The sequence below is a fragment of the Neolamprologus brichardi genome, chromosome 7 (genome assembly GCF_056152115.1).
Source record: "Neolamprologus brichardi isolate AB-2024 chromosome 7, ASM5615211v1, whole genome shotgun sequence".
Lineage (NCBI taxonomy): Eukaryota > Metazoa > Chordata > Actinopteri > Cichliformes > Cichlidae > Neolamprologus > Neolamprologus brichardi.
Genome location: NC_142110.1, coordinates 191,705 through 263,793, shown reverse-complemented (window position 1 = coordinate 263,793; position 72,089 = coordinate 191,705). Strand labels below are relative to the sequence as shown.

Below are 72,089 nucleotides of genomic sequence, written 5' to 3'. Positions count from 1 at the left end.
ATGCAGGAACACTTTACTTTGAATCTTTAACATCACACAATCACATTGATAAATGTATATTAATACACATTAGAGGTGGGAATCACCATACATCCCACGATACGATATTATCACAATACTTAACGCACGATACGATATTATTGCAATTTTTAAAAATATTTTGCGATATTCAGATTCTGTACATAAAGGTAAACTTTATCAATATTCATTTTCTCTAATATCAAAGTCTCACACTCAGTCTTTCTCTCATTTCAGTTTTATTGTTGACAAACTGAACGGTTTGTATTACAGTCTAGTCCAACTTAACTGAATCAACCATCTGGTACAATTATAGCTATTCTGAACTATGCAGTTTATGAAAACTATGCAGCCCCTTCAGCAACTGAAGAATTTGAAAGTAAATTAAAACAAAATATAATTTTATATTAAATAAAAAAGTTTTAAACTTAATTAAAATAAAACATGTCTTAAATTAAAATAAGTAAACTGTCATGTTTATTAAACACATTTGGACAGTGAAGGAATGTCAGGATTCTTGCTCAGAAAAAGGATCAACATGCTCTGAAGTCAGAGCACAAAAACCTTTTTGTAACAAAATATCGACACATTAATGTCAACTCCATCCATTTTCTAGCACTCGGGGGAAGAGCAGTCTACAAAGAAATAGCCTGGCATCCTCCCACGAGCCACCTCCTCTAGCTGTTCTGGGGGATACCAAGGATTTCCTTAGCTAGCCAATAGTAATAATGTCTTTATTGAGCATGCCTCCTAGGTGAAACACCTCACCTAAGAGGCAACCAGGAGGAATCCTAGTCAAATGCCTGTATAGGAGCATCTGCTCTACTCTGATCTCCTCTTGAATGACGGAGCTCCTCTCCCTGTCTCTGATGCCTAATGCCTTGATTATATTCTGATGGACACAAACAGCTGGAGACTCTCTGAAGCCCACTGCCAGAGGCCATTCGGTATAGTCGGTACACTGTTTCTCCGAAGTCTGCGAGGTTCCAAGAAAACAGGCAGGCACACTGACCTTCCCCGTCTGATGACATAATTGATGTCACTCAAAAAACAGACCCTAGTGGACTCACAAAACATATAATTGAGACTTAATTAGGAAGCTGATTTTCCATTTGCAGTTTTATTCACAATCTGAGAATGAGGGCGAGAATGTTGATGAAGCAGTAAATTCAGCAGCTTTGACACTCACCTTTTTCTCACCACAACAGACGGTGGAGGCCATGCCAACCCATCTGTCAGCTTCTCCTTCCAATATCAACCCCACTAGTGAATGAGAGCCCAAGATACTTGAAAAACTGAAGTATTTTCATTTTCCACTTTTTTCTGAAAACCATGTCCATGTCCTCGTGGTTCTCCTGCCACTACACATTTAGCTGCAGACTGCCCCAGATCATCGTTCATTGAAGCTCAGGTTGTAGCTTCAAATCAGCCAGAAAAATCAGAGACTTGATGTTAGGAGCACAATCTGGCTCTTGGCTGTGCCTAGAAATTCTTGTTTGTGATGAAGGGCAACCTATATCTCGATATCCCATACTCCCCAAGCACCTCCAACAGCCCAAAATACAGTTGAATGACTTCTTCAAGTCCAAAAACACACAAAGAATGGTTTTCGTCCCATGAACCCTCCTGTATCCTCCAGAGGATAAAGATCAAGTGTTTTAGGACCAGGACGAAAACCATAATATTATTCCCGAATTTGAGGTTAGCCTAACAGGCAGACTGTAATCTTCAATATCCTGGCATAGACCTTCACGGTGGCTGAGGCGGGTGCTGTTATCGTGTTAGTCATGTATTATCTGTTGTATAAATACATTAGACCTACATTAGAATATCTGTGTGCTCTGATACCTTTATTGATAGCCATATTATGTAATGCTCACACATGTCTGAAACATCCTGATGTTGACAACATCTGGTGTTGAAACTCCTCCTGTAACAAGCATGCTCTTCAGTTAAAGGTCTGTTCCCGTAGCTCCCATGGTCCGTTAAAATTTAGCTGTGACAACCAAAACACACTGAACTCACTCAAAGATTCAAATATTCAATTTGATTCAATTCAAGTTATTTATATCGCGCTCTTCACAGGATAAAAACCACAAAGTGCTTCACAGCAATATAAAAAAAACAGCCCAATCAAGCATTCAGCACAAATCTAATTAAAAGCTAAATAAATGAGTCTTAAGCTGCTTTTTAAAAGAATAAATACAATCAAAGCAACATAATGATGGAGGGAGAGCACTCTACAACCTGCCACCGCTCTAAAAGATCTCCTCTGGTCTTAAAACGAGTTCGTGGGACTACCAACAGCCTTTGATTAGATGATCTCTGCTGCGAGAGGGAGCGTGGGGTTCTACAAGATCAGAAATGTAGGCAGGGGCATCACAAGTCAAAGCTGTAAAAGTCGGTACCAAGATTTTAAAATGAATTCTGAAACGTACTGGAAGCCAGTGTAATGAACGTAAAGCTGGTGTAATGTGTGTCTTAGTTAAAAGCCTTGCAGCAGCGTTCTGGACTGACTGGAGACGCTCAAGATTCCTCTTGCTCCACCAAAGATGACGACTGTTACAATAATCTAAGCGAGATGAAAGCATGAATAACCATTTCTAACTCTCATACTTTACTGTGTCGTTACTCATGAAGTGATGTAGCTTCATGTGCCTCTGTAAGCACTGTGTGTTTAACAGTCAACATTTATTCCCTGTCAGGTCTCACAAAGAGATAGTTGTTCATCTTTGTGGTGGTTTGTCATGTCATATATTGTATTTATTTATATAACATATTCTTATGAACTTTATTGTATCTCCTGTCTCCACCCTGAAAAGAATTTGAATGAATAATAAAGTGCTATTTACTGGTGTCCTCAGCAGAAACTGCAGCCATACTGCTGTCAGATGTTTCTGTTATATCGATGTTGTTTTGACGACTCGGTCTTAGAAAATATTGATTTGTGTGTACATGTTTTTTACGTCACTACAATAGAAAGAGTAATATTAGTCCTACAATGACATTTAAGACCTGGAGCTGGACTCAGCATCAGGGTGTGAAAGAAGTAATTTCTGTTTATACTCCCACTGATGTGTTTTTCCCCTTGAACAAGTAAACACATAAGGCAGTGTAATGTTGAATAGATTATATAAAAGAGGATACTATGATTCACAATAATTACACTGTTCAACACTATGAGTCATAATAATTACACCATTTAGCACATTTTGTAGATGAGCAGGCTTAGTAGTGGAAAAGAGTCAGGAACACAAAGACAAACCAGCAAGATGCACAGAATCATACACAACACAGCAGATGAAGTTAATACAGTTGTGAGTTTTCACTTGACATCTTGTATAAAAATAGCATGTAGATCCTCTTTTAGAAGCAATAACTTCTGTGAGATTTTTTATCAGTCTCTAATATCATTGTGGAAACATTATAGTCCACTCTTCTTTACAATATTGCTTTAAGATCCTGGAGGTTTGCGGACATTCGTTCATAAACAGCTCTCGTTTGGGCTCGTGGGTCTATTTCAGTCAGGTTGAAGTCTGGACTTTGACTCGGACATTGCAACACTTCGATTATTTTCTCTGTCAGTCAGTCTGTTATAGACTTGCTGGTGTGCTTGGGATCATTGTCACATTGTGTGCTCCAGTGTCATCCAAGCTTTAGCTGTTGGACAGATGACCTCAGATGAACTCTTCTAGTTTACAGAAGAGTTTAAGGTTGACTCAGTGACTGCGAGGTGCTCAGGTCCTGTGGCTGCAAGCCCAAATTATCACCCCTCCACCACCATGCTTAACAACTGGCATTCAGTGTTTATACTGATTGGCTGTTTGGTTTTCACCAAAGGCGGCTTTGCAAACCAAAGCTGTGCTGCCATGTTCTTTGTATAGAGAATGAGCTTTTGCCTGGAAATCCTTAAAAACAAGCCATACTTGTTCAATTTCTAGCTGAACTTTATCTCATTAGACATGCTTACTGAGGCGTGTGGCTCAGAGCACGGGGTGGGGCATTATAACACATTTGATAGACCCAGACCAGCAAACTGCCAGTTCTGCTTTTATAGAGGTGGTCACATGTTCAATGATCAATAAGTACATTTGCAAAACAGATGTTATTCGAGTCAAAGTCAAAAACCACATGTACAGATCATACACAGGAATTTGAAATTGCAATGCTACCACAGCCCTCGGTGTACCATGAACAACTAAAAGATAAACAGATCAAAAATAAAATTTAAAAAAGTGAAAATAAAAATAAAAAGTGTTATTCGTGGGTCTGCACAGAGTCATGTGAAAACGTTCTTTTTTGCATGACTGCAGCAGCATTCAGGCTTGACTATGCAAGCGATTCTGAATTCAACATTAAGTGTCTAATAATAAACATTAGATAAACAACTAGAGTTTACAATTTCTAATATAAACCTAATTAAATGTCATTCATGTTATCCAAGTGTTTACCCAAAGCTGTTCAAATGAGATTAGATGTATATGAATTCCTGGAACTCTTACAACAGAGTAAAAGTTATACTATCACTCCATTAAAGTAAAAGTTCTGCACTTAACAAAGTAAATAAGCTCTTTTTTTCTTCCACTTATAGTTAAAAATAGATTAATTTAATAAGTAAGTTTTAAAAAAAAACATTACTGTACTAAACAGTGTTTGGCTGTTTGTTAAGACTGCCAGTGTTGATGCATTAACATATCTGCAGAATTTGAATCTTGCTGTAAGTCAAATTAGGCCAGTTTTAATGTGTCTGAGCCATATTTAATATTTTTATCTTTAGTAATAGGTGCAACACAAAAAAGATAAAAATGCCTTAGCACACAACGTAAACACGCATTAAAGTGAATATTCATCATTCATTTTTATACATAGCCAGAACACAGTCTGCTTGGCTCAATGTGGCTAAAATAAATCTATATTTCTTTTTTCAGTCATTTTTCTTTAACCTATTAATAATGTGCTTGCATTATTACTTAATTTGACTGAGATATACATATTTATACAGCACTGTTTGTACTCTACCTGCCGAGTGCAGCATGAATACTCTAAATATTATTATTAGTATCAAAGCCAAGATTAAATATCATCATGAGCTGGCACAGAAAACAACAAGCTTATTGAATGAAACTAATGAAAAATAATAATAATAACTAGTCAAGTTTGAGCTCGTCTGAAGAAAAGGTAAATCTGGGCATTGAGCTTTTGTTCTTGATAAATGTCCTTTTAGATTTGTTGTGCACAGATGCATTTTTAAAGGTTTGATCCATTAGTTCTGGCACTCTGAATAATTTTGAAATTTTAAATAAGAGCTGGGCAAATAAGTAGATGATTAAATAAATTATTTCTCTACCTTTTTCTTATACATATAGCACTTACAGCACCACACTGGGAAAAAATCTACAAGAAATATAGAAGTAAATTTAACAGAATAACACAAAACAGTCATAAAAATAATAATAGATTTAAATATAACATGTTAATAGATAAAAGGTGTCTTACAGCTCTGTTTAGAGCTCCAACTATAATGTCTTGGACAGTTTGCTCAAGGGACTATTGGCTATGTCCCCCAACAAATAAATAAGTAAAGAGAAAATAAACTCTATGCTTCTTCCTGCCCGTCACCAAACACTGCACACTTTTAACAAAGCATTTAGTAGCTAATTAGCCAAAATAAGCCTCGTCCATGTCAGCTTATAGCTCCACCTGCTGTTTTTCCAGTAGCAGCAGACTTCTGCAGGTAAAGCTGTTTATAGATAAGCTCTTGTTTCAGTTAGTTTAAAAGCGGTGTGGTCTCCGTCTTTGTCTTGGTAGTGACATCAAATTCCACCAAATTGTTTACAGCTTCTTTAAACTGAAATAAAGTCAGTGAGTGCAGAACATTTCAGCTGGACTAATGGCTACAAAGTCCCAGTGTCAGTCGCTGGGTCTTCACAGCCCATCAGTGACTTTTACCCGGATTTACTTTTAATGTCAAAGGAAATGTCTCAGCCAGACATTTTTTAGATTTGAGATCAGTTCACGGGTCAGATTCCCTGGTTTACTCATTCACCGGTGTGTTTTGGTAAACCTCTCACCCTCTGTGGCACACAGATCAACAAGAGAAGCGTGTTATTTATGCCTTTTTGTGGTCTCCACCAACTATACTTCTTCTGACTCTTAAAAGAAAAATGTCCTCTTTTTCTTTCCTGTGTCTTCTTACAACCGAAGGAGCGTGAGCGTGTTTTTCCACATCTCCATATTCTCAGCGAGGATCTGTCGTGTTCTTCTTTAGCACGTGTGGGTGGGTGTCTCTGTCTGTGTGTGTTTGGGTGTGTGTCCAACGCCAGTCCCACATCCTGCATCATCATTCATCTCAATTTAACAGTGTTCAATGTGTGACTCCCTGCCTGTGTGTGTGTGTGTGGCCATCAGAGCCTGTAGATGTATAAATCATTGGTCGAGATTACGGCTGTTTTATTATTCATGATGCAGGCCTTTTATTGCCAGCGATATTTATCTCTCTGCTATCTCCCATGACCTGCAAGAGAAGGAGGGAGGAAAAGAGGAAGAGAAGGAAAGAGGGAGGGAAAAACTGTGTGTTTGGAGGGGGTGGGAGGCCTTAGCGAAGCTGTACATAAATACATTTGTTAGGTGGGCGGGTGTGGTTGAGTATTTGTGCGTGCATGTGTGTTTTGTGAGTGTTACCTTCGATTCTCCCACCATGAGGACCAGAAACCTCACACCACAGTCCTACATAGCACGTTTTCCTCTCCTTCCCTTTTCTCAGTCCTTGTTATCGCTCTTTTTATTATTGTAATAGTATGTTTTCTAAAGTCATGTTAATGAAGCAAAAGATCACCACTTTATGACTTTCTTATTTGCATAATGACACAACATCTATATTTTCAGTGACCGCATAGCCCGGGTCAGGAAAAACGTCTGTTTTAGTTTTTCATCTGATGTCAAAGTTTTATTGTTGACAGTTTGGGTGAAAAGTACTTATCGTAAATGTTCAGTATGATGTGTTGTCCTGAAGGGATATCGCACACCTTTTTTGTTCTAAGTTATGTATTTATGGTTGTATTTTCGTGCATTTCACATTATTACCGCAGCGTAGTGCAGGTAGATGTGTAATCTGTAATCACCAGGTGAGTCATTAAGAACAATTTACAATGATGGGTTGGCAAAAGGCAAAGCTCAGAACAAAATGAGAGAAGCTGGAATACCAAGTGAAATGCGGCAGGCCTCAGGAGAACGTCACAATGCACCCGTGGGTAAAACACCGCCATCTTCTGGTAAAAGTTTTAGTCTAATTCTGTAGATGGTAATTGCAAAAACTGCATTATAGAGTAGCTTGCATACATGCCCATCTCCCATCCTCATTCCACACACTGCCTCCCCCTAAATATAGGGAACAATATTGGTAAGGACAAGTTTCCAATATGGATTTCTGAGGATTCTCAGCCATATTCATCTTCTGGGGAAGCTACTCCACTGCCTTTCTGGCCAGTGTGCCAATGTCCAGTGAACGTGCGAGCCAAGTTTTTTCACTCATCTTTCCTCTGTTCTCCCATCTTTACTCACGATTTCTATTTCTGTCAGAGCAGCTTGCATCTCTGAAGCATGCATATCACTTGTGAATGTTTGCTAATGGCTGGAGTTCTTGCCAGTTTTTGTATAAACTCTTCCAGTCAGAGATGCTCAAATAACTAAGTCTTTGAGGAAGCTCTTAAAAAAACTGAGCACAGGGAAGGAGAACTAATCCTCCCACAAAGAGCAACCTAATACCTCATGAAAATCTCATTAACTTCTGACCTTGGTGCAATGATGAAAAATTGTATTCTGTGAATCCTCTGTCACCATAGGTGCAGTGGACCACACCCAGAAACGTTGAGACTTTCTGACTGCTGAAAAACTTTAGACAAACACAAAAAATCCTAAAGTTACATATGTTCAGGCTAAACAGTTCCTGAGTAACCAATGAGTAACTGCTCCCGCAAGACCTGCATATGTTCTTTCTCTGTTTGCATTTCCAATTCAGTTCACCTCGGTTTTATTTGTATAGTGCCAAATCACAACAACAGTTGCCTCCAGGCACGTGACAGCGTACTGTAAAGTTACAACCCTACAACAAAACACAGAAAACCACAACTGATGTATGAGCCAGCTAGTAGAAAGCACAGCCAAGCACAAGATGCATCTCACTTTCAAAAGAGGCTTCCTCCAGCTTGTTTTAGCTGATGATGTCCTGGTCTTAGGCCAAGTGTAGAGTAAACCATACCAATTCACATCTGCTTTACTTAACTGATAGATCTATTTCAGCTTCATCACTTTCTCTGTGTGCTGATTCACTGCATGCCTGAGGAAGAAGCTTGAGAAAAATGCTACAAAACACATTTACATTTTGAGATGCCAACGTTACGTCGTTCTGCGTTGGTCAGGTTTGTTTAATAAAGAATCTGTTTCTCGGTATTTTTATCAGTTTTATAGCCCTCTCGTCTCAGTTGTTTTTTGTCTGTTGACAGCGCTGCAACAATGCATGCTTAGATTTAGCTCAGTCATCGTGCACACACACCACTCTGCACAAAAAAGGTTTTTTCATAAATCGCCAGGACTATGAAAAAATGCCCCCAAACTTTCAGTTTGATGGGTACTGTTACTGTTTTTTTATAAAGCGATCAAATTTGCAAATCATGAACGGAAACATAAAAACTACCAAGTGCCCATTACTCTTCCTGACATAACGCTGTGCTTTATTTCCTGTTGGGCCCTTTTTTCACAAATGTCAGTGTGAAAGGGACATTTGCTAAAATTTCCCCCCAGCTGACATACCGTGCACACAATAAGGACAGGACAGCATGATGTATACTGTAATTAAAGTAAGTGCATCCAGAAGACCTTCATGACCACACTGATCATTAACCCTCTCGAGGCAGGCATTGCCGATTTGCAACAGTTAAAAACTAACAACCTGATTACCCCACATACATATTTTATGAGGGTTTTTTTACTCAGAAGTCCCACTGCAGGACTTGGTTGTGCATTAGCAACAAAAGGTTTAATTTGAGCCTGAGAGGGTTAATGAACTACAAATGCGTCTGCTCAGAAGACTGGAAAAGAGAGACACGATGGGGATGTTGAACTTGACCACTTCACAGCCACGCCTAGTGGACATGAGTGCTGAGCGTTTTTCTCATAACTAGATTCATACACAAGCCTCTGGGCACTCATTAATGCTCCTCTCTTGGGTTATTTCTTGCTTTTTGATTCATTTTCAAGTGCAACCAGAATCCAAGTAATTATTAATAAAGATCTGAGACCTAATTCTGCCTCATAGCCGTTTGCTTGCATCTTCCTTTGGATACTCAGAGCATCACTGCAAAATTCAGCTCGTATGGGTTCTGCTGGGTGTTACGCTGCACGTGGGGAGGCCATATTAAATAAAGGTTCCCCATAACGCTGTGGTCTGTCTCTGTTCCTCTCCATCTTTATCACACACACATAAAGTCAGGCAGAACTAAAGAGGAGCATGTGTTGCAGGTCAGACTCCCTTTCACCTCACAGGTGGCAGGCGCAGCTGTTCACACACACATTTACACACAAGTCTATAACTGGAGTGTGGAGCCCCCTGGTGAAGCACCGATGCGTGTCGCAAGGTTTCGATGGCAATACAATTTTTATATTGTGAGGTTTTATTATTTGCACTGTTTTTATCATTGAAATTTAATAGATTTTGAGGATGTGAACTTTTCTTTATGCCCATTTCCTGATGTATGATGAATCATTACATTTTTTGGGTCATTTTTTGTGTCTACATCTGCAAAGTGGCTGATTAGAGTGTAATGTACTGTGTAACAACCCTTTCACAGACTTCCCACAACACTGCCACTATTACTGGCACCTCGGTCTCATTCTCCACATCTCCCTACATAACACAACACAATGAACTTTAATAAAGACAATATTCTTTTGTTGTGTGCGTGTGGACCTCAAATAATGAAAAATATTGATTTGGAACATCCTTAAGTCGATATTATTCTCTGTCACCAGGGAGCACAGGCAGACGAAAGCTTAGAGCTGCCATTATGAAGCTTACATCGCCATCTAGTGGCTGTTAGTGAAGCGAGCTCTAAACAAGATGAGTTTGTGGAAAAATAACCCTCTTTTGCTTGTGTTCCTGACTTTGTAGAAATTCATTATTGATTATTCATAATTTAGATAAAGAGATGAAAGTGTCTCAAACCTTAATTCCCCATCAGGCAAAGATCCTTTAGGACTTAAGTGCCACATTAGGCCTTGCAGGGATTTTTAAGGAAGGGAACCCATCCAGTTCAGCTCTTTTAGCTTTGTAGGTTTATTAACTGGTCACAGTACAAAACCCCTAATTTTATTACTATACTTATCAACAATTATTTTTAAAATTACAGAAATACTGGCCACTCTATGTTGAACCTTCTTGTAAAACTCGAGGTTCGCAGTCCTTAAGCTGTCATCAGATCACAGGAAACACGAGCAACAATTAATAAAATTTAAAGTTAGAACTATTATTCACACATTAAGATAAGCAAATGTCCAAGGACTGTGGGAAAATTCTAGAGTGTCTTTATATTAGATTGTTTTACTGTTTTTCCTTTGGGCACACCCAGTAAATAATAAAATAAATCAATAATAAGATCGCAGTAAACAGTATAGTGGTATAAAAAATAATTTCACTATCAGAGGTAATCCATAAAAATAAAATGAATGAAAAACTCATTTTACAAAGGTTTCCATATATAAAGGAAGTTCATTTCCTTGAATGAACTACAATTTCTACCTAGAGATAGTGACCTGCTATTAACTAGTAAAAGATTTCTGACCCCAATCTATACCCCTTTAATTTGTGTTTAATCCTTTCACCTAAAAATCTTAGCACAAAGTAACAAGTACGTGTATGACACAACAGCATGTTTTTACTTGATGTTGATGGAAATTGTCATGAGAAAAAATGTGAGGGAGAATTCAAAAGGACCTATGAGAGAGAGAGAAGTGCAGTGTCAGAAAACCCCACTGCTCTTAAACTAGACACTGGATACTGTGGTGGCACGAATTGCTGAAATGGGTCCGCTTTGCTAATACTACAGAATCCTGGAAATGGACTACAACAGCTCAGCTGGTTAACAAAATTTGTTCTTACATGATAAACATGAAAAACCTACTTATAAACTACTACTACTATCATTTCATTACCAAAAGGACAGTCACACTTGGAAGTGAGGTGCAATGCTGGTCAAATTTAATGAAAATAATGCAAAAATAAGAAGACATTTTTAATATATTTGGGGGGGGGGGGGGGGGGGTGGTTGGTTTTACGAAAGTTAATTATTTATTCAGCCCACTAACGTGATGGTTTCACTCCCTCCGTCAAGTTGGTCTACAGCTAACAGATCATCTGCAGAGGAATGGTTTATTTGAAGAGTTTCAGTCAGGTTTCAGAGTTCATCACAGCACAGAAACAGCTTTAGTGAAGGTTACAAATGATCTTCTTATGGCCTCTGACAGTGGACTCATCTCTGTGCTTGTCCTGCTAGACCTCAGTGCAGCGTTCGATACTGTCAACCATAATATCCTATTAGAGCGATTAGAACATGCTGTAGGTATTACAGGTATTGCACTGCAGTGGTTTGTATCATATCTATCTAATAGACTCCAATTTGTGCATGTAAATGGAGAGTCCTCTTCACACACTGAGGTTAATTATGGAGTTCCACAGGGTTCAGTGCTAGGACCAATTCTGTTTACATTATACATGCTTCCCCTAGGCAGCATCATTAGAAGACATAGCATACATTTTCACTGCTATGCAGATGACACCCAGCTCTATCTGTCCATGAAGCCAGATAACACACACCAATGAGTTAAACTGCAGGAATGTCTTAAAGACATAAAGACCTGGATGGCCGCTAACTTTCTGCTTCTTAATTCAGATCAAACTGAGGTTATTGTACTCGGCCCTGAAAAGCTTAGAAATATGGTATCTAACCAGATTCTTCCTCTGGATGGCATTACCTTGGCCTCCAGTAACACTGTGAGGAACCTTGGAGTCATTTTTGACCAGGACATGTCCTTCAACGCACATATTAAACAAATATGTAAGACTGCGTTCTTCCATTGCGCAACATCTCTAAAGTTAGAAATATCCTGTCTCAGAGTGACGCTGAAAAACTAGTTCATGCATTTATTACTTCCAGGCTGGACGACTGTAATTCATTATTATCAGGATGTCCTAAAAACTCCCTGAAAAGCCTTCAGCTAATCCAAAATGCTGCAGCAAGAGTCCTGACAGGGACTAGAAAGAGAGAGCAGATTTCTCCTGTTTTGGCTTCCTGTTAAATCCAGAATTCAAAATCCTGCTCCTCACATACAAGGTCTTAAATAATCAGGCCCCATCTTATCTTAATGACCTTGTAGTACCATATCACCCTATTAGAGCACTTCGCTCTCGCTCTGCAGGCCTACTTGTTGTTCCTAGAGTATTTAAAAGTAGAATGGGAGGCAGAGCCTTCAGTTTTCAGGCCCCTCTTCTGTGGAACCAGCTTCCAGTTTGGATTCAGGAGACAGACACTATCTCTACTTTCAAGATTAGGCTTCAAACTTTCCTTTTTGCTAAAGCATATAGTTAGGGCTGGACCAGGTGACCCTGAATCCTCCCTTAGTTATGCTGCAATAGACGTAGGCTGCCGGGGATTCCCATGATGCATTGAGTTTTTCCTTTCCAGTCACCTTTCTCGCTCACTATGTGTTAACAGACCTCTCTGCATTGAATCATATCTGTTATTAACCTCTGTCTCTCTCCCACAGCATGTCTTTATCCTGTCTTCCTTCTCTCACCCCAACCAATCACAGCAGATGGCCGCCCCTCCCTGAGCCTGGTTCTGCTGGAGGTTTCTTCCTGTTAAAAGGGAGTTTTTCCTTCCCACTGTCACCAAAGTGCTTGCTCATAGGGGGTCATATGATTGTTGGGTTTTTCTCTGTATCTGTGAAGCGCCTTGAGGCGACTTTTGTTGTGATTTAGTGCTATATAAATAAAATTGAATTGAATTGAATTGAACTTAAATGAAGAAATTACACAAGATTCATTTTAGAAATGAGAAGTTATGAGAAAGAACACATACTTCCTCAATTCTGCACATTTAGTGGAAAAGATATATATTAGATCCCTATGATGTTTCACAATGTTAGGAAATGTTTGGTAAATACTCCTGTAACCGAAACTGTTGGTCTACTGAGTTTCGTGACCTCATTTTCTCTTTTACCGTCACAGTTCACCATTGACCAACTATAGGCACAGTAACTTCTCTTTAGTGAAGCTTGCATTAACCCTGCAGCACTAATGCAAGAAACTAAAATCACATTGTTTCTTTGTAGAAGATTTATCACGTTACATTTAATGCCGAAATAATGACTTTTTGTATTTTATATTTTAACACTGAAGGGTACTGATCAAAATTCATAAATAAGATAAATAAATATTGAAATATCTTTTGAATGAGTTAAATGTCAGAATAAAGAGAGAGAGAGAGACAGCTTCTATTTTTTATCACTTTCATCAAATGTAGGAGTACATATACACAAAGTTTATTGTTAATTAATAAGAAACTCCAGACGATTCCATTCTGAGCTGAAGAAGCTTCTGATTGGTTAGTAGAGTCCATGTGAGTAAATTGGTGGCACACCTGTGGATGCATATAAGGCAAAACACAGAGCCTGTTTCTTTGGCTGTATCCCAATTCAGGGTCTGCAGCCTTAAAGGCCGCATTTTAAGGCCGATTACGTCACCACGACGCAACGAAGGCTGTCCTAATTCAAAGGCTGCTCGAAATGCGGCCCTCAAATGCGTCCTTCATTTCCCTGAATTTTAAGGATGTGGCGGTGTAGACTTCGTGGCCCAACATATCCCAGAATGCATAGCGCGGCGGTGGGTGTGGATAATTTTGCCGAAAAAAACGGCAGATGAGGGGCGCCCGAAGAGTAAACTTTAAGTAAGTACTGAATATTATTGTCAAAGGAGCTTGGAAAGAAAAGCGTCTGGACTTCTTTAAGTTGCTTGAAGACGTTTCACCTTCATCCGAGAAGCTTCTTCAGTTCTAAGGTCAAATGGTGGAGAGTCCCAGATTTAAACCTAGTGTGAGTTTCCCCCCACAGAGGGACAAAAGGACCCCCTGATGATCCTCTAATCGCCTGAGCCAAGGTGTGGAACTGGGTGTGGGTCCCAATCAGCCAGAGTTTCAGGTGAGTTCATTGTGAAACCTGGCCCCACCTTATCATGTGATTTCCTGAGGTCAGATGGCCCAGGATGTGAGTGGGCGTTAAGGCGTCTGGGAAGGGATCTCAAAGATTGAATATTATGTCACTTATTTATATGCAAATGTTTAATAACGAAGAACATTAAAACATTACTGTTGGCCACATGTCGGCAAAGTCATGTGACATTAGTGACGTTTGTACTAACTTGGTTTTACAGCCTTTACTTTAAAATATACGCCGTTCAATAGCTGAGCTTAATCAGAGAATGATCAAAGCTCATGTAGAAACAAACAAACAAATGAACAAAAGATTTTCTTCTTCATTTCTGTCAAACAAAGCTGTACGAAACGTTTCCAGCTGTTAGTATCATGGTTGCTAGGCAACCTGGGCAGCGCAAAGGAGGCTAGACCTTGCCATTTCACAAGCCTCGCACTTCCGGCCTTAGCGGTCTTTGAGTACGCGGCCCTTGAGGATCGTTGAGGCTGCGTACTTTAAGGCTGCAGACCCTGAATTGGGAAACAGCCTTTGATACGGGAAAATCAAGAGATGTCAACCAAGACACCAGGAACAGAATTGTGGAGCTCCATAAGTGTGGCTCGGTTTGAATACAATTTGGTGCCATTTACAATTAAGAAATACAGACAGTTTCTCTCTTTACTCTTAAATTTAACAAATATGTTTTTTATATTTATCAATCTAAAAAACATAAACATTTAGTCTGATTTGATGTTTTACAATTAAAAAGTGTTTGTGTTTTTATCTGAAGAGTAAATATCTGGTTTCAACTGTATATTTGATGATGTTGGTGTTTGGCTTGATTGTCAGCACAAAGAGGGAGAGAGAGGAACAAGAGCCAGGTGAGACAGACGTGTTAGTCAAATAGTTGTTTGCCAAAACTCATTAATAACATGTATCTAGTACCTAGTGTATCTGTTTAGGTTTGCTATTTTTCAAATTCTATATTTATTAAGTTATGCAGGCTTGTTTGCACAACAAGGCTAAATAGTTATCTAAACTTTTCTGAATCTAAATAGTGGACTTTGGTAGAATTAAAAAATAAGTGTAGTGCAGGTCTGGTTCTGGTTCCGTCTTGGTTAAGTCCTAAAGTAGTCTTGATTTTGAACAGTTCTGTTTTAAATGGGTCTGGTTGAATCGGGGTTTAGTCCCCCGTGTCTTGATACAGCCCAGCTCAGAGTCTCCTTGTGTTCTTGTTTTCAGTGTATATTTCCCCTGTCAGTAATTTCCCTTGTGAGGAGCTTTTCTAATGCATGTTTTCCTTATCAGATTTATGTCTCCTTTTCACATTGTTTCTCTTCAAATTTGTATTTTGAATCTTTATTGTAATGCAAAAGTGGCACATTGTTGCACAATCTGAGGGTCACAGGAGAACTACAGTACCTGTAGTTTGTTAAGTTCCTCTTAACTGTGGTCAGATAAATAATGCTGGAAAAGCATGTCACTTATCTAGATGCACAAAAGGAAGGGAGGAGGAAGTGACCAGTAGGTGGAGGGTGATTTACGTGTAGATGCTAAAGAATGACAAAAGGAAAAACGTCAAGGGTGTGGTAGACAACACTGAGGTGACAAAAACAGGAAACTCTCCAGTTTATATCTGATTAACACGCTGACATGTAAACAGTTAGGTATTATGCTTAGATGTTGTTTCCTTGAGAGTGACGTATTAATTACTTACCACACAATGGGTTCAAAGAATAGCAAGTCTGTCTTGATCATCGTCATCAATACACATCACATGTCCAGACTAGTCCCCATCTGAGAATTAGCTATAAAGCTGTGTAATCACACCTCACACACCCAAAGTGTTTCAGTTTTTTCCACAGGGCCTTTTTTTTCGTATAACAGTTACAATACATAAAAAAAAACCATTTTAATGGCACATTTTTTGAAAAAATAATACCAAAGATATTCTTGAATCTGAAAGGTACTTTATTCTTTTTTAAATGTAAAATTTTTTCTAATATATTATTTTTAAAATTGTAATGACGCCGAACACGGGACAAAAAAATGTGTAATTTTTAACTATTTTAGATTTTAAACAAATTTTGCACAGTTTTGTAGATATTTGAAAGCACACTTTTATGTGTGTTCCTATTTTGAAACACAAAGGGCAGGGATAGCTCAGTAGGTAGAGTCGTTGCTCCAAGGTCGGGGGTTTGATTCCACTGAACGGCTGCCCCGAGGTATCCTTGAGCAAGGTACCGTCCCTACACATTGCTCCCTGGGTAACACATACACATTATTATTAATTGCATTAAGTAATTTCAAGCATGGAAAAACTTACACAAATTTGTATCGGATGGCATTTATTACTTACAGTTCTTTTTGTATGTATTTTCTATGCATAATTGAGAGTTCATTAGAAGGCTAACTCCATATGAGTTTGCATCACACTGAACAAAATCTTATATTAACACCTTATCTTATTCAAGTTTTATATCAAGAGAAATAAAGTGTAAGAGGATACTGAACAGAATAAACAAAATTACTGGTCAGCCTGTACCTATGTGGTAGCTTGCAGAAAGCTGACATTTGACTACAGGTTGCAAGGAACAAGCTGCAAACAAGAGAGTGTAGGCAAGGTGGAGGGAGTGGAGATGAGTGTCAGGGGGATTTGACGCAGGGAAAAGGAAGGGAAGGTCTAGAAAATGTAGTGGTTAGAAAATGTAGGGCGATCGTGGCTCAGGAGTTGGGAGTAGTTGGGAGTTCGCCTTGTAATCGGAAGGGTGCCGGTTTGAGCCCCGGCTTGGACAGTCACGGTTGTTGTGTCCTTGGGCAAGACACTTCACCCGTTGCCTACTGGTGGTGGTCAGAGGGCCCGGTGGCGCCAGTGTCCGGCAGCCTCGCCTCTGTCAGTGCGCCCCAGGGTGGCTGTGGCTACAATGTAGCTGCCATCACCAGTGTGTGAATGCGTGTGTGGATGACTGGATGTGTAAAGCGCTTTGGGGTCCTTAGGCTAGTAAAGCGCTATACAAATACAGACCATTTAAACCTGTTGTGATGTATGCTTTGGACATGGTGGCAAAGCTGGACGTGGCAGATTTGAAGATGTTAAGATTTTCATTGCAATGAAATGTACATGAAAGGAGAGCTTAGGTGGAGTTGTTTGGACTCAAAGGTAGAAGACAAGACAAAAAATAGTCTGAACATGTCCAGAGGTGCTATAGTGTATATATTAGGCAAAGGATGTTGAACATAAATCTGCCTGCAACAGGAAAAGAGGAAGACACCAGAGCTTCATAAATGTGGTCAAGGAAGACATGCAGAAGGTTGGTGTGACAGAGGACCCCAAAAGGTGGTAAGTAAAAAATGATTTATTATTTTTATTATTATTACATGGATTCATTATTTTATTTTATGTTTACATGGCCTCCCTACAAGCCGAGCAATTACGTCTCACGGCCACAAGAGGGCAACGTTGGACGTTTGTTCTGCTGTGGCGTTTTTGCTCGTTGGCCTGTGTAGACCCGCAGGTGTGCTGCAAATTACCCAACAAAGCAAAACTCAGGCGCTCACACACAAACGCCACCAAAGCACTGACGGGTGGTGACAGTCTCATCTCACAGGATCTCCATCTAGGGTGTGAAAGTCGTAAGGATGTAGGTCACTCTGCGTCTTGTTTTGATATCTCGTTTCAAGCGATAACCATCTTTGAGCTCACACAATCAAGCACACTTGACTGTCGTGTTTTGATGACGCCATCACTGGGACTTTCCGGATACGTCACTAGGGGCTTCCGAGTTATTTAGCTAGCTCTGCCGCTGTGTTCATGTCGTTTAGCCGTGTAAACGTCGCTGCGTCGGTCTGGAGTACACAGCAAGAAGAACATGAACACCCCGAAGGCTCCTAAGAGCCACAAAGAGTGTGACTGTTGAGACTTCGTCGCCAGGAACGACGGTGTGAGAGAGGCAGAATGTCAACAACGCGGCCCCTCCTCGGAATGAGACGAGTCACCGAGCTAACGTGCCCGGAGCAGCCAGGCAGCAGGCTGCCTGCGTCCGCCGGCAGGCAGCAGCAAGAGAGCCCGACAGTGGACGAGTTTACGGTGCTGGAGGATAAAGAAGATGAGCTTAAATGCGCCAAACCGAGAGTGGAGCAGGTTTTTAAAGTAGCGTTCACCATTATCGGCTTGCTGGACCACACAGGACAGTCGCACGGCAACAAAACATTACGGCAGATATGGCTGCAGCTCAGAGGCAACAGAGAAGACGTGTCGAAGGCAAAGGTAGGATCTTAAAAACGCTTTCGCTTGCATTTCTGTGGCGAAGCCAGCAGACCAGTCTGAGAACAAGGCTGTCATTATTTTAAGAGCCGTCAGCTGCTGTCATTATTATTTTTAAATCAAACACAGTGCTGACTGTGCCCCTCAGTGTTGGTGCAGCTCAGAAACACGTCTGATTTGTACAATCTTATATTTGGCAGATCACATATTAGGGTTTAAATATATTCGTCAGGTGTGCAGATGGATAGCTAGTTTAAAGTCGTAATAGTGAGCGATGTAAAAGACAACATTTATGGCATCTCATCCTTTCCATCACAGAAAATATGAATGATGAAATATGACCTATTCATTTTGCCCAGATAGCTAATGAAAGTAACACTACTCATAACGCTCATAAGATGATATCGCAATATTTACGCAGTGGTATCTTGTCAAATGTCATGACATTTGCTTTCATTAGTTTATTGTTGGACTGCGGAGTAGACAGCCACAAGCAGTTGGCCACACTGTCTGTCAGATATGTTAAACAGGCCATCTCGGTTTCACAATGATTTTTAGGTGGGGTTGGATACAATGTTTGTTAACTAGTTGCTATTTGTTTTAACCAAAACAAAGGCTGAAGACTCCCTTTCATGTGTCTGTACAGCCATGAGAAAAAAATACTGAGCTGTTATTAAGGGTGGAGTCTGAAGGTTATATAAAAATACAGTACAATCACAATAGAGTTACTGTACAGGCAAGTGTGTGGGCGTCTACCTTACTACACAACCTGAAGGACAACAGGCAAAATATGTTAGATATTAATGGGCTGCTGCTGAGAGCTCAAAGGTGTAAGAAGGTGTTTTATTTACAAGTCAAACATGAACAGCCACAACTGCAGCAGAATATCATTAGTTTAGCATTTAGTTGTTTAATGCCTGGAGCTGAGTAAACATACATAATAGTTTTTTTTCTCCATCACTATTATTATTATTATTTATTCCTGTAGTCGTATGTCTAGCTTCAGAACTTTAAATATTTATTTTCAAATTGTTGTTAGTTTGTTAGTTTTATTTATATATATATATATATATATATATATATATATATATTGTGATTGTGATTATTATTGTGATTCTCCTACTTCCAAATACTCCAGTTTTTGGCTAGGCATTGGCATGGCTGGGAATCTCCATAAAGGAAGTTATGTTATTACAGTTTTTTTTTTTTTTTTAAATTCAGCTCCCTAAACAGTTGGCAAAGTTTGAAATTAGCACCTAATAAACTAAGTGCCAGTATAGTCTTTTCCTTAACGAAAAGAGAGGAGACGCCTTTATTCTGCATTTGCAAGTATGTTATTTGTAGATATAATTTTAATGAGGCAGACGGCTAACTTAGCAAAACAAAACAAGAAATAACTTGCAAAAACTGGTTAAAGTCATGGATAATAAGAGAGTAAAATATCAGTTTTTAGGTTTCTAAACATTGTACATGTGAAGTTCTTGTGTGTTTGTGGGGCCATTGTTATTGTAAAATTGTAATACGTATGTAATGATCTGCTTTTTAAATAACCGTCTCATTAAGTGTCAGCTTTTTTTGGATAAAAATTTAGAGTTTGTTAAAAGTTATTATAAAAAATCAATAATAATAATAATAATACTTGAAAGAGCAGTGCTCTTTAGCACCACTGCTGGAGAGAGATTACTCATTGTGACTGATTTACCTCACCTGAAACCAAAGAGCTTGTTACACAGCCATCAATTTAAAAGTCATGTGATGTGTTTCTAGAGGTTTTACGGTATAATTAGTCATGCAAGGGATCTGTAAACATCTGAATCTTGATCTCAATCCGATCACTTTTGTGTGATTTCCCGGAGCATCGCTCACACTTCTGCATCTTGTGTCATGCATCTCTTTCTTTTTGGCACACTGTAACCAGCTGCTCCGAGCTCTGCCAGTCAACCGAGAAATGAATGTGGAAATGGTAATTTCACTGTGAGCCTGTTGAACTCATGATAAGAATGATGTGCAAGTCGTCAGTGGCGTCCCGCTTAACTATATTAGGTTGATGCTGGCATTTCCTCCAGTTTGGGAAATCACTACTGTTTTTCCCATGACTGCATTTCTTTTTTTCCCTTCGATAGTCCAAACATGTGATTCTGACCAGGCGTACTAGAGTCTTAGACGTCTTGTATGATTGACGTAATGTAACACACGATACTTTACCACTACTGAATGTAGAGAAAGTTAGGATCTTGGGCTTATGTTCTCTAGGAATCGACTAAGGAGCGACTGACACACAGCTAAAAGAACAGTAAACATTTATTCAAAAACAAAACCAAAAACAGTCATTCAACAGTTCACAACAGTTCCAATAGTCCATATTTGTCAGTCTGTGTATTCAGTGTTGTTGTTGTTCTGAGATCTCATAAGCTTATCTGTCAAGAAGTAACGCAGTTGTCACTTCTAAGTAGGCTGGAAACCTTTCCTGCATCGCAGCCGGGGATCTGGAATCCTGGTTCGCAACTTTAGACTCCAACAAAAAACACAACCTGCACAGGGCAGTGAACATATTTTACATGAATATAATATAACAACTTAATCAACACTAGTGACCAAATGCCCCTCACTCTTTGTATATAACGACTTAATGCAATCAATAATAAAATTAATCAAAGAACCTTAAAACAATTTCCACATCATACAAATTTGACTCAAATCTCATATTTTGTGAACAGCAGTCACATCAATCCAGTGAATTGAGAGAATGTACATTACTGATGCACGAGGAAAGTGCAAAACGTGGTCGCAGTACTATTTAGCCAAAGACTGCTCATATTTATCATCTCATTACAATAAATAAAACTTACCTACTAGCTTTAGCCTGGTTTAAAACATTCACAAGTGAAGAAATAAAAAGATAATACAGCACTTAAAGGGAACACATGAAATTTACATTATACTAAGCTAATGATTAGCTAACGATTAGCTTGCTATGCTAGCGCAGTTAGTCAGCTCACCGGAAATGAACAAAAACCACAAAAACAGGTACATCGGCATCAACAAAAAGTGTCCGCGTTTCCCAACAAGCTGAAGAGTAAGATTCAATTTGTGTCTTCACTCATAACCTTTTTCTTGAGCAAGGATTAAAGAAAAACTCGGTGAGTAGCTCCGACCAGCATATGTAGGCTTAGCGCTATTCTCCTTCTCTATATCGACTCAAGTTCACAAGCACTAAACAATCTCATAGTGCCACCTACTGACATTCTTTGGAAACAGCAGTTCATTTTCATGAGGCAAATTTTAGGTGGGTTACAGTAACATTTTTTTTTTGTACAGATGCCACATTTTCTCTTTATCTTTGCAATGAGCAGATGGGAATGTTTATTCCACTGTTTGTTTGGACTCTTTCGCTAGTAAAAAGTATCCTCCAGTACCACCAGGACTGTGGTAACTGGTAGGAAGAGATGGATTAGGCTTAGATTTACATTTGGTAAATATCCATTGGAGAGGCATTAGACTTTATGTTGTTATAAGTTTGTTTTTAGTTTTCAGTGGTACTCATTAATATGTATTGAGTGTGGAAACAGAGTCTTAGTGATAAGTTTTAACATCAGGAACTATAGCATATGCAATAATACTTCATATTTTAAAAGGTTTGTTTGGGTTGGTCACTCATGTTTAGATTCTGTGACTGGGTTACCAGTGGACAGCCTTACTTATTTTGCTTTGGCCAGTTTTGCTTATCTTGCTTTTTTTTTCTTCTTTTGCTTTGGCCCTACCTTCATGTGTTTTAACTACCAGCTGGTCAGGTCCTTCTTGTCCTTGACCCTTGTCCTGGATTGCTGTTGACTGATTTTGAGATTTACTCACAGTTGGAGTGCTACTCCAACCAGGACTTAGAGCAGATAGAAAAGTGCTAAAGCTCTCTGAGACTGCAGAACAAGGAGCTGCAGTCCAAGCTTCCTGGAGATGGGGCTTGTATTTCTTCATTATGTGTAAACAAAAATACATTAAATAAATAAATAATTAAAAAAATGCTCAAATCTTTGCAGAAACATTTATTTCTTCATTGGAGAAAACGCGCGCTTCCTTACGCAGCACAGGCAAACACTTGTACCCTGACAGTCTCCTTTATAAATACAATCATTATTTCTACTTGTTAAAAATCTAAAGTATAAGCAGCAGTGAACTCTCAGCCTGTATAGTTTGTACACAGGGCCAAAGGAAACTCATTTTATTGGTTATTTTATTTTAAGAAGCCACGCCCACATATTTATAGCCGTGCTCACTTTCAAATCTCACACCCTTTCTGTCTCTCCCACCGCATCACTGAGTCACCATACATTGCTCGTGCTGAGTCACTTCTTATCGGCAGAGAAACACTAAAAAAAATGCGAAACACTATCTGTACGAAAGTTACCGCACGCACCTGCGCTGATTCATCCAAACAGTTGCCACAGCCAGGAGATTCCCTAAAACAGTGAGTAGAGTTTGGTTTCATCACGTGTCACCTTAAATACCTTACAGGTGTGTGGGCACGTCAAGCACGAGACAACACTTACTGTGTGAAATATTTATATTCTTTTTTTAATTTTTGCTAAATATGTTAAATTAGGTCATTCTGATTGGTTCCTTTTTCTTTCTTTCCTAGATGGATGATAAGCAACACTGCAGTCATAATGCAGTACTCACAGCTTTGTGTTCTCCTTGTTGTGCAGGAATATGTTCGAGGACTGTGCGACCCAGAACTGCAGAAAGAAGAGCGGTACCCGGTGGATATGCACTGTATCTTTGCTGGCGCCAGGGGCCTTTTTTTGGACAGGCTCATACGGGACACGAGCGCTGAAGTTCTGGTGCAAGAGCCGGGCTGCCTGCGGCTGTTGGGTCGGGCCGAGCCCGTGGTGATGGCTCAAAGCCGAGTTCAGCAGTTTGTAGCACTGTTCCAAGTACGAGTCTTGTTATCAGACGTAGTTTCATTCTGTAGTAGTTACGTGACTCCAGGGGGGGTCATTTATATTGTGGAAAGCTGATGAATAGTTGTAAATTAAATGTGAAGATTTTCTGCAAATCCTTTTTGTTTTGAACTGTTGATGGGACGAAATGAAACGTACGAAGGAATGCCGTGGGCTTTCTAGAAAAAACGACTTAACAGTCATTTGAAATTATTTAAGGAGTAGTCTACAGCATGTCATACCACACACTCAAGTGTTTTTGTGTTTTGTCCAGGAGAAGCGAAGTCTACCATGTGACACAGAACCAACCGTAAAACGAGCATTCAAGTCCTTCGTGGAGGAAAGGGATGACAAGTACACTATGGAGCTCTTGCTGCTTCCCAGTGCGCTGAAGGAGGAGTTGCTGGGACTTGTTCACACCCCTATGAACACAAACACCTCTTCTCTGGTTAGTACGTAGAGCATGACCACTGTGACCAAAGAGTTTTTGATGACAACTGCAAATTTCAAAGAGAATAAGCTGGAACTGCTGTGGGTCATTGAGATTGCAGCCTTGTGCTATAAGATTTAATACTAAGATTTTAAAAAGTTTTTCTGATGCATGACTGGTATTATTTTGTGTTTAACCACACCTCGACCCACAAATATACCTCTGCATTCATTGATTTGGTGTAAGCAGCTTAAGTTTACAAACTGATCTGAAGGTATGGTCAATAAGAAGAAGGTTAACTTTAAGGTCATGTGTAATAAAAGGCGTTTTTATAGTGTTATTATATTTTATAAACTGTGTAGAATTAGCTGTTAATATCTGCTGACGTTCTTCTGTCCCGGCAACAAGATGCTTCCCAGCTTTACAAGTCAGTAAGAATTTCCCCCGTTTTTACTTAGAAAACTGGTAAGCTATAGGCATTGAGCTAAAATCAGTCTCACCCCCTCACTGCTCACTTCCATTGTGAGTGTGAAGGGGAGATTTACTAACACAGATGCTAAACATGCTGCCAGCCCTGGCTTTGGGTGGGTGGGTTATATTCAAAGTGTTTCTGAGGGATAGGAGTGCTGTAAATAAGGATCATTGTGAATCATGCATAGTAGTTCCCCATTAACCATCTCTTTGATATGCTTAGAGAGCATAACTGGTGCTCTTAAACTTTTGTGATGATGCTGCAGAAATACAAATTTGGATCTGTCACCAAAATGTTGAATTAGTTATTGTTTTATATGAAGCTTGTTTTAGTTTTAAAAAATATGAATTAAGTGTGAATTATTTATTTATCAACAAGTTAAGAGCTTCATTGTACTTTTAGGTATTTATAAATCATGTTTTACCAACGTATGAAGTCAGAGAGAAGTTGAAGAACAAGTTGAATGTTTTTGAAAGTCACACACTGAGTTCAATCGAAGACGTCATTTCTGGCATCGGGAAGAAGAACCACGTAGGGCACACTGGAAAGTACAACAGGAACGTTGGCTATGGCGAGCATTCCAGTTTGAGAGGAACTTTTACTGTAGTTTCCTAACTGAGGCAACAACCACTGTTTCTCCTTCCCCAGACTCAGCTCAACCAGATGCTCCATCCAAGCATGTCGGAGGTTGACCAGGACCGCTCACAGAGCAGCACCCCTGTGACGGAGCTCTCCAACCGCATCCTGGACACTAGTTTTGAGGAGCGAGGGACCACGCCATCATCTCTTGGCGGAGGCAGTAAACCAGGAGGTGGAATCGGTTTAGGTCCCGAGGCAGTCCTGCATAACAGCAATCGGCCCACGCACAAGCGGCGTTCATCGGGCAGCGAGACGCGGGATACAAAGAGACAGTACTCTCTGGAGCGGAGGGAAGAGTCGCCGGAGAGAGCAAGAGAAAGGGAGCGACAGAGGGACAGAGAGGGCCGGGGGGGCAGTAGCAGCTGTAGATCCAAAACCCCCTCTGCTTCGTCGTCCCTCTCCTCAGCGAAGGCAAATACCGTATCTGGGCCCAACATGCTGGACTCTGCTGAGGGGGTCTCGGATGAGGGAGAGGCGGTCAGTCCAGAAACCAACCTCCGCTGCTTGGTCAATTTTTTCAGGTAAAGTTCACACTAGTCAAAAGTTTCCAAATGAATTCCTCGGATTTATATTAGAACTGTTTGGAGTTATGGTGGTCGTCTTTGGGGTCTAAAGACGACCACCATAATTTGAAACGTGGTCAGTTTTTCTTTGTTTTACATTACAGTCGAATATTACCTGGATAGGATACTGTGATGGTTTTGTTTTATTGACTAAATTAACACTCATTGGAAGAACTATTGCTTATGAATATAATAATTAGTTGAAATCTTAACGAAGAATAGATTTTGTATTTGAACAGAGCTCACATTATGTACATATAAGAGACCTGCTGGCTGTTGTCCTGGTTGATGAAACATTAGGTCATGACCGTATGCATTAGAGGTGGGAATCACCATACATCCCACGATACGATATTATCACAATACTTAACGCACGATACGATATTATTGCAATTTTTTACAATATTTTGCAATATTCAGATTCTGTACATAAAGGTAAACTTTATCAATATTCATTTTCTCTAATATCAAAGTCTCACACTCAGTCTTTCTCTCATTTCAGTTTTATTGTTGACAAACTGAACGGTTTGTATTACAGTCTAGTCCAACTTAACTGAATCAACCATCTGGTACAATTATAGCTATTCTGAACTATGCAGTTTATGAAAACTATGCAGCCCCTTCAGCAACTGAAGAATTTGAAAGTCAATTAAAACAAAATATAATTTTACATTAAATAAAAAAGTTTTAAACTTCATTAAAATAAAACATGTCTTAAATTAAAATAAGTAAACTGTCATGTTTATTAAACACATTTGGACAGTGAAGGAATGTCAGGATTCTTGCTCAGAAAAAGGATCAACATGCTCTGAAGTCAGAGCACAAAAACCTTTTTGTAACAAAGTATCGATTTCTGCTGTCCCTGTATCCATACATTATTAGCAAACAAAATATCACCATGCTACACAGTATCCATTTTTCCCCACCCCTGGTATGCATACAGTACAAACATACATTTGGACGTTCAAATTAAAGTAATACAAAGGTTCAGTGATCCAGTTGAATCGAGTGGCTAACTGTTGAGTTTCACTGTGCAGTGTTCCTTAGTCATTTGTGGTGAGATCATAAGAGAACGAGTCAACCTCGCGTGCCCTTTTCATTGATCTCTTAATGATTCCTGTCTGAATGTGCAGTCCAGTCAGCTTTCCCTTAAAGCCGTGATGACTAGGTGGGACATCACATAACATTTATACGTTACCTTCAACTCATAATGTTTGAATGAAGAGAGGCAGACAGCATGTCTGGGACGAGGTCACTGAACCAATTTGGAAAGTTGATTCTGTTCACCTGGACGTTTTCAGTGGGAGAAACATTTTGTCATCATCAGGTGACGTCCTCAGTCTCAGCTGACTGCAGGTTTCAATCTTATAAACAGGACATTTGCACAATGGCTGAAACCAGCACCACTGAATGGACCAAGGGCTGGGAGGTCAGCTCCTTGATCATTAATGTGCAAATTCTCATAACCATTGATCAACAACCACTGATCAAAGCTCATCCTGGATGATTGAGCATGCATCAAGATGTGTTACATGGCACTGGATTAGATTCAGGTGGGTAAGCTCAGTAGACTCAGTAGAGCGTTCGCCCCGTGATCGGAGGGTCGGGGGTCCAAACACACCAAACAGCTACCCTGAGGTACCCCTGAGCAACGTACCATCCCTACACACTGTTCCCTCGGCGCTGGATTGGCTGCCCAGTGCTTCACTGAGTGAATGGGTTAAATACAGGGAGTAATTTCCGTACAGGAGATTAATAAAGTATACAAAACAAAAACTCTACTGCTGAGCGGTTCGTCAGTATGAGCTGTGACAAGAAAGGTGAGCCTGAACGACACAACGAACCCAGTAATGTTACTTGATTTGTTTGAGTTTCTCTTGACCTGAATTGAATGGCTCTCTTTACAGCCAATAAAGACAAGCGGATGCATTATAGCCACCAGTAATGTAACATGCATCATATTTTCCCCAGAACCATGGGTTACCAGCAGGAAGTGGTGGAACGTGTTGTCAAGGCAACGGGACAGACGGAAGATACCTTCCTCGTCCTTGAGAAGATCGTGGAGGAAACTAAGCGTTGTGAAGAGAGCTTGAAAGGAGGGGAAAAAGAAAGAAGACTAAACTCTGTGCGCACCTCAGACGCTCGCTCTTCATCGTCATCCGTCTCTGCAGCCTCCTGCTTCAGAGAGGAGCTCGAGCTGAGCAGGCTGTCGGCGGACCCGGGGAGATCTAAAGAGAACATCAAGCCCAACCAGTATGGAAGCAGCAGCAATGGGCTTGGGCACAGGAGGCAGTGCAGCGGCAGCGAAACGAGCACTCAGCAGGTACTTGACAATAACTCACTCCAGCTTTACTTCTTTGTCTCACAGAGACAGACGTAGAGCCAAAGGTCTAGCTGTAGCGATCCTGTCTTCACATGTACATCCTCTATATTATTCTCTCTGCTTCTTATTATCTTTCATCTTGTTCTCTGATACTTCACCTGAGATAACCTCTGAGATCTTAGCAGATGTGATGCCTTTTTTAACCCGTGGCGAGGCGTTGTACACGTGCTAAACTTTGATTCGAACCTCATTTCAGGCGATCACTATTAAGAGGAGCTCGAGCGCTCAAGGAGGAGCAGGAAACTATGAGGTCATTACCATTGATGACGATGACGACATCATCCCCACTGATACCAAAACGGCAGACAGAATGTCTCGGATGATCGCGGTGGCGCACCTCAACGCGCAGTCGGGTTCCAGGACCGACTATTTGGCACGAGGAGGCGGCGGCATCCCGCAGAGGGACTACTTGTCCCGAGGTGGGACTCAGACTTTGGGGGGATCGGTGAAGGTCGAGACTGTAACGGCGCTGCGCAGCACGCCTCAGTGGCTGACGGCCACCACTGCATCCCTGGCTTCAACCACCAGTGTAGGTATTGCCCCAGTGTTCAGTCAAGAATAGTGTGTTTAACAGGTGGCGCTTTGTGTCTGTTGTCTTTTCACACACACACGACAAAGCTGGGAATGAGCAGTTATTTTAAACGCAGCACGCGCCTGGACAGCTGCGTCTGGTGGATTTATACCATCGGTGACATCACGTCTCTTTGTCTCGTCAGTCAGCTCAGCCCATCGCCCGACCCTCAGCCTCTTCCTACCAGACAATCAGCCACACGGGGTTCCACGGGGCAGCAGCACGGACGCCGCCCACAAATGACCCACCGGCCCCACCGGTGACTGGCCTGGCTCGTTTCCATCAGTCGCTGAGGACTCCCTACAAGCTGAACCTGCCCAACGAGCCGGGACGCCCAGACCTCAGACACATCATCATAGACGGCAGCAACGTGGCTATGGCGTGAGTGTAAAAAGAAATTTATACTGAAAAGTCCTTTTCATGCCAAGTAAGATATTCACATTCAGTAAAAACTTTATTTAAGAAAACTACTGTTTGTTATAGTTTCAGATCCTCTCATCTGTCAGAGAATTATTATAAAAGGCACAAAGCTCTTCAGCTAACATCATTGTTTAAATATAGGTTGTATAAAATGTCTTTTTTTCCAAGGTTAGTTAACAAATTGGATGTTTTATGTGTTGATGCGGGTTAGGGTTAGGGTACACCTGAGCTCCAAGCGGGTTATTTAATAAACCCACCGTGTCCGTTTTTCACAGGACACCTCACCTCACAAACCTGATTATCAGCCCTCCACCGCTTCTCTTAGCTGTTGCTGTGAGGTGTTTGTGCCAATTTGCAGCTTTTGGTTTTCTCCAAACGTGGTGCTGTGCATCATCTCCACTTTAGTCTCATGTGTCCAGTAGAGGTGGGAATCACCATACATCCCACGATACGATATTATCACAATACTTAACGCACGATACGATATTATTGCAATTTTTAAAAATATTTTGCGATATTCAGATTCTGTACATAAAGGTAAAGTTTATCAATATTCATTTTCTCTAATATCAAAGTCTCACACTCAGTCTTTCTCTCATTTCAGTTTTATTGTTGACAAACTGAACGGTTTGTATTACAGTCTAGTCCAACTTAACTGAATCAACCATCTGGTACAATTATAGCTATTCTGAACTATGCAGTTTATGAAAACTATGCAGCCCCTTCAGCAACTGAAGAATTTGAAAGTCAATTAAAACAAAATATAATTTTACATTAAATAAAAAAGTTTTAAACTTAATTAAAATAAAACATGTCTTAAATTAAAATAAGTAAACTGTCATGTTTATTAAACACATTTGGACAGTGAAGGAATGTCAGGATTCTTGCTCAGAAAAAGGATCAACATGCTCTGAAGTCAGAGCACAAAAACCTTTTTGTAACAAAATATCGATTTCTGCTGTCCCTGTATCCATACATTATTAGCAAACAAAATATCACCATGCTACACAGTATCCATTTTTCCCCCACCCCTTGTGTCCAGTGGACTTTGTTCCTGACATCTTGGTAATCATGTTGGTTCAGCTTAGATGATGCAGAATATGAGCTTGAATATGAAAAAAGACAAATATACATATTTGCATATTTGTATGCCAGGATTATCCACAAGGTCCCATCAAGTACAAAGCTGTGCATGACTCGGGGAATCAGAAGATTCTCCAGATGCTTCTTGTTGTAGCTGCAGCATCTTCAGGGCCCATCTGCTCCTCTGACCATTGTAAATAAGAGATGAGAGCAGAGTGAGAGTCATTTCTTTCAGAGCGAGCATTTCTTAATCACGGCTGTAAGGACAGGATGTTGTAAGTCGCTTGATGACAAATATAATATGTGTTTTGATTGGTGTCACTTCCCGCGCCTGTTTTACTCGTACCACGTTTTTCCTTTTTACTAACGAAGCTGTCCACCTTCCCACCATCATCATCATCATCAGTTAAGGTCACACCATCTCTGTCACACAATACCATCTGTTGAAGCGCGTAGGTCGCAGCTACAACTGTTGTAGGTGCACCAAAACCTCGCCCACGCAGTCATGTACTGGTATTAGTCATCATATTTGTGAGTGATTTCACGTGTGTGTGTGTGTGTGTGTGTGTGTGTGTGTGTGTGTGTGTGTGTGACGGAGCGAAAGCACGTGTAACGGCACAATATTGATGTGTGGGGGTGAAACCGTGGGGGTGTTTTTGAGAAGAAAGGCCCTTTCTAGTAAGAAACCTGATTATTGGATCATTCTTTATGTGTGTAACACAAACTATTGTCGTTCCTCGGAGCTCTTCCACCCTGATGACCCTCTCCTGCCCTCTCATTTTTGCAGCTACTTCCTTTGATGTTCTTACTTCATCGTCCCTCCTTACCAGAAGTATGTCTAAAGGAAACACAAGTCTGTGACTCAGTTTTGATCATTATTGTTTTTAATAACGCAAAGTGAGCCAAAATCAATGCAGCGCTTTCCTGTACAGACACAGGAAGAGATGTTCTTGTATATTTATTGAAATAATAACACCTGCCTTAAACGACTGCAGGAATTTGAGTTTCGGGGATGAAGGCAGTGATCCTGAAGGAGGTTATTGGGTTATGTAAAGTTTTGAAATGTTCCCTTTTTTGCTCGGTGATTTTTAGATTGCATAAGCTCTTCCTGCTGTGTTCTCATCACTTTCTCTATCAGCGGCGAGTGGAACTCCCCCTGACTTTGCACTTTCGGCTCTGACCACAAGCTGAAGTTTATCTTGTTGTGCAGTGTCCGTGTGCGCTCTCTGCCTCGACGCTGTGCATCTGCAAGACGTCTGAGACGATGGACTTATCAGCTTTGAGCGTCCGCCCGAGGACGAAGAGCCATGTTGTGACATACGGGGCACTTTCTCACAGCGTTTTTGGCGTTATTACAAGAATGATATTACTGAGATATTAATAAGAATATTATGATGGCACCATTACATTAAGAATTCAGGTTTTTCATAGTGAAAAGTTTCCATTTCACAGTTCTCGTGTTTTCAGTAACTCGCTCTGTGAAGTCTCTACAATCAAAGATGAATTATCATGTCGATGTTAAAAACAGTTCTGCTGGTGTTTGGCAGAGTGTACAGACGGATGTCGTTGCCACTTTCTACCTTTAGCTTGTTGCATCATTATTTTATCTGTTTATTTATTTTCTCTGCTTTAACTGCAGCACATGTAAGACTAGATCTCCGTTACCATAGTAACTCCGTATACAGGGAAGTAGGAGGGCAGACAAAACCGGAATTCACATGATGGGAAAAAAAGAATGAACAGAAGCTTCATTTATAAAGCAGCATTTAATTATTTCCTCAAGAACATCAGCTTTCCAAAACAGGAATCTGCAGTTCCAGTCTAGTTTTCCCTGCTTCATAGTTTATTAGCTGCTGTTTTAGTCGTACGTTCAGTTCTTAGTGAAGAAAAGGGGAACTTGTGCCTGTTTTTTATATCAAACGGGGGTCACAGAAGCCTTATACACGACTACTGTAAGATTGTAACATTTCCTCTGAAAATAACCACGTGCACGAGATTTCCCCCAAACATAAAACTCCACTGAGGGGCTGTCAGCGCTGACGTGTGCGCCGTTTCTCCTGAGGTGGTGATTGTTGAGGTGTACGAGTGACGCAGGATTAGATTTCACTGAACAAAGGGCCACTAAGGCCAAATATTTAAAAATACCTCCGTGGCTGATAAGATTTCTGGGTCTGTGGATTTCAGCGAGAGAAGCCAACTTCCTGCTGCTGTCAGGGAGTTTCTCGTGTCTGCTGCCGTGTGCTGCTTTTGTTGTTCTGTGGTTTTCTGCGTCCTAGCGACCGATGTTGTATTACAGCTATCTGACGTGCGCATGTGGAGGTCGCGCACGTCATCGACAACAATCTGGGTCAGCTGACGTTGCGCCCTGTGTCATGTATTTGTTTGTTTATTAATGAATTCCCCGGTTTTGCCCACACATCACCTGAAATGTGTTTACATGTGTTCAGCGTTTGTGTTTCCTTTAGTTGACTCGGAGATCCTCGTCCTGTGGACATGTTCACGCTCTGATTTCTCTCTGTGCTTTCCATTTTTTGAACGCTCGTGGAGCATCTGTAGTTCAATATGTGGACACCCTTATCCCCGAGCCTCATTACTGTCCATTACTTCTGTTTTTAGCAGTTGTCTTCTCCAGTTAACTGTGTCCTCCTTCTCGTCCTCACTTCTGCAGTCATGGCCTTCATCGGTTCTTCTCCTGCCGTGGTATAGCACTAGCAGTGGAGACATTTTGGAAGAGAGGACACAGGGAAATCACAGTCTTTGTCCCCCAGTGGCGTCAAAAGAGGGATCGACTAACAACAGGTACGACAGGTCTACACAGGCCAGTCTCCACATGTGTATTAAAATATTTTAACAATCTGTCTTTCCTTTGGTCCTTTGTTGTCTTGGAGACACAGCCACAAAAAAGCATCAGCAGGCTTTTGATTGTTCCCGTGGGTATTCGATTTATTTACAGTTCATAGAAATATTCAAACGGGTTGTTTCGTATCAATCACCTCCGCCCTTTGCTCACTCATGCCACGGCCATTCTCGTCCATAATCTTATCTCTGAATTGATTACTGTAACTCACTATTATTTGGCCTCACACAAAAATCCATCAACAAGCTGCAACGTGTCCAGAATTCTGCTGCCGGTATTATTACTTCCTCTGCCCACCACATCTCCCCAATCCTGAAGCAGCTGCACTGGCTCCTTTATACATTTAAGGCTGTTCTCTCTCTCCACCAGACCTCTCTGATTTAGTACAGATGAACTCCCCATCCCGGTGCCTCAGATCTTCATCTTCTCTTTCTCTCTCTGTTCCTTCCTGCCTGATTACAAAGGGGGCGGGGCTTTTAGTTGCTCTGCCCCTCGACTTTGGAATTCCAACCCCCCATTACTCACCCCTGACCTCAGAAACGTTACTCACCCCCTGACCTCAGAGACATCACTCACCCCTGACCTCAGAGACATTAGTTCATTCCCTCTTTTTAAGTCCACACTCAAAACTCATCTGTTTAAAATTACTTATGTTTGAACTAGGGATGCACCGATACCGATACTGGTATCGGGGCCGATACTGTAAAATGTGTGTGTACTCATACTCGTAAAAGTTAACCGATACCATGAACCGATACCAACTTATTTCATTAATCAGAGGGTGGCTTGTCATTTCTGTTGTAGTTTTTTAGATTGGCCACTAGGGGGACATCCCGCGCTAAACAGGCACAGGGTTAGGCGAGTGAGACTGGCGGCTCCAGATAAAAAAGAGAAACTGGAGGCTGCTGTAGCTAGGCTAAACAAAATGTCAGCAGTGTGGAACAGCCAACTTTAACTCAGGTTTTGGAAAAGCGATGAAAAATGTCAAGAGAAAATCCACGGGCAGTTAAAATAACAGAGGCTCTGACTCATTTTATCGCTCTGGATGACCAGCCAATGCCGGCCGTGGAAAACATAGGATTGAACCGTCTTCTCAGCATACTCGAGCTGCGATATGAAATATAATAAATAAACAGAAGTGTTTATTTATTTATTAAGTCCAGACGCTTTTCTTTGCAAGCTCCTTTGACTATGATGACCTGGATGACTGAGAACCTTCACAGACATATTTATTTATTATTCTGAAAGCTCGAGACAGTGCCAATAGTTCAGTGATATTTTGTTAAATTACAATGTGGAGACTCTGCAATAATTTAACAGAAGTGCTTATTTTTCCCTTGAAATTTTTTTTGTGGTCATTTTTATTACGATTTTATTTTTTATCGGCAGAGAATAAAATAAAACCTGTCTTCCAATAATTGCATTTGTGTGTGGTAGAAGTATCGGTTTTTGTACTCAGTATCGGCAAGTACTCAGATCCAAGTATCGGTATCGTATCGGTTTGAAAACATTGGTATCGTTGCATCCCTAGTTTGAACCTCTGTAAGCTCCTAACTTTTATCTGTTACTCTTATTATTGTGTATATTTCCAGTTTTTGTGTTTTTATCTGTTGTACAGTGTCCTTGGGTGCTTTGAAAGGCGCTGTTTTTAAATAAAATGTATTATTATTATTAGTAGAAACACAAACATTTTTTTCTGCTGAAACTGTGCTTAACACAGCTGAAGGTCATATCAGCAGCAGTCCTTCTGGAGCAGCTGTTTGGGTTTTCGTCTTGCGGGTCGTTGTGTACGGGAACCAAACAAACCTGTTACACGTGTGTGTGTTCACTTTGTCGTCATTGTTTTTACTGACACAGCCGGCGGTGTTTTCTTACAGAGCAACATTTTCTAAACCAGCTAGAAGACCTGAGGCTGCTCTCGTTCACCCCCTCCAGGGAAGTCTGTGGCCAGAGGATATCCTCACACGATGACAGGTACACCCTGCAAACACTTCATATCTAAGGGCACAGATGGACAAAGACCGAATAACTGAATCGCTCGGTTGTTGAAAGTTCCCTTGTGTGTGTTCGCTCACCCTGCTGACCTCCATCTGTATCTTTCTAATAGACGACTAGAAGATACATGTGCAGATATATGATGATTCTATGATGATGTTTTGAAGCCCAGGTCATTCATCATAAAACTGACCAGCACCTTCTCCACATATAATATTTTTGAACACGAGGAAAAGTGTCCTTTTTTTCTCCCCGTCAGATTCATGCTCCACCTGGCAGAAAAAACAGACGGGATCATCGTAACCAATGACAACCTGAGGGATTTTGTCGACACCTCGGACACCTGGCGCAGGATCATTCAAGAGAGGTGATTGTTGTGTACACAGCTCAGTGAGTCATTCACTTACGTGTTGCCTAACATGGCACCGGAAAGTCCACACAGGAGCAATGTTAAGATTGAAGCTCTATTTAAAACCATTTTATTTACATTTACTATCAATCAGCGAGTCCTTTATAGGAACCTGAGAATTCATGTGTGTGCAGGAAACTAAACGGGTACAGGCACCAATCAAAAGATCCAGTTTTGGTGACTAATAGTGAATAATGCATTTTATTACTCCTTAATGAGAATTTCATATTGCTACATCAGTTAAAGCAACGTATTTAATTTGGCTAAGAGACGTCTTTAAATGATTGATCTTTGAACACCCACGTCGTGTCCTTCACATGTTTTTTGACACGCAGGAGAACCGTTGAAAAAGTATTGAGGAAAATAAATCCGTTGATATCAACCATTCACACTCTGCTGTATCTGCAGGGTGTTGTGAACCACTCAGACTTACTTATATGGTGATAAATACAGAAATCACTCTCAGCGCACCTAGTATTATTGTAGTAAGGCTGCAATACAATAAATGCAAACTGAATAAATATATTGAAACTTTATATACGTCAGTGATGACAAAGAGTGTTTGTATTGAAAGTAGCTATGTAACATTTTCCATGACTTCTATCATACTCCACCACAGCCCATATGAAGGGCTAAATGTATGAGACTGTGGGATTGTGTCGCCCCCTGTTGGTCAGTGTCTCGGATAAAGACCCCCTTTGCACAGGAAATCACTGTGCAGGTTGGTCTGACGCCATCCGGCGCTGCTGTCATGGGTTAATTCCTGGTTGTGACTGCTTCACACAGAGAGCGGCGTTCCCCCCGTCCACAAACTCTGTTTATTTAAGGCTGTTTTGTTCAGGCTGACGAGTTCAGCCTTCACCAGGGGTGAAATTAGCTTAGCTTATAATTCCATGACAACAATCTCACAAACTGTAAAGGTTTTATTTCAAACTGGTTTAATAAACATGGTACTGGAGGGGAGACTCATCACTGACTCTAACCAAATGTCTCATTTCCACATACCTGTAAACACGCTGTGACTCAGTCAATATTTCTTCATCAACAAATAACAAAGCTCTTAACATTTTTAACATTTTTTCACAGACTAATTCTTTTTAAAACTTTTTTTTGGGGAAAAACAGACATTTGTACCCAAATCAGTAGACTTTCATGGACAACGCTGTTAATCTGTCAGCAACAATATGAAGTCATTTCTAGGAAGGTATGAGCAAAGAACCGGAAAGTGTGTCTTCCTTTGTATTGTTCTGCATCGCCATCCTGGTGCATTGATGATCTTGTCTTAACTCCAGAGTACTTTCCAGCTTTTGTAGTGATGTTAAAATTTCAAGAATAAAATGTAGTTATTCGAAATCAGCAATTGAACATGTAGTTTGTCAACAGTAAGAATGTAAAAGCTGCAGAAAAAACAACAGTGTGGGTTCAGAAAGCGCCCACTAGAGTTTCAGAACAGTTACTTGGACGTTACAGTTTGTGAATTTGTCCACTTTGACTGCAGATTGCTTCAGTTTACTTTTGTGGAGGACCACTTCATGATCCCCGATGACCCTCTGGGAAAGGACGGCCCTCACCTTGACATCTTCCTCCGTAAAGACAGCTGGTGTGTGCTAAAATACTGAGGCCTTGTCGGGTCAGTGTTGGTTGCTGTGCGCTGCTCCTTCTTACACCCTCTTTCTCTTCCTGTCAGGAGAGCTCCGGGCACGCCTCCGCCTCTCAGACCCCCGGACCTCCGGCCTCCCTCACAGCAGCAGCCAGTTTACGTGCAAGCTGTTCACTCTGCCCCGCGGACCCCCACCTCCCTGACGGCCCACACCACTGCGCACTGGCCCCACTCCGGGCCCCCAGAATGGCACCCACCTCGCCGTTCTCCCTCACCCTCTCCCTCACCTCCGCCCCAGCGGTCGCCGGGGGAGACGTCAGAGCTGAAGAGAAAACTGTACGACATCTTCCCCGACCAGAAGCAGCGGATCGACCGCATCCTCAGCGACAACCCGTACATGAGAGACCTGAACGCCCTTTCTGGGTTGCTGCTCGGATAAAGAACTCTCAGTTAAAACGACCAGCAGATATACACGCAAGGATATATATAAAAATAATTTATTTTACCATCTCTTCCAGCTTGGAGGACTTTTTCTTTAATTATTTTTATTTTTCATCGAGACTGATCGTCAAACTAGCTGCTACTGTTGAAACCCATCGTTTGGGACGATCTACTTTTTCTCTCCTTCACTTTCAGGTCGATTAAGGTCGACAGCACCGGTGTCTGCGTCACCAAAATGTTAAAAGTTACCACATTCGTCAAACAAGAAAAGTCTCTAGGTAATCATTTCTTTGTTTCTCGACAACAGTCCAGAGATTCCATGAATGTGGGACCAGCACTGGGCGCGCTCTTTTTGGACCGTGGCACCAGCGTACGACCGGTTTCCTCTCCTGAACTTCTTAATACAGACTCTCAGCTTGTTCTCCAGCTTTATGTTGAGACACGTGTGACGCTGGCAGGTTTTTGCATGTTTTGAAACTTTCAGCAAAGCATTTTTTTTCTTTTTCCACTGTCAAGCAGTACCAGGCTACAAACCTAACATCGGTTTGTGCAGTTCGGAGTCGTTCAATATTAACACGGGAAGTTTAAAAGAACACTTTGTTTTCGTTTGCAGTGCATCTGTTGGAATTGCGTTTTAATTGAGACAGCCAGAATTTCAGGAAGCATGAGATCAGCCGGATGAAACAGTGAATAGAAATCCCCAAAAGCAGTAGCTGGTCAAAAGTTAAGCAGGAAATTACATCAAAGCTTCTGTTTTGGCAGCTGAGCACATCAAAGAAACACCCTTAGGCGTGCTCGTGGCCAACATTTAGAGGCTGTTGTTCACAAGCCGTTTCTCCGAGTTACGATACGTGTGCATATTCAAGCTGAATTTAAACAACTACCAAAAAACGTTTCTAGTTAATTTAACCACCCCTCCCAACTCTACCTTCTCAAACCCAGTTTTAGATGCTTTCCTCCCTTCAAAGGTAGACCATTATAAACTGTTTTATCTCATTGGTGATTTTTCTTTTTCATATGATATTTGCAGAAAGTCCCTTCTCTCATAGTTCTGTTCTTTCTCAAAGCTGCACTTTATAAAATGATCTCTGAAGAAAACCTGAATTTGCTGCTCTGATGATCAAAGTGACGTTACTTCCCAAACAGACCCGCTCTGGGTTAAAAGTTTCTGTCTGTAGCCGACACGTGTCAGTTGTCTGACCTTGAATGGAAACAAACACTAAAACAGTTTAGACTTACCCTTTGAAAATTAATTTGCATTTAAAATGACGGATCATAAGTTTGCTCACAAAAAATAGTGTTAAGATGACATAGTTTAAGTTACAGATGTACCGCAATGAAGGCTGCAGCGGTGTCACCCTTACCCGGAGCTGCACCTTGCATATTTCATGTGCATCTGATTTTGTAACATACAAACATTTCATCTTGTGAGAAAAGAAATCTCTGCACAAAAACTTCACAAGGTGTCAAAAATAACTTTTGTTTGTACTTGCTATGTTGTTATCGTAAGGATTACTGAAGGATTTCTTTTCTCTTGTATTATAATTCTTTTGTGTATATTGATTTCATTTTTGTAAATATGCACATTTTTGGCTACAGTGCACATATGGTTCTATGTATGTGGAAGAAGAATAAAATGCAGCATTCTCCATAGAAAAATGGGCAAACTCGCTTTGTTTTTCATCACGGGTTAAATTAAAGATGAACGCTTATGTCTGCTTACTTTAAATGTCTTAAATATTGTACAAGAAGGCTCATCGCCTCAAACACACTAAGAATGTGAGAAGTTTTTGAGAGATCTCTTTCGGGGTGATAACAGAGCGAAACCTAAACCCAGGTTGAAAATATTGTTTCAGTTGCTTTTAATTATGATATTTACGTACTAAGATAAAATTTAAAACGAAATTTTTTTCTATAACAACCACCCTGAGGAGGCACTGATTCTATTGCTGTTAAGACTGGGACAAATACCATATTTTTGCTACATATGGCAGCAATTCAGTGCATTTAGGTATAGTCAGGATGGCCTGCTGAAGTTGGTAAATGGTAAATGGCCTGTATTTGCATAGCACTTTTCTAGTCCTTAAGGACCCTAAAGCGCTTTACACTACATTCAGTCATCCACACATTCACACACTGGTGATGGCAGCTACATTGTAGCCACAGCTGCCCTGGGGCGCACTGACAGAGGCGAGGCTGCCGGACACTGGCGCCACCGGGCCCTCTGACCACCACCAGTAGGCAAACACGGGGTTAATATCTTGCCCAAGGATATTTGACATGCAGCCAGGAGGCAGCCTGGGATCGAACCACCGGCCTTCTGATTAGTGGCTGACCTGCTCTGCCACCTGAGCTACAGCCACCCAAGTTCCAACTGAGCATCAGAATGGGGAAGAACTGTGATTTTAAGCTGTTTTGTGGCACGGTTGTTGGTGCTAGACCGCCTGACCTTAATTTTTCCTGTCTCACTGGGAATCGTCTGAAAGAAGAGAAAATATCCAGTCAGGACGTCACACAGGGGGCCACTCGTCAGCTAAGAACAGGAAACTGATGAGACTCCATTTCTGCTGCAACATGAGAGAACAGGCCACTTCTGACTTGTATCAGCAGTTCAGGCTGGTGGTGTAATTATTCTTCTTTTGGCTGCTCACTCTAGGAGTCGTCACATCACAACCCTATTCCTTGTGTCATTTTCTGGCTCAGGAGATGTAGTGGGTCGTCTGCCAATTGGAAAATCAGTGATGCGCTCCCCAGCTTCTCAGTCTGTCAAGATATCGAGTTGCCCTTAAGTGTGAGCTTCTGGGCATGCTCCTGATGGGATGCAGGCTGGTGTTCCCTCCCAGACCTGCATCAGACCATCCTACTACAGTCTTCTGCGCTACTTGACAGCATCCATTGTACCAACAGCTTGTGCTCCTGCAGCTGCACAGAACTATTCCTGTTTCTTACTGCCTGCGTGACCTACCTGTCTGACCTCAAAGGCTGCCCTACATCCACAAACCCACTTAACAATGAGAAACTAAGGAGGCCACCAGATGCATTAAGGGCAGTATCACAGGGCTGTACTAGAACTGTTTGTTTTTGTAATTCCAGATTTTTTTTCTCCATTAAACGGCATTGTGTTTGAAGATCTTGCATTGAATTATAAATCACATCAGTGCATATGTTAAACACGTTACCCTAAGCCCACTGTCATGAGCTTCCACTGCCTCCACTGTCTGGCACAAAGCTTCAGTCAGTGTCAGGCAGCAGGTCAGTGTTTGCTGTAAGCTTTGCATTTCCCTACTTTTCTGGCTAACATCTGTCACAGCTGGTTTACTCCCAGGGGAACAGTGATGCCTGCCTGGGGGTGCAGACGTGGCTTGGAGGGCTTTCACGCCAATTGGCCGTCTCTCCCGCCAGTAGGTATTTTTGTTTCACGATTCAGCATCGTGGGGGCCACCTAGCTAAACAATGTGCTGCCAAGGCTCTTACCTGCATTTCTTCCTGCTCTGTGACCACTCCTAACAGTTATGAGACACCTGTAATGACAACAGACCTGAAACAGACATTGTATTTTATGTTGTTCATGTAAAACTGTTCCCTGTAGATCTGAAAAGTTTTTAAATGAACCGACTGTCGGGAAGATCAGCTTTTACTATTACAACGAATTTTATCCCTTTTCACGATGGCCACAATCTTTTAAAAATTGTACTTCACCTCCCCCCATCATGTTTTAGTGTTTGATCTTCTCCTAATCAAAATTCCAATTTTGTTTTAAATGTTTTGGCTTTTTGCTTCATGCTGATATTGAAATATTTTTACCTGAACACCCTTCACAAATCTTAAGCTCAACAACAACCTGGAAAACTGGGAAAGAAAACAAAAGCTTCCAAAATGCTGAAATGAAGGTTTACAACAGGAAAACCAATCTAATAAAAAGTCACAAACTGGAGCATCCACTGAACTGGATATGTTGGATGTAGAGTTCCTTACATTCATTTCTTTGCTTGTCAAAAACGGAGGTGCTGTCAGTTTTACAGTTATTATCGTATTGAATCCAAAAGCCTCAGAGAAAAAGAAAAAAAAAATGAAGAAAAGCACAGAGTATGAAAAAGATAGATTTATTTAATGACAAATTAAAACAGAAGAAGTGGAGGACTTCAGGGAGAGCAGCAACATTACTGAGACTCCACATGAGGAGAAATGGAGAGATGATTGGCTTGAACTCCCTCAATCCTTGAACAAAACAAACAAAACAAAAGGGCTCAAGGGGAAAGACTTACCACACAAATGAGAGGACAGCGGGACAAATAAATGAAGAGGAAATAAAATAAAGCAACCCAACTCTGGAAGAAAAGAAACCTTCAGAAGAACGACAACTTGTTTTTTTTTTTCCTTTAAACTACAAACACTGAAGTTTAGCCACAACTTTTACAATTGCCTTTTAATGTTTGTTTTTAAAATTCAATACAAAAACCGATAATTGTCATAATCTCCATGTAGTAATAACAATAGCAACATTGTAACGGTAGAAACTGTCCCTCATTCCTTGTTGGGTGATCAGTCAATCGGTGAGCAGACACGGGCAGACAGAAACGAGGCCGAGCACAAACAAAAGAGACGTGAGAGGTTTTCAGCAAAGACAGTGCACACGCGCGCACACACAAAAATAAAATAAAAAATAAAACACTAATAGTTCCAAAGAAATAGACTTGAGAAATAATAATTCTTCCAACTGAAATGCAGTGTTTAGGTTTTTTCCTCCTTGTTCTAAAAACAAAAAAACAAAAAGGACCCCTTTGTTCCTCGGTCAATTTATTACACCTGCACACAGAGCCTGTAATGCAAAGAGCAATGTGCGTTTGGCATGTCAGAAAGCCGTTGATGTGTCCACTTTGAAAATAAAACTTCAAAATTAGAAAGAAAAAAAGTAAAACTCCAGGACTGACGTAGCTGAGGGCCTTCTTACATCCAACCAGTATGACAGCAAAGTTTAATAATTGATGATGACAGTCAACAATTTAATAACAAGCATCCGATGCGCAATCTTTAGCTTTGGGGGGAGGAACCGGTGTGGAGCAGAAGGAAGCAAAACGAGCTCGCGCAGTTGTAGTAATCCCGGGACCCTTTACACAGATCCAAGCTTCTTTTCCTGGACGTTACTCGGGGATTGGGGTGCTACAGCCGTTCATGTCTGTGAGTGATGATCCCCAGTCACAGGTGAAGATACATTTTAGATAAAGATTTTTAGGGACTCAGGGTTCCAGTTTGAAATCGTCAATAGCAGCCACAGCCATAGCCCTGCGAGGGTGGGGAGCGTGGGAACCGTTCCAGTCCGAGTGAGGGAAAGTGTGGGGGGACTTGAGGGGTACTGAGGTGGACTACAAACAGGAAGTGCTAGCTGTCCTGCAAGCACTCCAGCACTGACCAGGAGTCCATTTTGAACTATAGCTTGATCCTTCAAGTCAGGGACCGGAGCCCCTTCCACGTTCCGCTCGGGAAGAGCCGTAGTGTCTGAAGTGTGTGTAAGAGTGAGAGAGCGATGAGAACGAGCGGTGAGAAATCACTCCAAGACGGGGGACACGTGGCCAGGAAAGGAGTTTGACGGTTTGTGTCCGCGTTTATGCCCAACAGAGGGCGAGGCCCTGCGTGGGTCTCACGTAATGTGTTTCCAAGTCTATAGCCGTCACTACACAGTTATTTTGTTTCATTTCCTCCACTCATCCATCCAAACATTCAGCCATCCATTCCCCCCCCCCAGGCCTCCATGGCTGCCTAATTAGACAGTCCAAATTCATGTCTGAAGGAGTGAGGCAGAGAGGGGCGGGGCACTGCGAGGTCTCCCCTCTAATAAAAAAAGAAAACAAAGAAAAAAATGCCCCCTAACAATATGTAACTTGTTGTTTTTTTAAATCCTCTTCAAAGTTTTTAGCACATGGAGATGGTGACGTTGATTCCCAGGTTGCCGTTTTCAGCAAACAGCTGTGCGATGGATGTGTCGAACACCAGGCAGTCGCTGTTCATGATAGCTGTGGCGATGCCCTCGTGGATGGAGCGTGGCGTGGCCTCCCAGGTCAGACGACGCCGGTGCCCGTTGAGCTCCAGTCGGTAGGCGAAGTTCTCGGCCTGCTTGCGAGTCCCAATGAGCTGCACGATGGCAAAGAACTGCTGGTGTCCGTCGTACTTCTCCTGCTTCTCCAGCACGAGCATGAAGTGGAAGCCGAAGCACGACTGCATCATTACCCAGTCCACCGCACCGGGCAGGTTGATATCTGTGGCCAGGAACACGATGTCCTCCCCCTGGACGGACACACAAACAGGGTTAATCATCTTTAGTCGTCAGCCTGAAGTTAACACCCGACGCTGCTCACATAAAGATCTTTTACATCATCATGATCTCAAAATGAATACATGTTATAAAACAAGCCGCAAAAGGAACAAGCTGTTTGTTGTTCTCATGTTAAACGCAGTTTTCTGGAATATTCTGGCAATTATTTGACAAAGCAGTATGCTCATGATACCAACCACACCGTTATGAGACCTCGACCACTGGAAAGTTCAAAGGTCTGCCAGACCGCGACTTTCAGACTCGGGAGACTGAGAAACACATTAAAGTTGTCTTTTGTAATTCAAAACCCCAATAAAAGGGAATTCTCATGCTATTCAGCAGTATTTAAATCCCACTCCCGAATAGATTATTTTTTAATTTCCTCATCTTTGCTACCCAATATAACTAAGTGTATATATGACAGCATTGTGTTGTCAGATCATGCCCCAACCTCACTATTTTATGAGGTGGAACAAGTGAATAGCCGCTCAAACAAGTGGCGCTTGCACCCTAAATGGATACATGATTCTGACTTTATGAAATTTGTAGGAGAACACATTGATCTCTACTTCTCAATTAATACAATTCAAACAACTGCAGCCGTTAGGTGGGAAGCTTTTAAAGCATATATTAGAGGTCAAATGATAAGTTTCACTAGCTCTAAATTTAACAAATTCAAACAGACAATGAACGAATTAGACAATAAAATTAGAGAATTAGAGAGAGAAGTTAACATAGATGATTCAACACAGAAAAAACAGGAATTATTGACCCTTAAAGCTAAATACGAGGAGCTGTCTATGCTTAAAGCTGAAGATGGTTTAATAAGATTGAAACAGACGTTTTATGATCAGGGTGAAAAGCCAGGTAGACTACTAGCTTGGCAGATAAAGAAACTTGAATCTGACAGAGCCATTAATATAATTAGGAACGATCAAGGGGAATTATCTACAGATCCCACAGAAATTAATAATACCTTTGTCTCGTATTATAAAACCCTATATAAATCTGACAGCCCACTGGACCGGGTAAGCCAAAATACTTTCTTGGATAGATTGATCTTTCCCTGTATTTCTGAGGATATGAAAAATGAATTGGAGAGAGAAATAAATTTCAATGACGTTTCTGATGCCATTACGAACATGAGAGGTGGTAAGGCTTCGGGTCCTGACGGGCTTCCGATAGATATTTACAAGCTATTTAAAGCAAAATTAATTCCCCCATTATTAGATGTTTATTTGGAATCCTATGAAACAGGTCGCCTCCCTGCTACATTTCGTAGTGCCCTGATCACTCTCATTCTAAAACCGAGCAAAGCGCCAGCCGAAAGCGGTTCTTACAGACCCATATCGCTGTTAAATTCTGACTCCAAAATCATAGCTAAGGCTTTGGCTATGAGGCTGGAGAGGGCTCTTCCAGCCATTATACACGGAGATCAAAATGGCTTCGTTCAAAATCGTCAGGGGTTCCACAACGTGAGGAGAGTTCTCAATATAATCCACGAATGTGAAGAGTCACCTGATACTGCAATACTATCACTCGACGCGGAGAAGGCGTTCGATCGAGTTGAATGGCCCTATCTAATTGAGGTGCTTAAGCGTTTTGGATTTGGTGATCGCTTCCGCCGATGGATTGAAATTTTACTTGCTGATTCGGTTGCAATGGTATCTACCAATAATCTCATCTCTAGTCCTTTTGAGCTATCTTGAGGCACCAGGCAAGGGTCTCCGATTTCACCTCTGCTTTTTGTACTAGCCATGGAACCTTTAGCGATAGCAATTAGATCACATCCCTCGATCCATGGTATTAAAATCGGGGAGATGCTACACAAAATTGCAATGTACGCTGACGATACTATTGTGTTTCTATCACACCTTGCAGAATCAATACCATCTCTCCTGAAGCTATTCGATCAATTTAGCAGTTTCTCTGGGTTCAAAGTGAACGAAGAAAAATCATCCATTATGTTTTTAAATATGAACGAGAGGTTGAAACCAGTTGTATCCCACCCATTTGTGAATGCCGCAGAGGGATTTAAATATTTAGGCATCAGAGTAACCCCAACGATAAGCAATCTTAGTTCAGCCAATTATGAGCCCTTGGTGGTAGGGTTGTCGGATGAGATCACTAGATTAATATCATTGCCTCTTTCTTTACTGGGAAGAATAAACATAGTAAAGATGACTATATTACCTAAATTCCTATATATCTTTCAGTCAATTCCGCTGGCCCCTCCTCCTTCCTTTTTTTCCAAGACCAGAAAGCTTCTTTCTAATTTCATCTGGAACAATAGGAAGCCACGACTCAGACTCTCCCTCTTGTATTTACCATATGATAGGGGAGGACTGCAGTTTCCAAATTTAAAATGGTACTATTGGGCTGCTCAGCTGAGGACCACTATGTTTTGGTTTTCAAACGATATCTCCCTTCCCTGGTTAGCAACTGAAAGAATGTCCTCAAAGGGTCTGTCGTTAAATAGCTATTTATACTCAGCACCCTTTAAAACTTTAAAGAAAATTACTACTAATCCCTTTGTAAAAAACACTGTTGTTGTTTGGCATGAAGTACAAAAAATGTTGAATGACTCTCCTGGGTTGTCCTGTTTCTCCCCAATTTGGGGTAATGAACTCTTTGCCCCGGCTAAGAATGACATGGGCTTTAAAGCTTGGCTGAACAAGGGCATTGCGAAACTACAGGACGTATATGAGGAATATTCTCTGATGTCATTCAGTGAATTAAGGGCAAAGTTTGATTTACCGCAGAAACACTTTTTTAAGTATCTACAACTTAGAAGTTTTATTCTGGCACACTTAAACAATTCAGTGCACCAACCCCCACTCTCCATCCTAGAAACTCATGTTACAAAAAACTGTTTTGGTAAAAGACTGGTGTCCCAGTTTTATAACATGTTAGTTGAAAACCATAAGGATAACTCTGATAGTAAAAGACGGGAGTGGATTGGTGACTTACAAGAAGATATTTCATATACTGAATGGGGTAAAATATGTTCAAAAACACACACTCAAACCATTAACACTCGTTTGAGAATGATACAATTTAATTGGATAATGCGAACATACATATCCCCTGTACAATTAAATAAATTTGATCCTAATATAATTGATCTATGCTATAAGTGTAATATGCATCAGGGTACACTATATCACTGCCTGTGGAAATGTGAAGAGATCCAAAAATTTTGGAGCTCTGTGTTAAAATATATCTCTCAGATCACAACTTCTCCTGTACCGCTTTGCCCTAAGTTATGCATTTTAGGCTTGTATCCAGATGACTGTACTCTGTCGTGTGAGGAAAGAAAAATGGTCGATCTTTGTTTGCTACAGGCCAAACGCTGTATCGCCTTATGCTGGACGAATGTTGGTTGCCCCTCTTTTAACCACTGGTTAAATAACTTAACATCGAGTTTAGCTCTTGAGAAACTGACCTATATTGTTAGAAAGAGGGCTTCTGAATTTTACAACATCTGGAAGATATTTTTGGATCTACTGAGGAGTGGGGATGTGGAGGGGGGAGGGGGGGGTGGTGAGTGAATAAGACAACTAGATAATGAATAATGTCTGACTTGCTGTTGGGAATATACTGTGTAACCTATATTATGATTTTTTTTTTTTTTTTTTTTTTTTTTTTTTAAATTAATTAATTTATTTTTTTAATTACATTTATTTGTATGGTTTGCTATCTTAATTTATTTAACTATGCATTTATTTGGAATCCTTTAGGATTAACACTTCAATTATCGTTATTACTATTAATATTATTATTATTATTATTATTATTAGTGTTGTTGTTATTATTATTTTAATGACTGCCATACGTTCATTTTATGTTGGTGTTGATACTGTTGAAAAAACAAATAAACATACGTTTAAAAAAAAAAAAGTTGTCTTTTGTGATTTACACTGCACTTGTCATCCGGCTGTCTTGTTGCAGGCTGACTTTTAGCACAACAGTAAAGAACAAGCAGAGACAAGTCTCCATCAGTTGTTTGAGCATGTGCGACCCCCACCTTTAGCACAATGGACACGTCGACTCATTGTTAACATCAAACCATCTTAAATTCTCAAGGCCAAGTAAGATATGAGCCACTGAGTAGCCATTAGTGTTGTCTTGCAGTCCAACCTTACGGCTTTAAAAACAAATTTCTAAGACAATCCCACAAATTAAAAGGCTAAACCACTTTCAACAAAAAAAAGAGCAGTACTGTAGCACTGCTGGCTCCAGTAGCATCTTTAATACGTCAGTGTTGCCAGATAAGATAACCGCCATCATGGATGTTCTCGTTGTAGGGGCAAAGATCCTCCATGGTTTCAGAACAGATCATACAGCTATATGTACAAGCCGCTCAGGCTTTGCATGACATCAGTGAGAGAAGATTTCCTTATGTGGTGATCTCAGGCACACCGCTTCAGCTGTGAGCACAAAAGCTCACCTGTTGCCAGAGAAGCTCCGCCCACCTAGCGGTGGTGTAAACTATTGAAGTGTTCCTTCAATTTAAAAGTAATCATGATATTAAAATGAACATATTCTGCAGGCTATAACAACTCATTTGTAAATTAACACACATTTACACAGCATGTTGTTTCCTTTGTTGTCCAGCAGAGGGCACACTCAAAATTCCCCATCAGCTTAGTGGGATGGAGTATGAAATGTTTTCCATGTTTCCACTTCATTTGAACAAACTTTACGCTGTTTATTCAGACTTATTTCTAGTTTATTTCTAAGTCACAAACTTAATTGCAAACCGTGCACGATCCATGTTTAAATAGCATCAATTCAGATAGTCTTCAACGTGTCTCATCCTCACTTAGTAAAAGTGGCACACACCTTTAGGAGCATGCTTTGTGGAAGAAACTGAGGAGCTGAGTAACTTCTAACCTGCAGTGTGGTGATGGACTTGTGCTGGTGCATCAGGTGAGGCATGACTGCATCCAATGATCCCTGCCACTTGCAAGAGGCGCCGGGGCAGGGGCAGGAATACGGCCGAAACTCGCAAAGCTCTTCGTGCTCGGTCTTGTCGGTATGAGGCAAGGTGACTTCGCAGCCTGATGAGGCATACTTGCAGGGGAAAAGGACAGAGTTGGCCACCTTCTCCATGGCCAGGTTCCTGATGGAACCCAGGGGACCTCGGCAGGTGGGGCAACAAGTGAGCTTAGGCCGGCAGTTGGAGCACACCTGGGGAAGAAGAAAAATAAAATAAATAAAAAGTATGTTCATGACAAGTTTACTAAAATGTTAATCTTCACAATTATGCTTCTGCAAGAAATTTTACTAGCAACAACAACCAGTTCAGGTTCAGTTACAGGCTGGACTGTACACACCAGGTGTCCGGACTGGCACTGGAGGATTGGGGGGAGGACATAGTCGAAGCAGACAGGACACTCAAACAGGCTCGCCAGGTCACTGTTGGAGGCTGTGGTGCCTGAAAGGGTGGGCACACGCTGAGAGGGAGGGCACTTAGATGTTCCTGTGGGCAGCGCGGTGGCAGTCTGGCGACTCATTTCTGACAAGAGAGGAGGATGGTTATGATGAAGCCATAAGCAGATCATATTTTACCATACCATTACCAAGCCTTAGTTAAAAGAAGTATGACTAATTGTCTAGCCCTCCCTTTGTTGGCAGCTCTTCCTCTACATCGGAGTCAAAACAGGTCACTGAGAAGGTGGAAGAAACAGACAAGACAACGGACATGAAGGACAAACATCACGATGTTGATGCTGGTTGCAGAGCATGCAATTTGTTTAAAAACATGTAAATGAAAATATACCAAAATTATAGGGGTGCAACGATACTCGTATCGATGTTGAACCGTTCGATACAGTGCTTTCGGTTCGGTACGCATATGTATCGAACAATACAAAATTTTTGATTTATTTTATCAACTTTCCTTCTGACGATGCCGTCTGTGTTGAGCGCTCAGTGGATCTGCGTTCAACTACTCCGCCTAGGCTGCACTGTCGAGCGCAGACCCACTGAGCGCACCTCAGCAAGCTAGCAAGACAGAAGCTAAGCTCGTTGCAACATGGCAAACTGAACCTCCCCCACCCTCATTCAGATCTGGCGTTTGGAACTATTTTGGTCTTCATGTGACGTATGACCCTGAAGGTAAGCGTGTCATGGACTAAAGTAAAACAGTATGTGGGATGTGCCAGCAATGCTCAATTGGTGGGAACTAGTGTGTTAGCGCAGTTAGCTCGTTAACGTGTTGGCCGTCCAGCCCCAAGCACGGGGCGATCCGCGGTAGCTCGTTAACGGAGATTTGCCGTGTTGTGGCGTTAACGTCATTTCAGATCAACGCTGACAGCACTAGTGGGAACACAACGAATATGACTGCACATTTACTCCGACATCATCCTCGTGCAAAGACAAGTGGAAGCAGACAAAAACAACAAGCAGCATGCTACAAACTTTACCCGAGTCATTTAGACAGCCGTTAGCACATGATTCTCCTTATGGGGACCTGATATGTTTAATATGCTGCTGAGAATATAGCCCAGAAGAAGCGTATAGTAGAGCTTTTATTTTAGAATAGAATAATCCTTTAATTGTCCCACAAGGGGAAATTTGGTTGTAACAGCAGCCAAAAAGACACATATACAAACAAACAGTACACAGGACAGGGAACAGAAACATACACAATTTTTACATATTTACATCAAGGACAGTGGTTACTATGTACAGAGAGTACTGTACAGTTATTAAATTAAATAAAAATAACTACAGATAAGAGGCAAAGCAGGTTGTAGTGCGAATCTGTTAATTAACTTATTGCAGTTACAGCGCAGATGTGAACATCAGTTCTGATTGTGCAGTCTGACAGCTGCAGGGAGGAAGGACCTGCGGAAACGCTCCTTCATGCATCGAGGAGAAGAGAGCCATTTCTCTGTAATAAATTCTTTTCCAAGGATGAGCGATTTCTCCATCAGATAGATTTATTTGCATCATTACTTATTATTTATTACTTTGTTGTTTCAGCAACATTAAATTTAAAAACTGTACTTTTGAGTTAAAATATATATTTATAATTTTAATAAATGACAAATTAAAAAAAGCATGAACCTTTTTTTGTATCGAAAAAAAATATCGAACCGTGACACCAAAGTATCAAACCGTGAATTTTGTGTATCGTTGCACACCTACAAAATTAAAGCAATTTTCCCCCCTTTAACACTTTTTCCTTTTACTGTAACGTTATCAACATGCTATATGACTGTTATATACACCACAGCATATATGTTGGCTGTTGAGTCAAGCTGCTAACGTTGTTCCCAAATTAAGACGTTTACTTTCCTGTTATTCAAGGTGTTCAAGGTGTAGTTTTTGGTTTTGCGTTAGCGCCATAGTGTACAGTTTACACATTCACACATCACCTGAAATATTCATAGACTCAACACTGGGAGGAGTCAAATCTCTGGGAGAGATAAATCAGGAAGGGCATCTGGTTCTTTTTGTGTGTGTGGTGGGCTTCATGACAAACCTAATGACTGGTAAAATATCAAAAAGGGACGTGTGATGTCTAATTGACACAGAAGACCTGTTAAATACTTCAGCTGATGATGCCCATGCTGTTGTGTCCTAGCAGGACTGATGCAGCTAAAGTGTTAGCTCCAACTGTTCATACACAGGTCACAGACCACAAATTGCGCAGGCATTAAGAAGCATTTTCATCAAACAGACAGCCACAGAAATCTCCATGTTCATTTGGCTTCATGTGCTTTAGTTCAGCTGTCTCTGTTAGCAATTTATATCAATTTGCTTCACAACTACAGACAAATTCACAAATCTTTTATCATGTATACAATTTCATTTCCTGCTGTCACACAACAGAATGACAGATATATGATGTGAATACAGCCCATAAACTACACAGGAGAAATTAAATACATTCCCCAAGCTGCTTCTCTGCACCAACTGAATCATTGTTTTTGTAGCTGTGAGCTAACAAACTCTTCATTCATACGGATTAAAGACAAAAACTGCGCTGAAAGTTCATGCAGTGCATGTAGAAGTCAAGTCATCGCTCAGACCGAGTGTCTCCGTTAGGTCTGTATCAGCAGCTGTGGGGTCTAAATATGCTGTGTTGCTCCTACTGGCACCTTCTAGCCATCACTCAGTCCTCTACTCCAGACCTTTAATGTTAATCAATACTTTATGATATGCATGTTCATAAGACGATTGATCTAATGTGTATAGTTTGAGAATTGAAATGCATTACTATACAATTTATATAATAAATGAGTAATATTTATATGTCCAGTATGAATATCAATCATCTTTTGGCAATGGTTTGATTCCCGTTTGTGTCCAGTCCAGCGTTAGACGGTTCTACTTAGGCCTGTTCGATATAACGATATAGATCTGATGACGATATAAAAACGTCTATTGTTTCATTTTACGCTATCGTTTGTTTCGTGGTGTCGCAAAATAAACTGTTTACAGCAATATTTTTTCATGGTTTTGATGTCACTGTAGTTATTATTAATTTATTAAAGTTCTCTCTTTCCCTTATATGTAATATAACCACACTACAGAAGTGCCTGTTTTTATGCGTTGTGGTTAGCAATAACAACGGTAACAGCATCGCTTCTCCGCTTGTTTATGTTCCACATAAACCTTTCACAATAAAGCTCAAGATCCTGTTGAGACTTTTCAAAATAAACCGAATCACGTGAAAGAGCAGATTACTTATGGATGAGAGTTTAAAAAAAAAAAAAAAAAAAAAAAGAGTCGCCAGGTGTTAAAAAAATAAACCTTAGACTCAAACGTTAGAACGGGCTTTTCCCCCGCAATGTGCGGCCGGTGAGCGCAACGTGCCTCTCGATCGAAAGATCTATCGATCTATCCATCCAAAGATCTATCTATCTATCTATCCATCCAAAGATCTATCTATCTATCTATCTATCCATCTATCGATCAATCTATCTATCTATCAAGAGGCACGTTGCGCTCACCGGCCGCACGTTGCGCTCACCGGCCGCACGTTGCGCTCACCGGCCGCACGTTGCGCTCACCGGCCGCACGTTGCGCTCACCGGCCGCACGTTGCGCTCACCGGCCGCACGTTGCAGCTTGCATGATGATGTGCAGCTACATGCTGAGCTAATCCTTTCTCTCACAGCTAGGCCCAATCCAGCGCTTATTACACTCGCCATACACTTAATGTTTAATCTCCAGAATTACAAACACTTCATAGTTAAACAGTCTGTAGCACACAAAGCGTGCCAATACCAGAGAGCTTCATTTCCTCACTGAAATCATGATAACCCACTTGGAGCAATCTCAGGAGACTCGTCATTCTACCACACTTCCTTATTTGTATGACTAATGCAAGCTTTTGGATTATATTTAGAGTGGATGGATTCTTAAGGGGTAATAAATTCATCTCTGTGAAAACCAAAGCTTATGGTTTCTACCATGCTTTTAAAAAAGCCTACAGTGCAGGAAGAGTATTCTTCAGTATTCTGTCACTGACGTAAAACACTGTCATCACGGCAACGAGTCAGCTACGCAGATTTTCTGTCACTTTAATTAAATAACAACCAGACAGTAAAGTGAACTCCGATGTGGTGTGTGTCACTGATGTTTCCCATCGTGCTGTGTAGTTGCCTTGGTAACAGGTTTGTGGATAAGGATGAGATGGCCTGTGAGGCAAAGGAGAGAGGTGGCAGCCGAATGTGACGGGCAGGAGAACAATTGTGTTGAGGAAGAGGAGAATGCAGGGAGGCTAGTTTATGCAACTGGAAAAGAAAAAAAAATGATTGCATCCATAATCCTAAACTTTGAGTTATGCTTCTCAAAATTTCAAGTTAATAAGTCAAAATTTAGAGAAAAATCGGGAAGCCTTTTTTAAAGGTACGTCATTGCTTTGTTACTCACTGGCATCAGCTGCCAGTGCTACAGCTGGCAGGCATGAATATGCAAAGTGCTGAGTACTTTGCATATTCATATACTGAGAATAGCACTGTTCGTGTTTACTAAACACTGAAAGCTGACTGATGCTGTCCACTACACGGTTTTGAGTGAGCTAGTGTCGGGGATATTTTTCCCCATTGGTGGAAACACGCTTCCATCTGAATGAATCAGACATAACCATTTGAGTCAGGAAGGAGGTGGTTTAAAAAACAAAAAAGGGAGGTGGCGTGACGATAGACTGATGGGGTGACACCGCAATGAGGATGCAAGAAGAACAAGAGTGTGCAGAGGGGGGAAGAAGGAAAAAAAAGGATAAGAAGAATATTTCTCAGGTCACATTTTTCAGGTCAGTACAGTAATTTGGGTGGACTACATCATCTACTCTGCTCCTTTTTATAGCCCTACCTACAGACAGAGGGAGGGCCAGCACACAGGAATAATATGGAGAAGGGACTGTATGTGTGGGAGGTGAAGACAAGACGAGCCAATGAGACACCACAGTGATATGTAGACAGACGAAACAGCTGGGAAATTAACACCACCAAAGCTTTGGTTTTGCTCAATTCACCTAACTTAGCACAAATTTAACAATTTCAAAAAGAGTAGAAGAAAACATACTCAGCTGCTGCTGTAGCTGAGCCAGAGGCCCTCATAGGTGGTCTTCTGAGGTCTTCCCGGGCAACTTACCTCCATTTAGCAAGTAAATTATGATGTTTGATAAAACATTTGGGTCCTTGTTTTTACAGAAGGGAAGCACTTCCTCTTTCCCTTTGATGGTGATTCAAAGAACTAGCAATAACCAGCAATTTTTGAAGACCTTTAGAAAAACCAAATAAATAAGACAGTCACTTTGAGACCATCCTCCACTAAGGCCGCCGCTGTACTGCGCTATTTTAGAGCCACATAAGTTTGAATGCGCTCTCTTTGCACAAGCTCCAGCTCTCCACAAACAGCACTGAAAACCCATGTTTTAGCAGTAATAATTACTTCATTTCCTGCTGACAGCGGAGTCATTTGCCAGATAATAGCGTAAACCTGTAGCCACGAGTGTCGAATGTGATGGTTTTATCTACGCCATCATTACTTGTGTAAGCATCCCTCTTATGTCTAGCTTAGTAGCTGGTACCAGTAGGCAGCACTGCCTCACCTGCTACGGTAAATCTTGTCTGCATGCTCACATGCACACACTCATGCCATGTGCTGAGGTTAAAAAAATAAATAAAGAATAAATAAAAACTGGATCTAATCAGAGGCTGTATTAGCTAGTGCTCCCTGTGCCTGCCTGCCTGTCTGTAAACACATCTGCTGTGATGGAGATACTGCCTTAGCAGCAATTAATAGAACGCCTTTGCTAGCTAGCATGCTAGCAACAGCACCAGGAACAGTGAGACCAAATTAGCTCAGGACTTTCTGCAAAGGCAAGACTGAAATATCCAGCATGTGGTAGCATCACCAGCTTAGCGCTTATGCTTGAAGACAATAGTTTCTTCACAACTGCAGAGTCATTTGTTGTAGATCTATTGAGACCTTTATAAAACGTGTGTACTTGTCAATAATTGGTGTCCACATAAAAACACACCAAAATAAAACAGAATGTAGTCTTAACATGATCATGAAAATGTAGAATCTGTTACTCCGACAACTGTGCCATGCACCTCATGTGAGAGTGGGGAAAGGGAAAAAAGGACATGAACTTACTACTTTGGTAAATGTGGAGGTCAGCTACCAGCTGTGTTTCTGTGAAAGGACGTCTGTGTGCTTAAGGCGTGGCTGATTAGTGCTTCTGTCACACGAGAGTACACTGCAGCACCATCTTATTGAAGAATACTGGCTGCATTACTGAACAGAGCTAATGTATGGCTCAACATACTTTACTGAAATAGATCATCACTGGACCTCAACCAAGGGGCCATGAAAGGGGGAGAAGGGTTTTGTAGTCTAGCAGCTGAGAAGCAGCGCTGCCACACACACACACACACAGTACAAGTGCAGATATTGGGCTATTTTGTGTTGATAGTGGTAATATTATAGAGATTACTATTAACAACAGCTGGAATTTTAGCACAAAATCCCACCAACAAACCAGAGGATACCGAATTATTCTCCTTTGTAGTTTCCTGGCTTGAACATTACATATGATGAAACAATAAGTAGTTTGCAGCATATAAGGCTACAACAAGCTGCGACATGCAGAGCTAAATGGAGTGTGTAGGGATAAACATAGCATCACTTGTTTAGCTGACACATGAGAGGCCAAGGGGGTGCTGCTCCCAAGAAAAAGGAAAAGAATAGACGAGCAGCAAACTTTTGTTGTTAGCAGGTGGCTTAGAAATGACTTCTGCAGCCTGAATTTACTTTTAAACCCCACCCCCAACCAAGGAAAAAAAAACTAAACACACTGTTGATACTGTTGAGTAATTCAGGACGACTCTTCTCCTTTATAGCAAAATTATACATTACCGAGAAGGGTGCAGCAAAAGGTGTGCGAAGAAGGTAAAAATCGTGTGTGCAAAGAGACTGAAGAGACAGAAACAGTGAGTCAGCTAACCAGACAGAGAGAGATACTGCACTGTGTCGAGAGGATGGACAGGAGGATGACAGAACAGACAAACAATGACTGTGCACACAGCCTGCCGTGTTCAGGAGAAGCACAAAAAGGGAAAAGCTATGCAACGTTCTGTTTAGAAAATAGGCGATCACAAAGTAGTGTATGCACGTTTGACAAAAAGGTGAAATAAAAGTCATCTTGCATACCCCTCCATGTGTTACATTAGACAATTACAGTGTGTTAGGTGCTGTCCAAGTGAAGTAAATTAAGAGTACCAAATTCCCAAAACAGGAAACAACTCACCCCGTAGCTAGGACTACAAAAGGAATGAGGACAGATGCGGTTAAAAAGCCTGCTGGAAACACTGGTATAAGCACTATAACTGTAGATGAACAGGGGGAAAAACTAAAATACACACCTTCGTCCATAAGATTTCCAAATAAGGTTTTCGTCTCCTCTTGAAATGTGGGGACCTCTGAAAAAGAAAAGGGAGCAAAGTAAACAAACACAAGTTAGAAAAGCAAAGCTAGAGGGATACTGGCTCAGACCGATCCCACCGTAACAATGTTCCGACCATATAACAGGAATAATAACCATCAAGTACACCAAATTACACACATTTTTCAACCAGCTAAACATGAAGCCTGGCTTTGTAATTTCTGACAATGTTTAATAACATGCTCAAGTCAGTCCGGATAAGCTGGATTTCCATCATGACAGTCTAGTTTTTAAAATGGTGCCAGCTGGCTATAGGAGATCAGGAGGGGCACGGCAGATTTAGTGCACTTCCGCGGACTACAACCAGCCTTTCAAGGCATTTAAGCCACTCACTGTGCTGCTAATGCACCATACATTAGCACGAGACTTTTAAAAAATAGATTCACACTGTGCTGTCTTGCCCTACTCCACATTTTCCCCAGTATTGTTCAGTCAATGCCTCTGTTACAACTCTGTAGATGATCACATTATTATGACCCAGACACAATGGCTACATGTCAGAGGTGACTGCATGCGGGCTAAACTGTGCAGATATGCACATTTCACAACACAGCTGTCATCTGCCAGGGAAAATTTCATTCTACCCTTAATATAGTGCACATTTGTCATTGTAATTCGGGGTGGGTGATATCGCCTCAAATTATCATATGTCGATATGGCCAGAAATATCATGCCCATTTTACTTCAATATAGAATAATCCAGACAAAAAGCTGGTCACAACATTTTATTGATACTTGCAGCTTGCAGGCAGCACCATTTATAGTTGCAACTAAATAAAAGATCATTTTCAATCCTTTTTAAATGAGTCAAATGAACACTACGGCATCACTGAGAGTTACAAACTGTCTAAATCCTTTCACCTTTAATAAAATGAGCAGTGTGGCTGCTTTACCAGGTGTAACAAATAGGTTTAACATCCAGGCATCCGTGAAAACAGAGTTTATGAAGGTTAACAGAGTTAGAAGTAAGCAGGAAGTTAGCTTGCTAGCTTCCACCTAAACATGATATAGCATGTTCTGACTGAGGGGTTTCTGAAAAATTAAGACGTACAGCTCTGCTATCACTTCCAACATAAATGAAGACAGAAAACTAAACAGCAGTGACGGTTGTAGGGTTACTGAAGTTGGGCTAGCTGCTCTATAATAATGTGCTACGTGGTGTGGTAGGTAGCTACACAGCTATGTTAGCATGATATAAACACATTAGCAGTGAAGCTAACTGTTTTCCCCACTCCAGCCTTAATAAACGCAGTGTAGTTTGGACCCAGAAGCAGGGTTCATACATCATCACTTAAAGACCGGATACTGAAGGGGCAATCTTTTGAAACAAGATGCCAGGAGAAGCAGTATTATATCTAGTGACGCAGCACAAAAGTACAAAAGTAACCTGGGTGAAATTGTTCCTAGATACTTCAGGTAAAACATATTTGTTTAACAATAACTTATGTGACTGTTGAGAATGCTCTGGAAGTTACTCTAAACTAAAATAAAGTTTGTACCTCAGATGTTGGGTCAAGCTATTCAAACCAGCTGCTTAACCACATCAGTAATTTGCATCCACTGTTTGTTATTCTTGTCATATGAAGCGCAGTTAGTGAGTACCCCTGCCACGCTGGGTGAGTCGTGTGTTTACATTTCGGTCCCAAGTCACCGGCTGCTAGCTTCTCGTCCTTTAAAGTCTGGCTACACCTTCAGTGTATTTGTGCTGGCTAAAGGTGGAGAAACACTTGTCGTTTACACCTTTAACCTCCTAAGACCCGAACTCTTCCACGGCATGCATTTTAAATTTCTCTATGATATTTGGGCATATTGGGACCCGATGAATGTAAAAACAAAGAATTACCTGATTTTTGTTTCTAAGAAAAATGAGAGCCACATATGAGGATATTTGTTTCAAATTTCGATAGAACAGTGGCAGTATAATGTCCTCGTAAGTGGATATCAGGTCCTTGTAGCGCAAAATTGAGTATTTTGGTCTAAATAACCCAAAATGTGATGTCCACATATGTGGACGCAGGTCCTAGGAGGTTAATCTGGACAGTTTTCTTGTACATGTAGCAAAGTACTGTGTCCTTGTTGGAGGTTGTTGAAGTAGCTCTCATCTTCAGTACTAAATGGTGACTCTTGCTCTCAGATATGCCTGGGCTCATCTCATTGTGCACAACGGGGAACAAACTCATGGTTGCTAGTAAATCTAGCCACTGTTAGTTTAATGGATGAGCACACTTTGAAAGCTTTTACCATGCTAAGAAAAAACAATTTAGATTTGTATTTCTACTCATCAACCATTTTAGATTAGAGAGCCTAATTCATTTCTGACTTTCACAACGGATACCAGATTGACAAGATCTGATATAACGGAAATCACCATGTGGGCATTATGAAAACAACATTTCCTTTAGGTTAATCTGCAGCCTTTTTAAAGCTATTTGCTTTAGACAAAACAAACACATACCTTGGAAAAAAAACAAAAACAAAACACAACTACATAGCACCTCGTGTACATGTGAAAACAGAAGGACACAAAAAAAGGGGGGGGCACTAAGAGAAGCTAAGATATGCTGCACACTGAAGCCAGGAAAAGTTGAAGTATACGGAAAATAAGCACTCGGGGGAATAAGAGAATGCAAACAGATACAAGCGGTAAAAAGACACCACGAGTAGAGGGGGAGGCCAAAAACAAGCTAGGCTTCAAGAAACATGCCGTTCTTTGTTCTTAAGTGGCTCCAAGTTTTCATGCACACTATACAGTGTAATTCACAATGCACGCAGGCGCCGCCTGCTGAAAGGCTCCTCTGTATTCACCCACAAAGAAACTATTCAGCACATTTTGTCACAACATACAGAACACACTTTCACCAGCTACGCTCGAGCAACAGAAAGGCCAATCAATTTGTCAGCTTGATGCTAACAAAGCTACAACTAGAATTTACACTACTGTACAACATCTTACCCTGCAGATACACGGACAAATGCATTGAGCTGATGATGGGGGGAGGAGAGGGGGCTTTTAGTGTGCTTTACCGTTTTAAGTGTAATACCTTTAGTCCTGTGCACACTCCTTGTGGCTACACATGAGAAGAGTCTGAGCAAGGAGTTCCAGGGTGGAGCTTGCAGCGATATAGTAGCCGGCTTCGATTTCACTTGTACCACAGACATAGAGGTAAGGCATTTATACGCTCCCTTTGCGCCATATTTCTCTGGCCTTTTCCATGGAAACCACACAGTGTTACTGCTGCCCCAAACACAGGATCATGTTTCATCCTCCTGCTCACCCATTTGAGAAGAACAAGTTCATGAGGGTTGGGGTAAGCTGAAATGAAAGAACTGTGTCCAGAGAGGCAAACTGATCCTTAATAGCTGGTAAAATGAGTTCTCAGAGGAGATGGCACAACAGAGTGGCCAAGGCTGGAAAGAGAGATGAAAAAAACAAAACAAAAATAGCAGGTCACCGATGTTTTCACTGCAATGCTTCGACACAAACCATCAGATTTGTTTTCTGTTAAAATTAAAACCTTGAAAATCAAGTCTGTAAGCAGTCTGTTGGTGTGTGGTCAGCCGGCCACTCCCTTGTTTCGGCCTAATCGGTCAATACAGGAACAGACAGCAAAGCAAGGCAGTTTAGCCAACTCACAGTAGTTTCTTCAACACTGGATAATTATCCTTTAGCAGGTTCCACCTTTGTTTCTCCTGGTGCCAAATTTTCAGGAACTGTTTGGCACTACACCACTGCAACATCTAACAGGTACAAATGCATCCAACAACCACCTTCTGAAATTGTAGGTTTGCTGGGGGCAGGAACATTTCCCACAGTCAAACAGAGGTGATTTTGATAGAAAAACAAATCCTGTCCAGTGTACTTGAGTTGGAAGGTAGAAAAAAAAAAAAGTTTGATAGGAAAACAAAGCTCTGCTTTTTTGGTTTCTTAAGATGATAAGACTTGCGAGAGAAGGAAACAAAGAAAGCGTCCCAAATAAAGTCACTCCCTCACTGAGCGAAGTTCCCTCCGTCCCCACGAGTGTGGTTGGTGTCGCTGCTGCTGGGTGCGTTTGTGAGAAAGACAGAGAGCAAAGCTAAGCCGGCATCCAATGTCAGTCCAAACAGCAGCCTCGCTCACACCCTCCCCGCTCTCCCCTGACAACTCCCTACCCAAACACATAACCCTCTCTCCTCACACAGCTGACACTTGACAAATTTTATTTGCGCCTGAAAATATACATACAGAAAGTATACAGACAGCGTATGTACACGTCTGTATACTTTCTTGCATTTTTGCCTGCCTCAAGCTCGCGTATTTCGCTCCCCTTCTTAGGTGGACATTCCTTCTCTCGCTCTCCCACTTGTGTTTCTTTCTCTCTGCTCCCTCCGTTCCACAGCCTCTGTGGTTAAGCAAGTCTCAGATTTCAGCCTCATCTGGCTGCAGGCTGTACCACCAGCTGCCCTCACTGACACCATACCTCACTTTCTCACTGCCTTTTCTCTTCATTCTGTTCTATCGACTTTCCCCCTCACATTGCTTGCCACAGTGCAGCAGGTCTGTGCATAGCATTAAGCACCCAAACACTAAATCAGCAGATTCAAACAAAATGATGCTCTCTGTAGCTTAAACAAGTCAAACAAGAAACTCTTTTTTAAATCCAGGTCTGTTAGTCAATTTTCTCCTCCTACACACAGGACCATATTCTCTTTAAAAACACAAACATGTGTATAACTGAGCCAACCAAGAAGAAAACTAAATATTACTGTGAGCTGCAATCTGTCAGCAGGAGAGAAAGTGATAGCTAGCTTAGTGCACAGGGAAACACCGACCCGGTTCACATGCAGCACTCGAGTGCGTCTTGGTGATCTGATCTCATATGGACAGATCTAAACACAGATGTAACTGCCCCCAAACACGATGACTCACGGACTCTGCTTCTGGCCACCATCGTGGCCGACAATAATGCCAATGATGTAGAACGACTGCTGTACAGTGTGTGCTGTGCCTGCAAGTACTGCCAAAAGTGCACGTCTATTTTTGAACTGCAAAATAAATCAAAAATGATATTCGGGTTATGAAGAGATTCAAACTTTAATACCTTTTTATAAAATGAACTCTGCTTACAAGAAGACAGCATAAATGATGGATGATGCTTCTGTGTCTGAAACCTGCGTTCTTTTTATATGTCCACCAACGGAGCAATAACTGCAATTGAAAAGAAACGTCCTGTACAAGTCTGAGAAAACAGCCCTTGCACGTGCCCTCAGTAAAGACTTTCCTGATCAATCTCTGTGCTCAGCCTCTCAAAAGTCCATTTTGCATGTGTTTGGTCACTTAAGTTTCACAAAAGAGGATTATCCAGGGTACGCTCACTGTAACAATTTGTGACAAGTCTGAACCACATGCTTCTGGTTTCACAGTCACATCTACCTCTTGCCGTCCCTTTCCCAGCCTGTATGTGGACACTAAGCCCTTTCTTCTATACTCTGTGAGACAATGGCAGATAGAATTTAAGGGCACATCTTTGACAGGTCGTGCCTTTCACTTGATTTTTAAGTACTTGCATGGTAGTAAAACAAATCAGACTGTAAAAGGAAAGGACAGCATCATTTCATATGGAAATGTGGGCTTGTGCTTTACTCCATCCTGTCTTACAACTTTCACATCTCCAACTCACTGATCTTGTTTCTCTCAGTTCATTGATATGCTATTGGCATGACAAAATGCAAAAATCTGCACTACTGAAGGATGTTTACGGTGTAAAGAGTTTCTCTCTCTTTCCATCCTCTCCTCTGTAGCCCCTGTGGATGTAGGCGATGACCTGTTTGGGTTGCCAGTGATGAACTGCTGCCTGGTCCAGATGGCTCATTGTTGTATATATTGCCCTTGCCCCTTTTAATAACACAATTTGGGCATTGGCTACTGTCACTAGCTCTGTTTTACAGCCCACATCGTGCATGCGTGTTACAGCGGTCTCTCTTTGTGCCTGTATTTCTTCTACTGCTGCCAAGTTTCTGACTGTATTCGGTTTATATTGTCTGGCAATAATGCAAACAGATGTGGCGTAACCACTGAGAAAAGATTACAGCAGAGGCAGTACGGTAGCATGCCCCATGTCTCACTCGTGGTTTAGTCAGTATAGTCAAAAAAAGGGTGATTTTTTTTTTTTTGTCAGTGACATACTCAACAATAGGTACACTACACTGATCATCATAGAGAGGGTTGGTGAATAAAAAGGAAAATGCCTGTAGGTCCTTTAAAAATGCACTTATTTGAATTTTAGGTCTCTGAAATTGTTTACAAGATATTTGAATCTGTCCTATAAGTTGCATTAATATTAGTCTTACTTCCATCTGGGTCTTGGGGAACAATATTAATCACTAAGACACATTTTTCGACATCGCAAACTATCAAAGGATGTCTGTCTAGTAGATAGCAATGTATTGTGAGGTAGCTCCGTGCCCTCCTGGGTTTTAAATGCACCTTAGAACACACATGCATCAACACTACATATGAGCGGGCGGAGGGAGGTTTGGAGTCTTCACACACCCCCGTTCTCTGCGGCCTGTTGGAGCGGGGGTCTGGGAGGAAGAGTTGGCCGTCCGATTAGGGTCTGGAATGTGGGGCCTCCCTGCTGCCGCCGAGTCGGGGCAGTCTGCTTCTCTCCACCCCAGGAAAAAGGGTAACACCACCTGGGTCTGGGTGCAGTTTCCCCCTCCAGGGTCAAGGGTACCTAGACCTGGGGTATAGAGTATGCTTGGGGAGTGTGATTGTGTGTACAGTGTCTCTTTGTGTCTGTCTCCATGTTGGGTGAGTGGCTGGGGCTTGGTCACTCTGGCACAGCTGGCTGCCGGCGGAGCTCACGGGCACGTCGCTGCAACCCCCCCTGGCTTCTGCTCCGTGGCTGCTGAGTGACCCCTCATCTGGGACTCTCCTCAGCTCTTTCTGGGACAGTGGTGCAGCTGCCCCTCTGTTGGTCTTCCTTGGTCTCTTGTGTTCTGGGGGCCTCTGGATGTCTGGAGTTTTGATCTCCTCCATACCTGCTTCATGCCCTGGAGGACGGGGCTGTGGCCCCCCCTCTTGCAGATCATTACATGAAGGAACCTTTTAAAAACAAGCGCGTCCATGCTCACAGGTGTACACACGGGTGCTCACACACACAAACTACACCCTTTTTGGCTCCTACCTCAAAGGACACTGTGCTGTCGATCTTACGTGCTGCACAATGTTTAATATTTAGTATTTACTGTTATATTCACATAGATCATCGTGATGTTGTTTATTATATTGCTCTCTTTTTCTTCTGCTTGTTTTCTCTTTTTTCTTTCTCAACAGGTGATCCAGGTGATTGATGGATGTATTTTTGTCTGCTTATTAGGTGTGGTTTTTGTTTTTTGCCCTTTATCCCCGTCCCTCTTCCCCGCTGTTTTTCCCCCCCTCTTCCTTTCTCCCTTTTCTTTTCCTCATTCAAGTCTGTCCCACGTTTAGCAAGTGAAAATAAAATAAACAATAAAAGGTGAATCAAATAGACCATCACGGCAAGGCTGGGATGGTCCATTTGGTAAAGTAAATCCGTTGGGCATCTTTCTTCACCTTTAGACAATAATTCTGATGCAAAAGAGCCAAACGGGACAGGCAAAAAAAAAAAAAAAAAAAAAAAAAAAAAAGTACTATGAGGGATAACATGGCTACTACTTCAACTTATAACTTTAAAAACCCGTTTCTGCATACACTACTTTCATCTATGACAAGTGCAAAATCTGTGAGATCATGACACTGAAAGAACCTGGGGGGCCGTTTGTGGACATTCAGTCCCAGTTTTAAAACCTTTACACATCTGAGTAGCAAACTGCACCAGCATCATTTTTACCTACAAAACAGTCTAAAACTGGAGTTTGTGTACAAAAAAATATATATATATATATATATATATATATATATATATATATATATATATATATATTTTTTTTTTTTTTTTTTTTTTTTCCCCAGACAAAAATGATTGCACTGATGAACACACACAGAGCAAAGCCGGCAGTTGGCTAATGGTTCCTTTTAGCCTTTAACCAATGTTCACATAACTTAGTTGATTGTGTGTGCAATTGTTGTAAGATGCTCTCTTGCATAGGTGAACTAACAGCAGGCTGTCACTGTGCATTCCTCGGCTCTGATTTCATACAAAACATATTTAAAGATTTGCAATACCCTTTCCACTTCTGTTTACAAACATTGTATTGACTCTACTGAATGTAAAATTCTCAGAGGTAAAACATTGGCAGACCAAAAGAAAACAGAAAAATGCCACCAAATACAAATTGAAATTAATTACACAGTAACATTAAGAAGACCCTCTTCATTACGATGCATTATACTTCAATGCAAAGGGTCAATCGTTGTTCAAAGTGCACATCCGGACCAAATGTGTGTTTGGCATTTTGAAGGAGAAAGAATATCATGTTGCAACCACACAGCAAGGCACTTCCGCTTCAGTCTGTGAATGCTCACTAAAGAGACGACCTTTGGCATGTTATTTCGATCTTCATCTGCAAATTAAGTGCCACCTACTTCAAAGACAGGGCCAGTCTTAATATACATATTAAAGGACACAATGTTTAAAAAAAAAACAAAAAAAACCTGAAGCACCACAAATAAACATGCAGGTGTTTCTATGCATTTACTGAGGCACCATGCATGATCCTACAGCTCCTATGCTAGAACTTTAAAGCAGGCTCAATTCTCATTCAATCAAGGTAACAGGTTGCATATATGCAGAAAACTGTAACTGCAACCATTATTATTATTATTATTATTATTATTATTATCATCATCATCAATCAACTACAGTTTGATTTCATAGTGCTACAGAAATGGAATAGACTGATTTCAAAATCCAGACCCAGTCAACAGTTGGCTCTTTTCCATAGCAGGAAAAACAACTTAGGAACAATGCAGCCTAGCAGCTTGTTACCATGGAGAAGCCACACAGAACAGGGATATCAAGGTGGAGGCAAAACCAACCACACAGACACACACTTACCCGATCTTGTGTGTTAGCACCTAGTATAGAAATACACACACAGATAAAACAAGCAGGGACTCCCCTTGGCATTAGTAGCAGATCTAGAATTACCTCACTGTTAGTGAGCCGATGACTCACTGCTGTCTTTCTCACATTCACACACCGCCAGTATTAGGTTGGACAAAAACAGCTGTCATGCTGTCAATTTTTTTAACGCCAACTGCTAAAGTTGTGCCAGCACAGTAAAAGATGCAATGATCTCCTAAAAAGTTCAGTCACAGATTCAGACTTGTCTTCACACACAGCAACATAAAAATCACAGTTATTGTCAAATTCCACATGTAATTAGTCAACAAAAGGACAACTTGGTATACATCTCAAGTTCACCCTTGCTGTAAGACTGTCAAAGATAAAAATATTTCTTAAAAATACATTTCTCGTCTCTTGTGTCATATTAGAGGTGGGCGATATAAACAATATATGATAGAAACGATAGAGATTTTGACTATACCGCTCTATCGCGATAGCGCATGTTGATGATGTCATCAAGCTGCGCCTGTTTTGGTCGAAAGCATCACAGTGGCTACAACCATTATCATCTGCAAATTACGACAGCCACAGCAAAGAGATGAAGCACTTTTGAAATATGGGGAAAGCCAAAAACTGCGCTTCCTCCACTTCCGGAACATTGATTCATTAATGCTGAATTCTCTGCAGCTGCTCTGTTCCCATGTTGTTGCAGTATATTAATAACTAACCTCGTATTGTGGATGAATGATCTCAGTTGTTCTCCTGACTGAAGTTTGGCCCGTGTAGCGAGCTAACTTCCTGTTAACTTCTAACTCCGTTAAATTTAATAAATTCTGTTTTCATGGATGCAAAATTTAATTGTTACACCCGATAAAGCAGCAAGAATGATGATTTAATTAAAGATGAAAGAATTTAGACAGTTTTTAACTCTTAGTATTCGTTTGACTTTGGAACCTGAAGTGGACGGAGTTTTGGACCCAGATTACTCTGAAGCTCCTCACTACAGCTGTAATGCTCTGATAATCCATCAAGCAGTGCGGCTTACCAAAGTTGTACTAAAACATTTTTAACAGATTTTTGCCAAAATCGATTCGAGGTCAGTAAGCACAACCAGAATTCATACATAAGGCACACTCTTGATTTTTGAGAAAATTAAAGGATTTTAAGTGTGGAAAATACGTTATACAGAAGAAAAGAATATATCGTGATATATATTGTTAGCTTCAAATGCTTCAAATTATATCGGGATATGAATTTTAGGCGATATCGCCCAGCCCTATGTCATATGACGCCACGCATGCATGCACAAGCACACAGGTAGTCAGGTGACAGCAGGAGCAGCAACAGAAGTAGACAGGCAGCTCAGATGGACCAAATGAATTTTGAATTTCAAATACAAGATGAGTCAGCTAAGCTTTCAAGAAAAAGGGTGGAATGTGATGCTAATTAAACCAACTGGCCAAGAACTAACAGCAAAAAGGGTCTACTGCTGGAAAGAGAAGAGGCACATCAAATGCACACCACCGTTTGAGGTTCAAGCACAGTGATGAAACAAACCAGTGTTTCTCAAAAAGACGACACCATGGGGAACCAGGGTCAGTCTTCCCAAGCACAGGAAGCATCATAACATAACACAGCTGACAACAGCATGAAAGCAAAATGAGGTCTGCACACACTTATGTCATTTGGGAAACACTGCAAGTAAAAGTACTGAGGTAAGGCAATCAGCAGCAATTGACTTTTCAAGTAGGGCTGCACAATTTTGCATAAAATGAGAATCACGATTCTCTCACGATTTTCTTTTCCAGTATAAATATTTATAGCACTTATTTTGTCGTTGCCGCAAAATGTTGTACTGCTTGAAATTCTGTCTCCACCGTTGCTCGACACTGCGTGTATAGAGCAGGTAGTGCAACAATAGAAAAATAGTTGCGGCACTGTGTAGCGTTTGTCTAGGGTGTTGATCGTTTTCCTAAATCCCTCGTTTTGCACAGTGTTGATGGGAGTCAGGTGACAAGTAATAGCCTCCGTAATTTCTTTGTGCCTGCGGGAGTTTGACGGGTATAGGGAAGCGCTGTATAAGGTTCCCGTTATTGATGTTTGGGTGGTTGACCGGGACGGATTTTCTCCTGTCACTTTCTCGTCATCCCTGACGTGCTCTCCGTTGTTTTTTCCTGCTAATTTTAGCAGCCAGCTTCTGTATCACGTGGTATAAGGCTCCGCCCTTGTCATTTGTTGAGCAGGAAGAGTGAGCGCTTGTTTTCATGCAGATTACGTCCCGGATCAAAATGCGGTACAATCGTCGTCTTTTTTTTTTTTCTTTTCTTTTTTTTTTTTAAATCGTTGTCAGTTGGAAATGAGATCGCACATAAGTATGAATCAAGATCGCGATTTTCTAACGATTAATCGTGCAGCCCTACTTTCAAGTATACTGAGTGCAGGAACGTGCTGGCAAACATACCTGGGAGTGTTACCCGAGGAAAGTCTGTGGGAAACTAGAATTCGCAGTGAAGACAGGTTTAACCATCAGAACAAGCAGGATGTGCCCGTACAACATTGCCCATGAGCACACATACGTGGTCACGTTATCCTCAGTTCAGAAGTCAAATACAAAAGACAAGTGGCAGAATTAAAAAGGTAATCATTTATGTTGAGCTGAAGCTGAGGGTTGCACACAACGACAATCATCTTCATGTTTGATTACCCAACATATTGTGGTGGAAACCTGGCACTGCCGTGTCTAAGATGAGTACAACAAAACAAAGCACCAGCATCTGAGACATTTCTGAGCCAACAAGCAGAACCCTCGCTGGGTAAGCTAAGACAATAGGCTGCAGGTTGTTTCCTTGGTCATCGAAAAAATAATCCCATAGAGTTTGTAGTCCTTTTCCTCAACAAGCGTGTGTGCATGCGAGGCGGGAGGGATTGGCCGGACATCCACTTCTGTCACCGTTTTAACAATGGCTGGTTGCTGCATAGTGGTCAAATGGTTCAGACATTTCCTGCCTTTAACTCCAAGTGCTATTCCACTGAGAGCAAATACTGCATTAGAGATTTGATAAAAGAAATATTTAACAACATTTTACGTTGGTCAGAATAAACAAACCCATTCCAGATGGAACCTCTTAAATACAGTCTGTAAAATGAAAGATGAAAAAGCAAGCTTTTATTTTCTTGCATTTTAATGAGCTTTGGGATTTCACAAGGATGAATCTTTCCTATCAATGACATAAATCCTTTGATCTTGGCATCTGTCAGCTTTCATCCACATATGAAAACCACCCTGTGGGCTACATTACCAAGTGACTAAGCCTCTCTGAAAGCTATGGAAAACCCTTGGGTCAAAACAAGTTCATCTCTACTGCTGCATTACAGACAACCAACACTTAACTGTGGCAGTCAGCAGAAACCAAGAAGGACCATACATACACGTGTACATGCTGTGTTTCTTTTCCCTGCCAAATGCAGTTAGATGGACTAAAGACACGTTATAACTGGACAAACTTTATCAACCAGTTAAAACAGCTGAGTGCATACACATGGGTGTGTAAGGTCTCTGAAAGAAAGAGGTTTACTCTGATTTTGTGGTCTGCAGCAAAATAAGCAAAATTTCAGTGTGTAAAAGAGTGTTTTTAAGGTACAATGCAGAACTTTTATCTAGCATCTAAGTGCAGCCCAATAACTGGTTTTCAAGGAGAGGGGAGATTAATTATAGTGAACTGAAATCAACCACATCCTGACAGAAGATATTTAAATACAAGTTGTAATTATTAAAACCTGTATTGCAATTCCAAATTCCAGTGGAACAGACTCCCACCTCCCAATCAATACCCTGCATCTCTCACGTTTATAACATGCTGAAAAGACCATATTTTTCCAACTGTAGGGCAGATCATGTACTTCCAATAATTTGCATCTCAAGATAATGAGACGCTACACCTGACCAGACCGACATCTGCCGTGTAATCTTACTGTAAAATCTCAAATACTGTTTCAAGCATGACACATAAGTCCAGCACTGCGGAGGTTGGAGGCCTGTTTAGAGAGTATTTAATTTGTCAAAAGCTGAAAGAATTAAACAGTCACATTGGGGGTTTTTTGTAATACAATCCCAGAGTTTTACAACTAGTGCATCCCTTTGTCTAGGTTCATTTAATTTGTACATTTATTTACGTTTTATTTGGTCTTACTCTGTGAGGAGCTATGGGCTGCACGTCTGTATGCAAAGTGCTACATAAACAGTGGTATGGCTTTATTATTTGATTGACCTCGGCTCCATCCAGCCTGAGCAGAGGTTTTGTAAAGTAGGGCAACAACTGTGATCAATATGGAGGTTGCTTTTTTAAGCCAACTTCAGCGAAAGATCATATTGTGATACCACTGTGCATCTGTCCACAGCCCTAATTCATAACTCATCTACAGGTGTCCACGTAAACGACTACGTGATCGCTCAACTACTGCTCATGCAATGCAAACTGCAGTGAACATGTAACAACGGCGATTAGAACCCTTTAATAAGCAATAACGACCAGGAGCTGACATTAGTCTTATAATAGACAAGTCAAACACGCCGACTCCGACTGTAACATTTACTTGGAGTAAACATTAGTCATCACTTCCTCTACAGCCGTTATGCCAGCAACAGTGCTACACAAAACAATGCCACGACGAATTTCTGTTGACCTGGTCTAACCTACTTTGAAAGCAAAATGGCCTTGTCTTTTCAAGGCAGACAACGGCGTATCCTAGCAAACAGTTTCCACTGCAGGCACACAAGGCCTCGTCTTGCCGTAAAGCAGTATCCCACAGCTTACTAGCTAGCTGAGTCGGTGAGTTTGTTAGCTTAGCTGGTGTGTGAACATGCTAAGAAACGGTACCCTTCCATTTCCCCCCACTCACACCAGTTAGTAAACGTTAACAACAACGTTTAGTCCCTACGCGTGTCAACCCGTTAACCACTGCAGGCAAGAGGCGTTTAAAAGATCAGCAAACAAGCCGGACAGTAGGCTAGCTAACCGCCAGCATTATTAGCACTGCGCTAACGAAGGAAGCTAGCGTCTGCTCTGCTAGTCAACGGGGCTGTTGTTTTCACCGACACACACTCCACTCTAAAATCTTCTGTTTCACTGTCTGCGGCACACCCGCTTACCTCGAAAGAATTATCCTTCAGTTCACCACGGAGAAACAGGTGAATGTGTGGCACCGGGACAGACACAGGATCCCTCTCTGTCGTCGTTTGCTCGATGTACACATTGGCTCAGCTCCTGGAACAGAGACGAGACGGCAGGCGTTAAGTACCAGCCGCTCAGAGCGCGCACAGTTAAGTTTGCCACGGGAGCGCGCCTTGCACGAATTGCAGGTTGCTCGAAATGGTTCAATTTTATAATAATAACAATAATGCGAAAATAAATATACGCATATATGATTGCATCCCACACAATTTACTTCATATCTTTTAAAGCTGTTTCACAAAATGAAAATATTCTCACCGTTAAAAAGAATATTAACGCATGCTCACACTTGTATTATCTCCTTAAAATCAAGGCTCGTCTAGCAGGTTCTCATCTTAGTTTCACTTCATTATACTATTCGCCTGCATCTTGTATCTGTACTGGATTTGATCTCTTGCCTCTCCGCTATAATGTAAGTGAAGGAAACTGCACATATGCTTAAACCAACAAGTCCCACAGATAATCCTTAGAAATTGGACATTTAAATCAGCAGTTTTAATGGAAAAAAAAATAACAAAGGGTTTTAAAAAGAGACTTTGGACAGGTATAGCGAGGATTGAGGTCAATCTTGATGCTGGACACATGTAACTGGCTGGGATTAAGATTTAGAGGTCGTGTTGTTTCTTTCATAGCAATCTGGACATAAGGGAAGCCATCACCACGCCCCCCCCACACACACACACACACGCAGCCATCTACCATCAGGAGGGATGAGGGGTAGGAGGGGGAGTTAAATAGTAATGTGAGGTGGGGGTGGGAGGAGCTGCTGCACAGGCTGGGATTACAGAGAAGGATTGGTTATGTAAGTGTGTTGTCCCAGTAGGCAAGCTGCAGCAGGAGCAAACAGTAGGCTGAGAGACACTCAGACAGCAAGAATAGTAAGAGAAACAGCAGACTTTTGTAAATATAATCCTGTTGTCCTCCTGTAAATAGTGGCTGTAAGCCTTCTACTGTAACCGGGCAGAGTGCAACACATTTTCTTTGTAAATACATGAAGTACACCATCATTGCATGCACACCAGAAACAACTTCTCACATTTAGGGTATCACACGTGCATTTAAATATAACAGCTTACTTTGGACACATACATCACATGTACACTTCTTCTCTAAACAAAAAACACAAAAGAGTATCTCTGCTTTTTTGGGTCAGTTACTGTAGAAACAGAACTCAAGAGAAAATACAGAGTACTGGAGAAATATAAAGAGGGTATGACATTTTTATAA

At 41.2% G+C, this 72,089-nt stretch overlaps 2 protein-coding genes across 3 annotated transcripts; one reads left to right on the top strand and one right to left on the bottom strand.

Annotated features, from left to right (window-relative positions):
• Positions 1-17,916: 17,916 nt before the first annotated feature.
• Positions 17,917-38,976, top strand: n4bp1 (nedd4 binding protein 1). The gene is made up of 12 exons (XM_087842751.1): positions 17,917-18,523; positions 23,221-23,448; positions 23,729-23,902; positions 25,005-25,516; positions 27,530-27,881; positions 28,138-28,470; positions 28,658-28,893; positions 32,684-32,814; positions 34,750-34,846; positions 35,127-35,234; positions 36,775-36,876; positions 36,964-38,976. The coding sequence occupies exons 1-12, from the start codon at positions 18,212-18,214 to the stop codon at positions 37,313-37,315; spliced, it is 2,937 nt and encodes a 978-aa protein (XP_087698877.1). The 5' UTR covers positions 17,917-18,211; the 3' UTR covers positions 37,316-38,976.
• Positions 38,977-41,404: 2,428 nt separating this feature from the next.
• Positions 41,405-70,936, bottom strand: siah1 (siah E3 ubiquitin protein ligase 1). Of its 2 annotated transcripts, none has more exons than XM_006795814.2 (5): positions 70,781-70,936; positions 56,523-56,579; positions 48,967-49,148; positions 48,524-48,820; positions 41,405-43,599 (listed from the first exon to the last, which is right to left on the bottom strand). In XM_006795814.2, the coding sequence occupies exons 2-5, from the start codon at positions 56,530-56,532 to the stop codon at positions 43,228-43,230; spliced, it is 861 nt and encodes a 286-aa protein (XP_006795877.1). In that variant the 5' UTR covers positions 56,533-56,579; positions 70,781-70,936; the 3' UTR covers positions 41,405-43,227. The 2 variants fall into 2 exon arrangements, with proteins under 2 accessions (XP_006795877.1, XP_006795876.1); XM_006795813.3 differs by lacking the exon at positions 70,781-70,936 and adding an exon at positions 59,644-62,297.
• Between the last annotated feature and the right edge of the window lie 1,153 nt (positions 70,937-72,089).

What these genes read in the sequence shown, in the direction of transcription:
- n4bp1 (XM_087842751.1), top strand. Translation starts at nt 18,212, where the DNA reads ATGTCAACAACGCGGCCCCTCCTCGGAATGAGACGAGTCACCGAGCTA. An exon ending in TGCTTGGTCAATTTTTTCAG is followed by an intron (nt 25,517 to 27,529) that starts GTAAAGTTCACA and finishes TATTTTCCCCAG; the next exon opens with AACCATGGGTTACCAGCAGG. An exon ending in CCCTGGCTTCAACCACCAGT is followed by an intron (nt 28,471 to 28,657) that starts GTAGGTATTGCC and finishes TTGTCTCGTCAG; the next exon opens with TCAGCTCAGCCCATCGCCCG.
- siah1 (XM_006795813.3), bottom strand. Translation starts at nt 59,761, where the DNA reads ATGTCTGTGGTACAAGTGAAATCGAAGCCGGCTACTATATCGCTGCAA. An exon ending in GAGTGTGCACAGGACTAAAG is followed by an intron (nt 56,580 to 59,643) that starts GTATTACACTTA and finishes TTTCTTTTTCAG; the next exon opens with AGGTCCCCACATTTCAAGAG. An exon ending in TGGAAATCTTATGGACGAAG is followed by an intron (nt 49,149 to 56,522) that starts GTGTGTATTTTA and finishes CTCTCTTGTCAG; the next exon opens with AAATGAGTCGCCAGACTGCC.